Consider the following 72,089-nt stretch of genomic DNA (forward strand, 5'->3'; position numbering starts at 1 on the left):
TTTTTTCAAATTTTGGAATTTTGTAACACAAGACACATCCTATATGCAGATTGTGGATAGTAGTTGGCAGAATAATATTAGGGGGATTGCTATATACGAACTATGGATGAAGCTTAGAAGACTTCAACCCATCATTAAGCCTCTTAACAGGAAGTTCACATTTATTCAGGTCCAAATTCAGAGAGCTAGGAAATATCTCTTGCAAGCACAAGAATATCTTCAACCCCACTTTTTTGACAACTAGGCTATTGAACAAGTGAAGCATTATACACATCAAGTAGTTCAATTGAATCAGATTGAGGAATCTATTTTAATGCAAACGACAAAAATAAACTAGCTCAAGCTAGGGGACAATAATAATTCATATTTTCATGCATCAGTGAAAGAAAGGAATAAACATAAGGGGCTACATACCCTTGCATCCTTGGATGGGTCCTTGCTTAGTACTCAAGATTCCATTGAAAAAGAAATCCTTGATTTCTACACTATTTTGGTGGGGGCTAAGGTAGCTGAGTTAAAAGGAATCGATGTACCTGCTATCAGGTTAGGTAATAAACTGCCTTGGGAAAGTGCTCAACTTATAACCAGGCCAATCAAAGAGAAGGAACTATTGACTTCTCTAACTAATATTGGGAATACTAAAGCTCCAGGTATTTATGGCTTCAACTCTTTCTTCTTTAAATCCACTTGGCAAATAGTTAAAAAAGATGTTATTGAGGCTATCATGGAATTTTGTACTACTAGTAAAATGTATGTTGTCGTTAACTGCTCTCTTGTCACATTGATTTCCTTGTCATCTAATGCCTAAACTATTAAGGAATTGAGACCTATTCCTGCTACAACATGATTTACAAAATTATCTTAAATATTCTCACAGCCAGATTGGGAGAAATGATTAATGAAGTTATTGTTGACAGCCAATCAACTTTTGTTCCAGGAAAATTATTCATGATAATATCATGTTGTCTCAAGAATTGATAAGGGGCTACGGAAGGATAAATAGTTCTCCAATGTGTATGATCCAGATGGACATTCAAAAGACATATGATACTATTGAATGACCTGCTCTATTCACATTATAGCTGAACTTAGTTTCCCTCAAACTTAGACTTTTGGAAGATTTTTCGTGTTCTATACTACATAAAAGTCACGAAGTTCATTAAACAAGCATACATTGGTATTTTGGAAAATTTTCGTGTGCTATAATACATAAAAGTCACGAAGTTTGTTAAACTTGCAAAATTTAGTCTTTTGGAAGATTTTCGTGTGCTATACTTCATAATATTCACGAAGTTTGTTAAACTAGCATACATTGGTATTTTGGAAGATTTTTGGGTGCTATAATACATAAAAGTCACGAAGTTTCTTAAACTTGCAAAATTTGGTCTAATGGAAGATTTTCGTATGCAATACTACATAAAAGTCACGAAGTTTGTTAAACTTGTAAAATTTAGTCTTTTGGAAGATTTTCGTGTGCTATACTTCATAAAATTCACGAAGTTTGTTAAACTAGCATACATTGGTATTTTGGAAGATTTTTGGGAGCTATATAATACATAAAAGTCACGAAGTTTCTTAAACTTGCAAAATTTGGTCTAATGGAAGATTTTCGTATGCTATACTACATAAAAGTCACGAAGTTTGTTAAACTTGCAAAATTTAGTCTTTTAGAAGATTTTCGTGTTCAATAGTACATAAAAGTCACAAAGTTTGTTAAACTGGCATACATTGGTATTTTGGAAGATTTTCGTGTGCTATACTACATAAAAAACACGAAGTTCGTTAAACTTGCAAAATTTGGTATTTTGGGAGATTTTAGGGTGCCATACTACATAAATGTCACGAAGTTCATTAAACTTGTATACATTGGTATTATGGAAAATTTTCGTGTGCTATACTACATGAAATTCACGAAGTTTGTTAAACTTGCAAAATTTAGTCCTTTGGAAGATTTTCGTGTGCTATACTACATAAAAGTCACGAAGTACGTTAAACTAGCATACATTGGTATTTTGGAAGATTTTCGTGTGCTATAATACATAAAAGTCACGAAGTTTGCTAAACTTTCAAAATTTAGTCTTTCGGAAGATTTCCATGTGCTATACTACATAACAGTCCCGAAGTTTGTTAAACTTGCAAAATTTAGTCTTTTAGAAGATTTTTGTGTTCTATTCTACATAAAAGTCACGAAGTTCGTTAAACCTGTATACGTTGGTATTTTGGAAAATTTTCGTGTGCTATACTACATGAAATTCACGAAGTTTGTAAAACTTGCAAAGTTTAGTCTTTTAAAAGATTTAAATGTGCTATACTACATAAAAATCACAAAGTTGGTTAAACTTGCATACATTAGTGTTTTGGAAAATTTTCATGTGCTATACTACATAAAAGTCACGAAGTTCGATAAACTAGCATACATTGGTATTTTGGAAGAATTTCGTATGCGATACTACATAAAAGTCACGAAGTTTGTTAAGCTCGCAAAGTTTAGCCTTTTGGAAGATTTTCGTGTGCTATACTTCATAAAAGTCACGGAGTTCGTTAAACTTGCATACAATGGTATTTTGGAAGATTTTCGTGTGTTATTCTACATAAAAAACACGAAGTTCGTTAAACTTGCAAAATTTGGTCTATTTGAAGCCTTTCGTGTGCTATACTACATAAAAGTCACGAAGTACGTTAAACTTGCAATTATTGGTATTTTGGAAGATTTTCGTGTGCTTACTACATAAAAGTCACGAAGTTTGTTAAACTTGAAAATTTATGTATTTTGGGAGATTTTCGTGTGCTATAATACATAAATGTTACGAAGTTCGTTAAACTTGCATTCATTGGTATTTTGGAAGATTTTCGTGTGCTATACTACATAAAAAACATGAAGTTCGTGAACTTGCAAAATTTGGTATTTTGGGAGATTTTCATGTGCTATACTTGTATACATTGATATTTTGGAAAATTTTCGTGTGCTATACTACATAAAAGTAACGAAATTTGTTAAACTTACAAAATTTAGTCTTTTGGAAGATTTTCGTGTTCTATACTACATAAAAGTCATGAAGTTCGTTAAACTTGCATACATTGGTATTTTGGAAGATTTTCGTGTGCTATACTACATAAAAGTCACGAATTTCTTTAAACATGCAAAATTTAGTCTATTGGAAGATTTTCGTGTGCTATACTACATAAAAGTCACGAAGTTTGTTAAACTTGCAAAATTTAGTCTTTAGAAAGATTTTCGTGTTCTATAGTACATAAAAGTCACAAAGTTCGTTGAACTAGCATACATTGGTATTTTGGAAGATTTTCATGTGCTATACTACATAAAAACCACGAAGTTCGTTAAACTTGTAAAATTTGGCATTTTGGGAGATTTTTGGGTGCCATACTACATAAATGTCACGAAGTTCATTAAACTTGTATACATTGGTATTTTGGAAAATTTTCGTGTGTTATACTACATGAAATTCACGAAGTTTGATAAACTTGCAAAATTTAGTCTTTTGGAAGATTTCCATGTGCTATAATACATAAAATTCACGAAGTACGTTAAACTAGCATACATTGGTATTTTGAAAGTTTTCGTGTGCTATAATACATAAAAGTCACGAAGTGTGTTAAACTTGCAAAATTTTGTCATTGGAAGATTTTTGTATGCTAGTACATAAAAGTCACGAAGTTTGTTAAACTTGCAAATTTTAGTCTTTCGAATGATTTTCATGTGCTATACTACATATAAGTCATGAAGTTCGTTAAACCTGCATACATTGGTAATTTAGAAGATTTTTGTGTGCTATATACTACATAAAAAACACGAAGTTCGTTAAACTTGCAAAATTTGGTATTTTGGAAGATTTTCGTGTGCTATCCTACATAAAAGTCACAAAGTATGTTAAACTTGCAAAATTTAGTCTTTTGCAATATTTTTGTGTGCTATACTACATAAAAGTCACGAAGTTCATTAAAGTAGCATACATAGGAATTTTGCAAGATTTTATGTGCTATAATACATAAAAGTCACGAAGTTTGTTAAACTTGCAAGATTTAGTCTTTTGGAAGATTTCCGTGTGGAATACAACATAAAAGTCCGAAGTTTGTTAAACGAGAAAAATTGGGTCTTTTAGAAGATTTTTGTGTTCTATACTACATAAAAGTCACGAAGTTCGTTAAACTTGTATACATTGGTATTTCGGAAAATTTTCGTTTGCTATACTACATGAAAACCACGATGTTGGTTAAACTTGCATAAATTAGTGTTTTGGAAAATTTTCGTGTGCTATACTACATAAAAGTCACGATGTTCGTTAAACTAGCATACATTGGTATTTTGGAAGATTTTTGTATGCGATACTACATAAAAGCCACGAAGTTTGTTAAACTTACAAAATTTAGCCTTTTGGAAGATTTTCATGTGCTATACTACATAAAAGTCACGAAGTTCGTTAAACTAGCATACATTGGTATTTTGGATAATTTTCGTGTGCTATACTACATAAAAAACACGAAGTTCGTGAAACTTGCAAAATTTGGTATTTTGGGAGATTTTCATGTGCTATACTACATAAACGTCAGGAAAATCGTAAACTTGTATACATTGGTATTTTGGAAAATTTCCGTGTGCTATACTACATAAAAATAACGAAATTTGTTAAACTTGCAAAATTTAGTCTTTTGGAATATTTTCGTGTTCTATACTACATAAAAGTCATGAATTTCTTTAAACATGCAAAATTTAGTCTATTGGAAGATTTTCGTGTGCTATACTACATAAAAGTCATGAAGTTCGTTAAACTAGCAATTATTGGTATTTGGGAAGATTTTCGTGTGCTATACTACATTAAAAACACGAAGTTCGTTAAACTTGCAAAATTTGGTATTTTGGGAGATTTTCCTGTGCTATACTACATAAACGTCACGAAGTTTGTTAAACTTGTGTACATTGGTATTTTGGAAAATTTTCGTGTGCTATACTACATGAAAGTCACGAAATATGTTAAACTTGCAAAATTTAGTCTTTTGGAAGATTTTCATGTTCTATACTACATAAAAGTCACAAAGTTCGTTAAACAAGTATACATTGGTATTTTGGAAGGTTTCGTGTGCTATAATACATAAAAAACACGAAGTTTGTTAAACTTGCAAAATTTAGTCTTTTGGAAGATTTCCGTGTGCTATACTTCATAAAATTCACGAAGTTTGTTAAACTAGCATACATTGGTATTTTGGAAGATTTTTGTGTGCTATAATACATAAAAGTCACGAAGTTTGTTAAACTTGCAAAATTTGGTCTACTGGAAGATTTTCGTATGTTATACTACATAAAAGTCACGAAGTTCGTTAAACTGGCATACATTGGTATTTTGGAAGATTTTCGTGTGCTATACTACATAAAAAATACGAAGCTCATTAAACTTGCAAAATTTGGTATTTTGGGAGATTTTAGGGTGCCATACTACATAAATGTCACGAAGTTCGTTAAACTTGTATACATTGGTATTTTGGAAAATTCTCGGGTGCTATACTACATGAAATTCACGAAGTTTGTTAAACTTGCAAAATTTAGTCCTTTGGAAGATTTTCGTGTGCTATACTACATGAAAGTAACGAAGTACGTAAACTAGCATACATTGGTATTTTGGAAGATTTTCGTGTGCTATAATAAATAAAAGTCACGAAGTTTGCTAAACTTTCAAAATTTTGTCTTTCGGAAGATTTCCGTGTGCTATAATAAATAAAAGTCTTTCGAAATTTGTTAAACTTGCAAAATTTAGTCTTTTAGAAGATTTTGTAGTTCTATACTACATAAAAGTCACGAAGTTCGTTAAACTTGTATACGTTGGTATTTTGGAAACTTTTCGTGTGCTATACTACAAGAAATTCACGAAGTTTGTTAAACTTGCAAAGTTTAGTCTTTTGGAAGATTTTCATGTGCTATACTACATAAAAATCACGAAGTTGGTTTGGACGATTTTCGTGTGCTATACTACTTAAAAAACGCGAAGTTCGTTAAACTTGCAAAATTTGGAATTTATGGAGATTTTCGTGTGCTATACTACATAAACATCACGAAGTTCGTAAACTTGTATACATTGATATTTTGGAAAAATTTCGTGTGCTATACTATATGAAAGTCACGAAATTTGTTAAACTTGCAATATTTAGTCTTTTGGAAGATTTCCGTGTGCTATACTACATAAAAGTCACGAAGTTCGTTAATCTAGAATACACTGGTATTTTGGAAGTTTTCGTGTGCTATAATATATAAAAGTCACGAAGTTTGTTAAACTTGCAAAATTTTGTCATTGGAAGATTTTCATATGCAATAGTACATAAAAGTCACGAAGTTTGTTAAACTTACAAAATTTAGTATTTTGGAAAATTTTCTTGTGCTATACTACATAAAAACCACGATGTTGGTTAAACTTGCATACATTAGTGTTTGGGAAAATTTTCGTGTGCTATACTACTTAAAAAACGCGAAGTTCGTTAAACTTGCAAAATTTGGTATTTTGAAGATTTTCATGTGCTATACTACATAAACGTCACGAAGTTCGTAAACTTGTAAACATTGATATTTTGGAAAAATTTCGTGTGCTATACTACATAAAAGTAACGCAGTATGTTAAACTTGCAAAATTTAGTCTTTTGGAAGATTTCCGTGTGCTATACTACATAGAAGTCAAGAAATTTGTTAAACTTGCATACATTGTTATTTTGGAAGATTTTCATGTGCTATACTACTTAAAAAACGCGAAGTTCGTTAAACTTGCAAAATTTGGTATTTAGGGAGATTTTCTTGTGCTATACTACATAAACGTCACGAAGTTCGTAAACTTGTATACATTGATATTTTGGAAAAATTTTGTGTGCTATACAATATGAAAGTCACGAAATTTGTGAAACTTGCAAAATTTAGTCTTTTGGAAGACTTCCGTGTGCTATACTACATAAAAGTCACGAAGTTCGTTAATCTAGCATAAACTGGTATTTTGGAAGTTTTCGTGTGCTATAATATATAAAATTCACGAAGTTTGTAAGACTTGCAAAATTTTGTCATTGGAAGATTTTCGTGTGCAATAGTACATAAAAGTCACGAAGTTTGTTAAACTTGCATACATTGGTATTTTGGAAGTTTTCGTGTGCTATAATATATAAAAGTCACGAAGTTTGTTAAACTTGCAAAATTTTGTCATTGGAATATTTTCGTATGCAATAGTACATAAAAGTCCCGAAGTTTGTTAAACTTGCAAAATTTAGTCTTTTAGAAGATTTTTGTGTTCTATACTACGTAAAAGTCACGAAGTTCGTTAAACTTGCATACATTGTTATTTTGTAAGATTTTCGTGTGTTATACTACTTAAAAGACACGAAGTTCGTTAAACTTGCAAAATTTGGTATTTTTGGAGATTTTCGTGTGCTATACTACATAAACGTCACGAAGTTCGTAAACTTGAATACATTGATGTTTTGGAAAATTTTCGTGTGCTATACTATATGAAAGTCACGATATTTGTTAAACTTGCAAAATTTAGTCTTTTGGAAGATTTCCGTGTGCTATACTACATAAAAGTCACGAAGTTCGTTAATCTAGCATAAACTGGTATTTTGGAAGTTTTCGTGTGCTATAATATATAAAAGTCACGAAGTTTGTAAAACTTGCAAAATTTTGTCATTAGAAGATTTTCGTGTGCAATAGTACATAAAAGTCACGAAGTTTGTTAAACTTGCATACATTGGTATTTTGGAAGATTTTCGTGTGCTATATACTACATAAAAGTCACGAAGTTCGTTAAACTTGCAAAATTTGGTATTTTGGGAGATTTTCGTGTGCTATACTACTTAAATGTCACGAAGTTCATAAACTTGTATACATTGGTATTTTGGAAAACATTTGTGTGCTATACTACATAAAAGTCACTCAGTATGTTAAACTTGCAAAATTTAGTCTTTTGGAAGATTTTCGTGTGCTATACTACATAAAAGTCAAGAAATTTGTTAAACTTGCATACATTGTTATTTTGGAAGATTTTCGTGTGCTATACTACTTAAAAAACGCGAAGTTCGTTAAACTTGCAAATTTTGGTATTTAGGGAGATTTTCGTGTGCTATAATATATAAAAGTCACGAAGTTTGTTAAACTTGCAAAATTTTATCATTGGAAGATTTTCGTATGCAATAGTACATAAAAGTAAAGAAGTTTCTTAAACTAGCAAAATTTAGTCTTTTGGAAGATTTTCGTGTGCTATACTACATAAAAGTCACGATGTTCGTTAAACTTGAATATATTGGTATTTTGGAAGATTTTCGTGTGCTATATACTACTTAAAAAACGCGAAGTTCGTTAAACTTGCAAAATTTGGTATTTTGGGAGATTTTTGTGTGCTATAATACATTGATAATTTGGAAAATTTTCGTGTGCTATGCTATATGAAAGTCATGAAATTTGTTAAACTTGCAAAATTTAGTCTTTTGGAAGATTTCCGTGTGCTATACTACATAAAAGTTATGAAGTTCGTTAATCTAGCATACACTGGTATTTTGAATGTTTTCATGTGCTATAATACATAAAAGTCACGAAGTTTGTTAAACTTGCAAAATTTTGTCTTTTGGAGGATTTCCGTGTGCTATACAACATAAAAGTCCTGAAGTTTGTTAAACATGTAAAATTTAGTCTTTTAGAAGATTTTTGTGTTCTATACTACGTAAAAGTCACGAAGTTTGTTAAACTTGCATACATTGTTATTTTGTAAGATTTCCGTGTGCTATACTACATAAAAAACCTGAAGTTTGTTAAACTTGCAAAATTTAGTCTTTTGGAAGATTTCCATGTGCTATACTACATAAAAGTCACAAAGTTGGTTAAACTAGCGTACATTGATATTTTGGAAGATTTTCATGCGCTTTAATACATAAAAGTCACGAAGTTTGTTAAACTTGCAAAATTTGGTCTATTGGAAGATTCTTGTATGCTATAGTACATAAAAGTCACGAAGTTTGTTAAACTTGCAAAATTTAGTCTTTTGGAAGATTTTCGTGATCTATAGTACATGAAAGTCACAGAGTTCGTTAAATTCACATACATTGGTATTTTGGAAGATTTTCATGTGCTATACTACATAAAAAACAAGAAATTCGTTAAACTTGAAAATTTTGGTATTTTTGGAGATTTTTGGGTGACATACTACATAAATGTCACGAAGTTCGTTAAACTTGTATACATTGGTATTTTGGAAAATTTTCGTGTGTTATACTACATGAAATTCACGAAGTTTGTTAAACTTGCAAAATTTAGTCTTTTGGAAGATTTCCGTGTGCTATACTACATAAAAGTCACAAAGTACGTTAAACTAGCATACATTGGTATTTTGCAAGTTTTCGTGTGCTATAATACATAAAAGTCACGAAGTTTGTTAAACTTGCAAAACTTTGTCATTGGAAGATTTTCGTATGCTATAGTACATAAAAGTCACGAAGTTTGTTAAACTTGCAAAATTTATTCTCTTGGAAGATTTTCGTGTGCTATACTACATGAAAGTCGCGAAGTTCGTTAAACCTGCATAAATTGGTATTTTGGAAGATTTTCGTGTGCAATACTATATAAAAAACACGAAGTTCGTTAATTTGTAAAATTTAGTATTTAAGGAGATTTTCGTGTGCTATATACTACACAAACGTCACGAAAATCGTAAACTGGTATACATTGGTGTTTTGGAAAATTTTAATGTGCTATACTACATAAGAGTAACGAAATTTGTTAAACTTGCAAAATTTAGTGTTTTGGAAGATTTTCGTGTGCTATACTACATAAAAGTCACGAAGTTAGTTAAACTTGCATACATTGTTATTTTGGAAGATTTCCGTGTGCTATACTACATAAAAGTCACGAATTTCTTTAAACATGCAAAATTTAGTCTATTGGAAGATTTTCGTGTGCTAAACTACATAAAAGTCACAAAGTTCGTTAAACTTGCAATTATTGGTATTTTGGAAGATTTTTGTGTGCATACTACATAAAAGTCACGAAGTTCGTTAAAGTTGCAAAATTTGGTATTTTGGGAGATTTCCGTGTGCTATACTACATAGACGTCACGAAGTTTGTTAAACTTGTATACATTGGTATTTTGGAAGATTTTTGTATGCTATAGTACATAAAAGTCACTAAGTTTGTAAACAAGAAGTTCGACTTGTAATAATTTTGTATTTTGGGAGATTTTCGTGTGCTATACTACATAAACGTCACGAAGTTCGTAAACTTGTATACATTGGTATTTTGGAAAATTTTCGTGTGCTATACTATATGAAAGTCACGAAATTTGTTAAACTTGCAAAATTTAGTCTTTTGAAAGATTTCCGTGTGCTATACTACATAAAAGTCACGAAGTTCGTTAATCTTGCATACATTGGTATTTTGGAAGATTTTCGTGTGCTATACTACATAAAAAACACGAAGTTCGTCAAACTTGCAAAATTTGGTATTTTGGGAGATTTTTGTGTGCCATATTACATAAATGTATTGAAGTTCGTTAAAATTGTATACATTGGTATTTTGGAAAATTTTCGTATGCTATACTACATGAAATTCACGAAGTTTGTTAAACTTGTATACATTGGTAATTTGGAAGATTTTATTGTGCTTTGCTACATAAAAGTCACGAAGTATGTTAAACTTGCAAAATTTAGTCTTTTGGAAGATTTCCGTCTGCTATACTACATAAAAGTCACGAAGCTCGTTAAACTAGCATATATTGGTATTTTGGAAGATTTTTGTGTGCTATAATACATAAAAGTCAGGAAGTTTGTTAAACTTGCAAAATTTTGTTATTGGAAGATTTCTGTATGCTGTAGTACATAAAAGTCACGAAGTTTGTTAAACTTGTATACATTGGTGTTTAGGAAAATTTTCGTGTGCTATACTACATAAAAGTCACGAAGTATGTTAAACTTGCAAAATTTAGTCTTTTGGAAGATTTTTGTGTGCTATACTACATAAAAGTCACGAAGTTCGTTACACTTGCATACATTGGTATTTTGGAAGATTTTCGTGTGTTATACTACATAAAAAACAAGAAGTTCATTAAACTTGCAAAATTTGGTATTTTGGGAGATTTTCATGTGCAATACTATATAAACATTACGAAGTTCTGTAGTATAGTAGGAGTTGTTATATTTAATAAAAGTCACGATGATATGTATGCAATGTTAATTTTAGAATGGTGCGAAAGTGCTAATATTTAATGAATTTATGAATAATTAAATGATCATCTTATAGAATAGGTTATTCATTAATGAGTTTTTTCAATATTTGGATTTTGAAAAAATTATTGTGTGCATTTTTGTTGTATTATAAAATTCTCCAACAATTTTGTTTTTTATATAAAAAGGGGGCATTTAATAGCACTTTTAAGAAAGTGCTATAAAAAGTTGGGTCAATGATAGCGAGCTTTATAAAAATGCTATTAATTATATAGTTTATAATAGCGCTTTTTTAAGAAAAGGCTATTAAATCCTATTAAAAAAATTGTTGCCATATCGCTCTTATTAGGATATGATAGCATTTTTAACGAAATGCTATTAATGCTTTTCCTTTTAATAATGCTTAAAAGCGCTATCATAAGTAGCTTACATATAATAGCAAGGGCTTTAATAGCGCGTACAAGCACTATTAAATATTTAAAATAGCGTTATTAAAAAAACTGGCATAGTGTTGGGAATGTTGAATGACTTTTAACGTATCAGGATATCACAATGGAAGTTTCTGCTCTAAGTGTTTCTGACCATGCTCCTAAAAAGATATGGTTGAGGCAGCAACTTACTCAAATAAGATCTTTTTTCAAATTTTGGAATTTTGTAACACAAGACACATCCTATATGCAGATTGTGGATAGTAGTTGGCAGAATAATATTAGGGGGATTGCTATATACGAACTATGGATGAAGCTTAGAAGACTTCAACCCATCATTAAGCCTCTTAACAGGAAGTTCACATTTATTCAGGTCCAAATTCAGAGAGCTAGGAAATATCTCTTGCAAGCACAAGAATATCTTCAACCCCACTTTTTTGACAACTAGGCTATTGAACAAGTGAAGCATTATACACATCAAGTAGTTCAATTGAATCAGATTGAGGAATCTATTTTAATGCAAACGACAAAAATAAACTAGCTCAAGCTAGGGGACAATAATAATTCATATTTTCATGCATCAGTGAAAGAAAGGAATAAACATAAGGGGCTACATACCCTTGCATCCTTGGATGGGTCCTTGCTTAGTACTCAAGATTCCATTGAAAAAGAAATCCTTGATTTCTACACTATTTTGGTGGGGGCTAAGGTAGCTGAGTTAAAAGGAATCGATGTACCTGCTATCAGGTTAGGTAATAAACTGCCTTGGGAATACTAAAGCTCCAGGGATTTATGGCTTCAACTCTTTCTTCTTTAAATCCACTTGGCAAATAGTTAAAAAAGATGTTATTGAGGCTATCATGGAATTTTGTACTACTAGTAAAATGTATGTTGTTGTTAACTGCTCTCTTGTCACATTGATTTCCTTGTCATCTAATGCCTAAACTATTAAGGAATTGAGACCTATTCCTGCTACAGCATGATTTACAAAATTATCTTAAATATTCTCACAGCCAGATTGGGAGAAATGATTAATGAAGTTATTGTTGACAGCCAATCAACTTTTGTTCCAGGAAAATTATTCATGATAATATCATGTTGTCTCAAGAATTGATAAGGGGCTACGGAAGGACAAATAGTTCTCCAATGTGTATGATCCAGATGGACATCCAAAAGACATATGATACTATTGAATGACCTGCTCTATTCACATTATAGCTGAACTTAGTTTCCCTCAAACTTTTATAAATTGGATTTTGGCTTGTGTTATTATTGTCTTATATAGATTCTCTATTATTGATATGCCTCCTAGAATTTTAAATGCAAAAAGAGGTTTGAGGCAAGGTGATCCCATCTCACCTCTTCTGTCTGTTATGATTATGGAATATCTGCATAGAATGTTGCAAGGACTGGATTTGACTCCTAACGTCAACTTCCATTCAAAGTGTGATAAGGTGAAGATCACTAACCTATGCTTTGTTGATGATTTATTGATGTTTGTGAGAGGAGACCTAGATTTAATTAGGTTGATAATGGATAAGTTCAGATATTTTTCTGCTGCTACTGGGTTGAAAGTTAGTACTCCAAAAATCAAAATCTACTTTGGAGGTATAGATGAGGAGGTCTATCTACTTATTCAAAAGGAAACTGGTTTTGCTATCGGTACCCTGCCTTTTAAATACTTGGGGGTTCCACTGGCTAGCAGAAAGTTATCGATAGCTATTTGTGCTCCATTAATTGATAAGATGTTTGTGAGATTAAATCAATGGAGTACCACTACAACAAATAACACTTTTAACCTCAGATACGAAATGCAATTTACCTCGGATAAAGTAGCGAGGTAATGAAGGGCGTCATAAAAATTTCCCACTTAACACCTCAGTGATTAAAAAATCGAGGGGTATAGTTATATGCACATGGGTTCGAACCCCAGCAACTGCACTTTTATTATTTTTAAAACTAGTGTATCTTGTGTCTCGGTTTATTCAAAAAATTGAGAGATATGATTATTATTAATATTGTTTTAAAGATGTTACATTGTTTACCCAGAAAAGATAAAATTAAAATAAAAGTCAAATTCCTTAAAGTTCAAGATAAAAATCAAATTCCTTCAAGATTTAGACTTTAGATCTTTGAATTATTGAATCTTGGGAAAGATCTTCTGTTGGATCTTACATGCAATTGTTTCTGATGAAAAAAAAGGGTAAGATAACTAATATCAAAAATCAAATCATTTTCGATTCGAATAAGAAAATAAACCTTGAACCTAGGAAATTTTTTGCTCTTGTAATCCTTCATAGATATCTTTTCGAAGCGTCTTTAGGTTTCAAGCGCTTCATATGTTTCATTTAGGTTTGATTTTCAATATTCAGTATGCTTTTATAATGGATGTCCCATATGTTTCATGCAGATCACTAATCGCAGCATCTTGAGCATTGATAATCATTAAATGGATGACAAAGATTTGTTAAGGTCGGTATATATAGTATAGAAAATAACGCTTAACTATCACCTTGGTCATGACAAATCACCAAGGTGAATGTGCATTTTATTTTATTTTTAATTACATTATTTTCACAAAATATTAAAAATACATTGTATGAAACAAATCTTCCATGATATCAAGATTTAGATGCTAGGGGTCCCGAGCAAGATGCAAGAGACCTGTTTCCAGGACAAATGAATTTTTTTTATTTTCTGCATTTGCAATTCATCCAATAGATATGTTGTAGCGGTGGTAAATATCTCCTCTCTTTGGGGTGACTTCATATTATTAACGATTAGGGTAAAACCTGTTTAGCGAGTGTTTTTATAGTAAAATATGATTATTATACCCCTCGATTTAGCTATAAAACCGGGGCAAATTATCATATCCTTTAAATTATCACCTCAGTTTTGGATTAAAATTGAGGTGAATAATTATTTTTTTAAAAATAGTATATTATTTACACAAAATATTAAGATAATTTTTTTACAACAAATCTTTTCAAAGGTTAAGCTCTCTTCTCTGTTTAAGTTCCAACTTCTAAAAGAATGATGCTTGAATGTCAGAACTTTGCATTCAAATTCACCATTTTTTAGCAGTGTGTTTGTTTGAAGAGAGATAAGTACAGGAATGTCGTACTATTTCTTTGGTTGGACAGGTCAACAAATCTTTAAAGCAAGATTGATTTTCTATACTTGCATATATATATATATATATATATATATATATATATATATATATATATATATATATATATATATATATATATATATATATATATATCAATTGAGCAAAAATACAACAACAACAACATCAACACCATTATGTGAGATAGATTGCAAGGGCAGAAAAACATTGAAGATTTTTTCTATCTTGCAATCCATCTCAAAGAATGATGCATGTGAGTTTGAAACGGCTTCATATAAGTAAGGATTAGGTTAAATTCTGTTTGACGAGTGCTTTTATAATGAAATCTGATTATTTGATCTCTCAGTTATATCTAAAAACCGAAATATTAGTTCATTTAGTTTACACTTATAAACAAATAAAAACATAAACTACAAAAGTTAGAATTTGAAGCGTGTCCTGATTTATTTTTCCCCTTGGTTTTTAAAAAATGAGGGAATGTGTTATTTTAACTATTATAAAAAAATAAAACATTACGCGCATATGCATAATACCTCGTTTTTTCTGACTGAGATAAAAGATTCGTCAAAAAATATAATATTTGTAGTAGTGTATACTAGACTGCTTTCTTATACATGCAAATTCTAATTGGTGAAGAGTGTAATGTTTGCAATAGCTAACTACTGGATGAAGATATTTCCTCTTAAGTATTTCCATAGGAATAGATCTATAAAACATTAAAGCATAAAAAAACAAATTTAAAAAATTGAGATTGAATCATCTGTACGAGGTAATTCACTTTGCATCAATAATTCAAATTTCCAATTTTGTAGTAAAGAGATCACAAATGTTGAGATCACATAATATGTGGAAATTAGAAGTACACATACAAACGTGTTCAAGTGGAACCATTAAAGTTAAACTGCATATCATTGAAAAATATCTAAAACTGTGAAGAAGCTGAACTCATCATACAGAAATAATACTTCGAAAAATTAAAGTGTAGATGATCCAAGATTCTCTTCAAAATAAATAACTCCTTCATGCCACAATATTGAAAGAAACAAGTAAACTAACACTCGTAAGAGCTTGCATATACCATTACAAATATGTTGCTGCATATATTTCCCTCTATCCAAATATAAAAAATGAAGATTATTATTCCCTGCTTCCTTCCTATACTTAGATTATGATACATAATCATAATCTAGTATGCACCAGTCCATCCACCAAACCCAATATCAATGTCACTTAATTGATCTTCATATTCATCATCATCTTCATCTCTATCTCCTTCTCCATATCTATAATTCAAAAAAAAATAAATTAATTAGACTAGAAGTGAAACAATAAAAATATAGTTATAGTTTTTCTTGTTCTCATCTATCAGTAGATTTATAAGTCCAAAAAACCTATACCATAAATATTTTCAAATTTGTCACTTGCTTGTATCTATCAGTAGATTAACAGGTATAATATATAATCATTTTACATCTTAATTAACCTAAGCTATTATCACATGTAAAATATTCACATAATGTTATCATAAATTTTTTTAAGAAACATAAATAAATTATATAGGTTTAAAAGAACTTACCTCCAATCAGTTGAAACCAAGCTTTCAACATAATCAACTGCCGTGAACCAGTCTATTTTATTGGAAATTCTAGTTCTCTTTACAGTATTATCTAGTTGATTATAGATAATTACTGCGTTAATTGAATCATGTGCCAATATCAATGTATTTCCATCTTTCGAAATATACAACGGCAATAATGGAATCTCGCATTTCATGTATTCGACATAAAAAAAGTCAACTTCAATGGGAGGGTTATTCAACTGAAGATTAAAATATTCAATTCTGAATAATTGAGTCCAAGACTCTTGGACTCCAAGCTCCTTCATTTGCCATACAACAAATTCAGTTTTGTTAAAATCATGTGAAAAACAAAGGCAGTCCATCATAACACGGAGAGATGGCTCAAAGCACGGTACCTCAATAAAATCGTTAGGCAGCAAAAATGTTTTGTATGTTTCTGTCGAAAGATCAAGCGAAACAATCACCAACTGTTTAACATCTGGAATTAAAGCTCTAAATCTTTCTCCATCGCACAAGGATATGTAGGCACCGTGAATAGATAACCAATTAATAGTCCCACTCAAATGCACACCCTTATTCCAAATTAGAGGAACCGACGAAAAACTTTGAATATCTCTCCAACAATTGTCACCTAAATTGAAAACTCTCACCTTGCTTATCCAAGTATCGTCATTGCTCTCACCGTCTTCATTTTGTTGGGTATGAAGTGCCACTATCTTATATATTCCTGTTAAATAATCACAACCAAAACTGAACTTGATAGGGCCAAATAAAGGCTCATAGTCACAAAAAAATTCTAATTTTTCAGATATTGTTCTTGTTGCTGGGTTCCATAAGCAGAACTTGTACTTCGTTTTTTCATTTGTTATAGAATTGAAAAGTACACATAACAATCCATTGCAGGAACCAACAACCTCACGAATTCCCCATTTAAGACTCAAGCAAGTTTCACCGACAACAGTCATCGAATGGTTTTCAATCAATCGATGAACAAGTACTGATACCACACAAGTCAAAGGGTATTCTGGAATTGATAGTATAAAATGTGGATTTTGAGATGATATCTTAAGGTGCATTTTGCAAAAAAATGATTCGGAGATGAAAGTGTTCCATGATTTGCTAACGCACCTGAATCGTTGGATAGATTTCACACTAAGGAGCGAGAGGACTTTTGTGATGAGCTCAAGAGGAACAAACAACGCATGCAAAGATATTCTGGATTGAAGCTTCTTCTTAATATGAGGAATATCCATTGGGGCAATTGCATTAAAGTTGAAGTTATGAAACAATATTTCCAAAGGAGCTAGAAGAAGATTGAAAAATGAAAAGAAAACAGGAGAAAAAGTATTAACTAAAATAAATGAAAAAAATCATATTTTATTAAATAAAGTAAAATAAAAAAAAAATTTATTTTTACGATTTTAACTATTTTGTATATTTTCCTTTAACATATAAATTAATGACAAGAAAAATAATTATTAGGTAAGTCAAAAACCACAAACATAGTAATTAATAACTAACATCAATTATATATATATATATATGAGGAGGGATCAAATTACACCCGAAGAGTTACACCACGAGTTACACTCGTTCAATAACTACATCTCAAAATAATATTTTTTAAATTCAACCGTTGGATTGAAACATAATATCATATAGATCATTCCTATAAAGTTTGAGGTTAATCTATAATGATTTACTATGTCATTGAATAACATCAAAATTAACGTTATATGAAAGCTCATTTTGACGTTAATCTTTGGATATCTTGATGATATAATAAATCATTATAGATTAAGCTCAAACTTTATAGGTATGATCTATATGATATTATGTTTCAATCCAACGGTTGAATTTAAAAAATATTATTTTGAGATGTAGTTATTGAACGAGTGTAACTCGTGGTGTAACTCTTCGGGTGTAATTTGATCCCTCTTCTATATATATATATATATATATATATATATATATATATATATATATATATATATATATATATATATATATATATATATATATATATATATATATATAAAATTCGTTATTAGCTTACTATATATATTGTTTTAACTTTTTTATATAACAAAGAAAATAATTTTAATGTTTGGAAAAATTATATGCATGGTAATTTCATAACATTTGTTAGGAAAAATTACATGCATAGTAATTTCATAACATTTGTTAGGAAAAATTATATGCATAGTAATTTCATAACATTTGTTAGGAAAAATTTTAATGTTTAATAAGAACATTTATGGTTATCAAGGGATTACTATCACTATATAAACTTGAGAAAAAACCGACCATCAAAAACCCAAAAGAACCCTTCTAATAATTTTTTTTATTTTAAGAAATGCGTCAATTTTTTAGGATAATTTTATAATTGTATAACCATTGAAATATACATATTAAAATATTAATTGAGTCATATCCAAACTACTTTTTAATCTTATTTATTGTCACAGATGTTAACTTTTTATTTTTGGCATGTCATTTTATTTTCATTTTTTTTAAATAAGTCACTTTTACTTTTAATAAATCACTAAAAATGGTTATACTACTCCATTTTTTTTTCACTATATATTTAGAACTTTTGGTTTAATATTTTAAAATTAAAATTTTTATGTATTATTTGACTTTAATGAATATAAATACGTAAAGAAAAATTTTGTAATTAAATAATTACTTAAATTATTTCAAGACAAAAGAATAATTATTTAAAATTAGAATTTTTTAAATATCTATAAGAACATAAATAAATAGAACATTAAAAAATTTATATTTTATTTTTATTCAAATTATTTTTTTCTAAAAACAAACCATATAAAAGGTCATTGAAATGTGCAATTCAGCCGTAAAGCAAATTTGTATCATTATTCAGTGTTAGTTAACCAAATTTAAATTTTTTATATCTTCTAAATAAAAATGAAATATTTATAACATACTAACTTTTTTCTTAGCAAGAGAGAACCATATATTCAAATAAGAAAAAGGAGACAAAAGATAACGAGGAAGTCCCAAAAATTCACTTAAAAATTAAAAAAAAATTAATGAGGAAGTCTCAACTTGAATATACTCTGTGCGCAACTACGAAATCAGAGAGGACCATTATGAGCGGTAAAACTCTCCCTCAAAAGAATTTAACACCACCACATGCCCATGGCGGAGTTCAAACCAAAAATCTTTGGTTAAAGTGAAAGATATCCCTTCCTATCTCATCCAAGTTCTCTTGAGTATTATTGGGATAGGTTAGATTTATTAAAATAAAATTAAATAATTAATTATTATAAAAATAATAAGACAAATATTTATACCTAATAATTATTAAAATAAATACAGAAATTCACCAAAGTAATATAGAGATGAAGGAGAAAAAGAGAAGAGAGAAAGTAATATTATTTTATATTTTTTAAGTATCATTTACATTGCAATGTGGATCTTATTTATAGGGCATTGGGAAGATAGAAAATCATAACGGTTAATAGGGAATAGGAAATGTATAGACTACTAAGTAAGATGGACATCCACATTTATATTTATTCATAACACTCCTTTTGGTTGTTCATATAGGATATGCCTTGTTAAAACCTTACTACAAAAAATCCAATGGAAAAAATTTAGTGAAGGAATATGAGTACAAAATCATTTGAATTTGAACTACCTCGTTAAAAACCTTACCAAGAAAACCCAGTAGTACAAATTCATGGTGAACGGAAAAAGAGTGCAAAATATATTTATTTCTCCCCTCGTGCATACATTTATCTGTGAGGCGATATTCTTTGTAGTAGTTGCTTAAAATTTCTTCTTTGATGAAGTTGACTTCATGTAGTGCTAATCGTTATGTAGGATTTGATGAAGTTGTTGCCATGAGTTGTTTCATAGATCTCCATAAAATGGTTGTACCATCACATGTAAACAAATAACCTGTTTCTGATCTACCGTTGTGAGGATATGACAAGGAACTTACATCTCTAAGATAACGAAGTATGTCTTTGACCCTGTTCCAATGTCTCCATGTAAGTGAATAATTGTATCTTGCTAATAGATTGACCACAAATGATATATCAAGACGTGTATAATTAGCAAGTTACATTAGTGCTCCAATTGCACTAAGATATGGTACTTCGGGACCAAGCAATTTTTCATCCTTTTCTCGAGGCCTGAAAGTATCTTTCTCTACATCTAATGATATAACAACCATTAAACTAGACAACGGATGAGATTTGTCCATATAGAAGTGTTTCAACATTTTTCTAGATAACCTTCCTAATGTACAAATATTCCATTGTCCGAATTCTCAATTTGTAAGTCTAGACATATTTTGTTTTTCCTAGGTCCTTCATCTTAAACTCTTTAAGCAATTTATAGCTTTTCGAAGCTCTTCAAGAGTTCCAATAATATGTATGTCATGCGCATAGACAATTATTATTGCAAATTATTTTCCACATCCTTTTATGAAAATACAAGGAAAATTTGAGTTATTTGTTTATCCACCCTTTACTAAATATTCTCTTAGGCGATTATACCACATTCGTCCATATTGTTTCAACCCATAGAGAGATTTGTTCAATTTGATGGAGTAGTTTTCTCGAGATCTAAAATTACGTGTCTCTAGTATATTAAACCCTTTAGGGAGTTTCATGTAAACGTCATATTAAGTGAACCATACAAATAATCTATTACAACATTCATCAAGTGCAAATTAAGCTCTTCATGTGCTACAAGGCTGATTAAATATGGAAAAGTGATTGCATTTAACAAATAAGTATGAGGCTCTTCGTGAATATCCTAAGTTTAATCAATGTATTTGAATTGACCAAATCACAATCAAGAATAATTAACTTATTTTCTTTCCCTGAATGTTTCAACAACCTTTATAAAAAGACAAGAAAGCGTTTAAATATGTGCTAGAGATAATACACAAAAAAGGTGAGATGAAATACAACATGTTTCGAGTCAAATTATTAGGTTGTGATTTGAATCAAAGAAAGAATGATTTGAATCTAAGGTAGTAAAGTAAATAATTTATTGAGGTTAGGATTTGAATAAAGAAATAATGATTTGAATCTAAGGTAATAAAGTGAATAATTTTCTATTTTGATTTCAATCATATGTTTATGTCTGTGATTCAAGTCACACAAAGCATGATGCAAACCATAGTTAATTTTGAAGAACATTTTAATTTCCATGATTCGAATCAAATAGCCTGTGTTTCGAGTCAATAAGTGTTGTGATTCGAATCACACACTTTCCTTATTCAAATCAGGTTGGTAGATATAAATTATAAACTTCCAAACAAGTGTTTGATTCGAATCATAACATGTTTGATTCAAATAAAGCCTCACAAAAACTTTAATTTAAGTATTCAAACTTGTACTTCACGATACATTTGATATTTTGATTTATATCAAATTGCAAAGGCTAAAAACATAAATTTGTGAGGCATTGAGAGTAAAAACTTTTCATACAAACATATATATCATTGTACATTATGAATGGGATAAACTTCGGAAATTGAAAAAGTTATAAGAATAAGAAGTGCATTTATAGGGGTTTCAGACTAATTAGACCATATAATAATACAAGTTTCTTTGAAAAAAAATTGAGAAGAAATTATCTCATATGAGGTAATTCACCTTGCAGAATCATATCTTAGTCTAGTAATGTATAAGTAAATAGTTGACCCAAAAATAAAATGCATCAATAATTCAAAATTTCAATTCACTTATAAAACGAAAAAATGACATCAACAAAATCAAACTATAAAAAAAAAAACAAATATGAAAAAAATAAAATTGTAACAGAAGTTGTTTCCAAATCTTTTAAAAATGTTAAGATGAGATAAATAATGTCTTTATGTTAACAAAATGACACAAACAACAACTGAGAGATACCAATACATATGTGTTGCTGCATGTATTTTCCTCTATGCAAATATAATAAAATTAAGATTATTAATCTAGTACAAACCAGCCCATCCACCAAACCCAATATCAATGTCACTAAGTTGATCTTCATATTCATCATCATCTTCATCTCTACCTTCATCTCCAGATCTATAATTTAAAAAAAAAAATATCAATTAGACTATAAGAGAAACAATTCAAATATAGGCTACAATCACAATATCATGAACCAAAGCATGTAACATATAAGATTTACTATAATGTCATTAAGAGATATATTCAATTACAATATCATTATCATCATGTAAAGAAATAAATTAACACTTATATCTATACAATAAATATTTACAAGTGTGTCACTTGCTACTATCTATCAGTAGATTAACAGGTATAATGAATCTATACAATAAATTGGATATCGCTTTACAATGATCAATATATAATCATTTTACAAATCAACCTAAGGTATTATCACATGTAATATTCACATAATGTGTTATTATAAAGATTTTTAAGAAACATAAATAAATTACATAGGTTTAAAAGAACTTACTTCCAATCAGTTGAAACCAAGCTTTCAACATAATCAACGGCCGTGAACCAGTCTATTAATTCATTTGAAATTCTAGTTCTCTTTACTGTCTTTTCCCTCTGATCATAAATAATTACTGCGTCAATTTCGTCATATGCCAATATCAATGTATCTCCATCCTTAGAAACATATAATGGCAACAATGGAATCTCACATTTCATGTATTCAACGTAAAAGAAATCATCTTCAATGGGAGGATTATTTATTTGAAGATTAAAATATTCAATTCTGAATAACTGAGACCAAGACCGGTGGACTCCAAACTCCTTCATTTGCCATACAACTAATTCAGTTTTATTAAAATCATGTGAAAAACAAAGACAATCCATCATAACCCGAAGAGATGGCTCGAGGCATGGCACCTCAATAAAACCCTTAGGAAGGAAAAAATGTGTGTATGTCTCGGATGAAAGATCAAGCGAAACAATCATCAACTGTTTAACATCCGGAATGAAAGCTCTAAATCTTTCTCCATCAGACATGGATATGTAAGCACCGTGAATAGATAACCAGTTAACAGTTCCACTCAAATGCACGCCATCATTCCAAATAAGAGGAATCAAAGGAAAACTTTGAATATCTCTCCAACAAATATCTCCTAAATTGAAAACTCTCACCTTGCTTATCCATATATTGTCGCCGCTCTCAGCACCTTCATTTTTTTCGCTATGAAGCACTATTATCTTATAAGTTTCTGTTGAATAATCACAACCAAAACTAAACTTGAAAGGGCTTAATAAAGACTCATTCCCGCAAAAAAATCCTATATTTTCTGATATTGTCCTTGTTGCTGGGTTCCACAAACAAAACTTGTATTTGGTTTCTATGTTTGTGATAGATTTGAAAAGCACGCAAATCAATCCGTTGCAGGAACCAACAACCTCCGAAATACCCCATTTAAGACTCAAACAAGTTTCACCGATAACAGTTATCGATTGAGTCTCGAGTAATCGATGAACTGGTACCGATACCACACAAGTTAAAGGGTATTCAGGAATTGATAATACAAGGTGTGGGTTTCGAGACGATACCTTAAGGTGCCTTTTGGTAAAAGTTGAATCAACGATGAAAGCATTCCAACATTTGCTTACACACCTAAATCGCTGAATGGCTTTCACATTAAGAAGAGAAAGGATTTCTGCGATGAGATCAAGTGGAATGAACAATCGCTTCAATGATATTTTTGATTGAATTTGCTTCTTAATTCGAGGAATATCCATTGGAGCAATTGTATTGAAGTTAAAATTATAAAATCATATTACAGAAGAAAAGAGAAATAAGAAGAAACAATATAAACACGATGGAGATTCAATTATATATAAATACATTGAAGTTTTATATATATATATATATACATATATATATATATATATATATATATATATATATATATATATATATATATATATATATATATATATATATAAAATTATTATTATTTATAGTAATAGGTAATATATAAAGAAATATAAATATATAGTACTTTGTATGTATTTATTAATATAAATACATATTACTTTATATATATTACCTATTACTATAAAAAAATAATATATATAATAATATTTAATATAAAAAATACATATTACTTTATAAAATTACCTATAAAAAATAATATTTACTTTAAAATTACATATTACTTTATAATATTACCTATTAATATAAACACATATTACTTTATATATATTTACTAATATATAAAATAATATATATATATATATATATATATATATATATATATATATATATATTATTTACTTATTTATATATATATATATATATATATATATATATATAAATAAGTAAATAATATATAAATATATATATATATATATAAATAAGTAAATAATATATAAATATATATATATATATATATATATAAGTAAATAATATATAAATATATATATATATAAGTAAATAATATATATATATATATATATATATATATATATATATATTTATATATATATTACTTTGTTTATTTTTTTACTAAATATATAATATTTTTTATAGTAATAAATAATATATATAAGCAAAGTAATATAAAAATATTATATATATAGTAATAAATATATATAGTAATATATATATATATATATATATATATATATATATATATATAGTAATAAATATTACTTTGCTTATATATATATATTATTTATTACTATAAAAAATATTATATATTTAGTAAAAAAATAAACAAAGTAATATATATATATATATATATATATATATATATATATATATATATATATTAGTTTATTTATTTTTCCATGAATGATGCTGATACACCCGCTTCTGTGGATAATGTTGAAACATTTATGCCTCTAGAGACAATGAGACAGCTGATAAAGGACCCTCTATCAGGATTCAGAAAGATTGACCTAAGAAGCTTATCATAGGAGATCTGAATAAAGGGGTAAGCATCAGATCAAAAGTATTGTCCCTACTGAAAACTTCTCTACTGAAGTGAATTGTCCTTCCTCTCACCATTGTTGTGAAAGAAAATGGCTCTTCGTCAGAAGCAAGAGTGTTGGCATAGAATTCGCAAATCACATCAAAGTTCAATTTTTTAGTGGATTAATCAATACTCTCCATTTCCTTAATTCGAATTATCGGAATATTTGCCAGTGATTTTCTTGTCCATTAATTTCAAATTGCTTTTCAGCCCAAATTTCTCTATTTGCCAGCTCCATAAATATTTCTTCCTGATCAGTCCCTGTTGAAGCGGTAGAGTGGCAAGCAACAAAAGTTTTGGAAGTATTTATCCGGGAAATTATCGTGTCCATAAAGATTAGTGCTACTGAACTGTCGTTCGACGGTTTCTTAGTTCTTGAGTTTGGGTTAAATAGTTTTTAAGTAAACCGGAAAAATATAATATATGAACATAAAATAAATTCATTCTTGATAGAGAATAACTTATCTGATTTGAATCTAAACTACTCTTCACAAACTAATATTTATCACTCCGCCGTACTCAATCTACAATACTCATGAGAATCACCACATATCCCTCACATCAATGTCCATTTCTGCAACACCGGCAAGAGTTCAACTATATTACTCTTTCGACAATGTCTCCACCGATAGAACAACACATAAGCATTAAACTCCGATATTATGTGGATGTTAACCCCAAACCCCTATGTCTAGAATCTAGAACTAACAGATATCCCCCTAATCAAGATTTATGGTGTCTATTTCTACAACAACACAAATTCAAAGCATTTAAGCAAAAAGATCAAGGAAACACCGATTAAGATTTGTAAAGCAAACTTTATACGACTAGTAGAAAGAGTAACAAACATCCTTGGATTTAGAGTATTTACATACAAACTCAACAAAAGAGAAATACAAAGAGAAGAGAAGAGGAACCAAATATTTTTTTGGTTTGTCAACACCAGTCGATGAGAAATTCGACCTCCGATCATCCATTTGCAAGCTCCAAATGTTGTTTCCAAGCCAAATCTACCAAAAAATGACCTATGATGAGTTGGGATTCAAAAATACACAAAAAATAACCTAAAAAAAATCTATTTTTCCTCTATTTATACACTTTTGCATCTGGTACAGCACGCGTCGCGCGCAAAAGGGCGCTACGCGCCCACTATGCTATCATGAAAAAATCAGCACAGGTGTTTTTGCCATAACTTGAGAACCGTAACTCCGATTTGCGCCCGGTTCGAAGTGTTGAAAAGCTTATTCAATTTCCTATCTAAAAATGACAAAATATCAACCAAATTGATGATTTATTATTCTTAGATTTTGAGCTTTATTGGTTAACGAGTTGGTTCTGTTGCTCAAAATCCCGCGTTTGAAGCCGTGTCTTCGACACTTTATTGCTCATGCTCCAAATACACAAGAATACCTACAAAAAGACACAAAAACTATTAAACGGTATAAAAGTATATGAAAATACAACTATTCACAAAGTATACGTATTTATACACAAAACAGGGAATTATTCAAACGGTATTAACAAAAAGTCTCGATAAGTGCCACAAAATATATATACAAAATAAGTAAATTTTGGCACTTATCAAACTCTCCCCAACTTAAACATGTTTCTCCTCAAACAAGGCCATACACTCAAAGAATCAAAAGTAAAAATCCAAAGAATCAACACAATTTAGAAAAACGAAACAATTGCACGGTTCAAACCAAAAACGCACAAATAAAGTAAAAACTTACCACAATCCTACAATGACACATGAAAATGAAACAAATCCTAAGTACAAAAATCATACAAAACATTCTAAACAAAACATGCTCAATCATGAATCACGCCTAGCAAAAACTAATCGGTATATGAAAAACACAGAAAGGTGAGGACTTTGACACACCCAACAATCTTGCAAACAATAGAAAAATAATGCGTTCATCCAAAAATAGTATTGAAAATGCAATGACACGAATCACAAGGGCTTTCAAGGTTGTAATGTGGCTCGGTTAACAAACAAGTGATAAGTCCTAAAGCTAAAATACTGTATAAGAAAAAAATTCTAAAAATCAAGTATTCATAAATCAGGATGTGAAAATCCAAGATCATATGAAACTCTTAATTTTTAGATTGAAGTTTTCTTGAAAAAAGATGTGGGCAAATTTTGGGGTATAACAGTATGTTAAACTCGCAAAATTTAGTCTTTTGGAATATTCTTGTGTGCTATACTACATAAAACTCACGAAATTCATTAAAGTAGCATACATAGGAATTTTGCAAGATTTTCATGTACTATAATACATAAAAGTCACGAAGTTTGTTAAACTTGCAAGATTTAGTCTTTTGGAAGATTTCCGTGTGCAATACAACATAAAAGTCTGAAGTTTGTTAAACTAGAAAAATTTAGTCTTTTAGAAGATTTTTGTGTTCTATACTACATAAAAGTCACGATGTTCGTTAAACTTGTATACATTGGTATTTTGGAAGATTTTCGTTTGCTATACTACATGAAATTCACGAAGTTTGTTAAACTTGCAAAGTTTAGTCTTTTGGAAGATTTTCATGTGCTATACTACATAAAAACCACGAAGTTGGTTAAACTTGCATACATTGGTGTTTTGGAAAATTTTCGTGTGCTATACTACATAAAAGTCACGAAGTTCGTTAAACGAGCATACATTGGTATTTTGGAAGATTTTTGTATGCGATACTACATAAAAGTCACGAAGTTTGTTAAACTTGCAAAATTTAGCCTTTTGGAAGATTTTCGTGTGCTATACTACATAAAAGTCACGAAGTTCGTTAAACTTGCATTCATTGGTATTTTGGAAGATTTTTGTGTGCTATACTACATAAAAAACACGAAGTTCTTGAAACTTGCAAAATTTGGTATTTTGGGAGATTTCCGTGTGCTATACTACATAAAAGTAACGAAATTTGTTAAACTTGCAAAATTTAGTCTTTTGGAAGATTTTCGTGTTCTATACTTCATAAAAGTCACGAAGTTCGTTAAACTTGCATACATTGGTTTTTTGGAAGATTTTCGTGTGCTATACTACATAAAAGTCACGAATTTCTTTAAACATGCAAAATTTAGTCTATTGGAAGATTTTCGTGTGCTATACTACATAAAAGTCATGAAGTTCGTTAAACTAGCAATTATTGGTATTTTGGAAGATTTCCGTGTGCTATACTACATTAAAAACACGAAATTCGTTAAACTTGCAAAATTTGGTATTTTGGGAGATTTTCCTGTGATATACTACATAAACGTCACGAAATTTGTTAAACTTGTGTACATTGGTATTTTGGAAAATTTTCGTGTGCTATACTACATAAAAGTAACGAAATTTGTTAAACTTGCAAAATTTAGTCTTTTGGAAGATTTTCATGTTCTATACTACATAAAAGTCACGAAGTTCGTTAAACTTGCCTACATTGGTATTTTGGAAGATTTTCGTGTGCTATACTACATAAAAGTCACGAATTTCTTTAAACATGCAAAATTTAGTCTATTGGAAGATTTTCGTGTGCTATACTACATAAAAGTCACGAAGTTTGTTAAACTTGCAAAATTTAGACTTTAGGAAGATTTTCGTGTTCTATAGTACATAAAAGTCACAAAGTTCGTTGAACTGGCATACATTGGTATTTTGGAAGATTTTCGTGTGCTATACTACATAAAAACCACGATGTTCGTTAAACTTGTAAAATTTGGTATTTTGGGAGATTTTTGGGTGCCATACTACATAAATGTCACGAAGTTCATTAAACTTGTATACATTGGTATTTTGGAAAATTTTCGGGTGTTATACTACATGAAATTCATGAAGTTTGTTAAACTTGCAAAATTTAGTCTTTTGGAAGATTTCCGTGTGCTATAATATATAAAAGTCACGAAGTACGTTAAACTAGCATACATTGGTATTTTGCAAGTTTTCGTGTGCTATAATACATAAAAGTCACGAAGTGTGTTAAACTTGCAAAATTTTGTCATTGGAAGATTTTTGTATGCTAGTACATAAAAGTCACGAAGTTTGTTAAACTTGCAAATTTTCGTCTTTCGGATGATTTTCATGTGCTATACTACATATAAGTCATGAAGTTCGTTAAACCTGCATACATTGGTATTTTAGAAGATTTTTGTGTGCTATATACTACATAAAAAACACGAAATTCGTTAAACTTGCAAAATTTGGTATTTTGGAAGATTTTCGTGTGCTATACTACATAAAAGTCACGAAGTATGTTAAACTCGCAAAATTTAGTCTTTTGGAATATTCTTGTGTGCTATACTACATAAATGTCACGAAGTTCATTAAAGTAGCATACATAGGAATTTTGCAAGATTTTCGTGTACTATAATACATAAAAGTCACGAAGTTTGTTAAACTTGCAAGATTTAGTCTTTTGGAAGATTTCCGTGTGCAATACAACATAAAAGTCCGAAGTTTGTTAAACTAGAAAAATTTAGTCTTTTAGAAGATTTTTGTGTTCTATACTACATAAAAGTCACGATGTTCGTTAAACTTGTATACATTGGTATTTCAGAAAATTTTCGTTTGCTATACTACATGAAATTCACGAAGTTTGTTAAACTTGCAAAGTTTAGTCTTTTGGAAGATTTTCATGTGTTATACTACATAAAAACCACGAAGTTGGTTAAACTTGCATACATTGGTGTTTTGGAAAATTTTCGTGTGCTATACTACATAAAAGTCACGATGTTCGTTAAACTAGCATACATTGGTATTTTGGAATATTTTTGTATGCGATACTACATAAAAGTTACGAAGTTTGTTAAACTTGCAAAATTTAGCCTTTTGGAAGATTTTCGTGTGCTATACTACATAAAAGTCACGAAGTTCGTTAAACTTGCATTCATTGGTATTTTGGAAGATTTTCGTGTGCTATACTACATAAAAAACACAAAATTCGTGAAACTTGCAAAATTTGGTATTTTGAGAGATTTTTCGTTTGCTATACTACATAAAAGTAACGAAATTTGTTAAACTTGCAAAATTTAGTCTTTTGGAAGATTTTCGTGTTCTATACTACATAAAAGTCACGAAGTTCGTTAAACTTGCATACATTGGTAGTTTGGAAGATTTTCGTGTGCTATACTTCATAAAAGTCATGAAGTTCGTTAAACTAGCAATTATTGGTATTTTGGAAGATTTCCGTGTGCTATACTACATTAAAAACACGAAGTTCGTTAAACTTGCCAAATTTGGTATTTTGGGAGATTTTCCTGTGATATACTACATAAACGTCACAAAATTTGTTAAACTTGTGTACATTGGTATTTTGGAAAATTTTCGTGTGCTATACTACATGAAAGTCACGAAATATGTTAAACTTGCAAAATTTAGTCTTTTGGAAGATTTTCATGTTCTATACTACATAAAAGTCACAAAGTTCGTTAAACAAGCATACATTGGTATTTTGGAAGATTTCTGTGCTATAATACATAAAAGTCACGAAGTTTGTTAAACTTGCAAAATTTAGTCTTTTGGAAGATTTCCGTGTGCTATACTTCATAAAATTCACGAAGTTTGTTAAACTAGCATACATTGGTATTTTGGAAGATTTTTGTGTGCTATGATACATAAAAGTCACGAAGTTTGTTAAACTTGCAAAATTTGGTCTAATGGAAGATTTTCGTATGCTATACTACATAAAAGTCACGAAGTTTGTTAAACTTTAAAAAATTTGTCTTTTAGAAGATTTTCGTGTTCAATAGTACGTGAACTTGCAAAATTTGGTATTTTGGGAGATTTCCGTGTGCTATACTACATAAAAGTAACGAAATTTGTTAAACTTGCAAAATTTAGTCTTTTGGAAGATTTTCGTGTTCTATACTACATAAAAGTCACGATGTTCGTTAAACTTGCATACATTGGTAGTTTGGAAGATTTTCGTGTGCTATACTACATAAAAGTCACGAATTTCTTTAAACGTGCAAAATTTAGTCTATTGGAAGATTTTCATGTGCTATACTACATAAAAGTCATGAAGTTCGTTAAACTAGCAATTATTGGTATTTTGGAAGATTTCCGTGTGCTATACTACATTAAAAACACGAAGTTCGTTAAACTTGCAAAATTTGGTATTTTGGGAGATTTTCCTGTGATATACTACATAAACGTCACAAAATTTGTTAAACTTGTGTACATTGGTATTTTGGAAAATTTTCGTGTGCTATACTACATGAAAGTCACGAAATATGTTAAACTTGCAAAATATAGTCTTTTGGAAGATTTTCATGTTTTATACTACATAAAAGTCACAAAGTTCGTTAAACAAGCATACATTGGTATTTTGGAAGATTTCGTGTGCTATAATACATAAAAGTCACGAAGTTTGTTAAACTTGCAAAATTTAGTCTTTTGGAAGATTTCTGTGTGCTATACTTCATAAAATTCACGAAGTTTGTTAAACTAGCATACATTGGTATTTTGGAAGATTTTTGTGTGCTATGATACATAAAAGTCACGAAGTTTGTTAAACTTGCAAAATTTGGTCTAATGGAAGATTTTCGTATGCTATACTACATAAAAGTCACGAAGTTTGTTAAACTTTAAAAAATTTGTCTTTTAGAAGATTTTCGTGTTCAATAGTACATATAAGTCACAAAGTTCGTTAAACTGGCATACATTGGTATTTTGGAAGATTTTCGTGTGCTATACTACATAAAAAACACGAAGTTCGTTAAACTTGCAAAATTTGGTATTTTGGGAGATTTTAGGATGTCATACTACATAAATGTCACGAAGTTCGTTAGACTTGTATCATTGGTATTTTGGAAAATTTTCGTGTGCTATACTACATGAAATTCACGAAGTTTGTTAAACTGGCAAAATTTAGGCCTTTGGAAGATTTTCGTGTGCTATACTACTTAAAAGTCACGAAGTACGTTAAACTAGCATACATTGGTATTTTGGAAGATTTTCGTGTGCTATAATAAATAAAAGTCACGAAGTTTGTTAAACTTTCAAAATTTAGTCTTTCGGATGATTTCTGTGTGCTATACTACATAAAAGTCCCGAAGTTTGTTAAACTTGAAAAATTTAGTCTTTTAGAAGGTTTTTATGTTCTATTCTACATAAAAGTTGCGAAGTTCGTTAAACCTGTATACGTTGGTATTTTGGAAAAATTTCGGGTGCTATACTACATGAAATTCACGAAGTTTGTAAAACTTGCAAAGTTTAGTCTTTTGGAAGATTTTCATGTGCTATACTACATAAAAATCACGAAGTTAGTTAAACTTGCATACATTGGTGTTTTGGAAAATTTTCGTATGCTATACTACATAAAAATCACGAAGTTGGTTAAACATGCATACATTGGAATTTTGGAAGAATTTCGTATGCGATACTACATTAAAGTCACGAAGTTTGTTAAACTCGCAAAATTTAGCCTTTTGGAAGATTTTCGTGTACTATACTACATAAAAGTCACAAAGTTCGTTAAACTTGCATACATTGTATTTTGGAAGATTTTCGTGTGCTATACTATATAAAAGTCACGAATTTCTTTGAACATGCAAAATTTAGTCTATTGGAAGATTTTCGTGTGCTATACTACTTAAAAGTCACGACGTTCATTAAACTTGCATACGTTGTTATTTTGGTAGATTTTCGTGTGCTATACTACATAAAAGTAACGAAATTTGTTAAACTTGCAAAATTTAGTCTTTTGGAAGATTTTCGTGTGCTATACTACATAAAAGTCACGAAGTTTGTTAAACTCGCATACATTGGTATTTTGGAAGATTTTCGTGTGCTATACTACATAAAAGTCATGAATTTCTTTAAACAATGAAATTTCAATCTATTGGAAGATTTTCGTGTGCTATACTACATAAAAGTCACTAAGTTCGTTAAACTTGCAATTATTGGTATTTTGGAAGATTTTCGTGTGCTATACTACATTAAAAACACGAAGTTCGTTAAACTTGAAATATTTGGTATTTTGGGAGATTTTCCTATGCTATACTACATAAACGTCACGAAGTTTGTTAAACTTGTATACATTGGTATTTTGGAAAATTTTCGCGTGCTATACTACATGAAAGTTACGAAATATGTTAAACTTGCAAAATTTAGTCTTTTGGAAGATTTTCGTATTCTATACTACATAAAAGTCACGAAGTTCGTTGAACAAGCATACATTGGTATTTTGGAAGATTTTTGTGTGCTATAATACATAATAGTCACGAAGTTTGTTAAACTTGCAAAATTTGGTCTAATGGAAGATTTTCGTATGCTATACTACATAAAAGTCACGAAGTTTGTTAAACTTGCAAAATTTAGTCTTTTAGATGATTTTCGTGTTCTATAGTGCATAAAAGTCACAAAGTTCGTTAAACTGGCATACATTGGTATTTTGGAAGATTTTCATGTGGTATAATACATAAAAATCACGAAGTTTGTTAAACTTGCAAAATTTGGTATTTTGGGAGATTTTAGGGTGCCATACTACATAAAAGTCATGAAGTTCGTTAAACTAGCATACATTGGTATTTTGGAAGAATTTCGTATGCGATACTACATAAAAGTCACGATGTTTGTTAAACTCGCAAAATTTAGCCTTTTGGAAGATTTTCGTGTGCTATACTACATAAAAGTCACGAAGTTCGTTAAACTTGCATACATTGGTATTTGGAAGATTTTCGTGTGCAATACTACATAAAAGTCACGAATTTCTTTAAACATGCAAAATTTAGTCTATTGGAAATTTTTTGTGTGCTATACTACTTAAAAGTCACGAAGTTCGTTATACTTGCATACGTTGTTATTTTGGTAGTTTTTCGTGTGCTATACTTCATAAAAGAAACGAAATTTGTTAAACTTGCAAAAATTTAGTCTTTTGGAAGATTTTCGTGTACTATACTTCATAAAAGTCACGAAGTTTGTTAAACTTGCATACATTGGTATTTTGGAAGATTTTCGTGTGCTATACTACATAAAATTCACGAATTTCTTTAAACAATGAAATTTTATTCTATAGGAAGATTTTCGTGTGCTATACTACTTAAAAGTCATGAAGTTCGTTAAACTTGTATACATTGGTATTTTGGAAAATTTTCGTGTGCTATACTACATGAAAGTCACCAAATATGTTAAACTTGCAAAATTTCGTCTTTTGGAAGATTTTCGTGTTCTATACTACATAAAAGTCACGAAGTTCGTTAAACTCGCATACATTGGTATTTGGGAAGATTTTCAAGTGCTATAATACATAAAAGTCACGAAGTTCGTTAAACTTGCATACATCAGTATTTTGGAAGATTTTCGTGTGCTATATACTACATAAAAAACACGAAGTTCGTTAAACTTGCAAATTTTGGTATTTCAGGAGATTTTCGTGTGCTATACTACATAAACGTCACGAAGTTCGTAAACTTGTATACATTGGTATTTTTGAAAATTTTTGTGTGTTATACTATATAAAAGTCACGAAGTATGTTAAACTTGCAAAATTTTGTCTTTTGGAAGATTTCCGTGTGCTAGACTACATAAAAGTCACAAAGTTCGTTTAACTAGCATTCATTGGTATTTTTGAAGATTTTCGTGTGCTATAATACATAAAAGTCACGAAGCTTGTTAAACTTGCAAAATTTAGTCTTTTGGAAGATTTTCGTTTGGTATACTACAAAAAAGTCACAAAGTTCGTTAAACTTGCAAAATTTGGTATTTTGGGAGATTTTTGAGTGCCATACTACATAAATGACACGAAGTTCGTTAAACTTGTATACATTGGTATTTGGGAAAATTTTCGTGTGTTATACTACATGAAATTCACAAAGTTTAATAAACTTGCCAAATTTAGTCTTTTGGAAGACTTCTGTGTGCTATACTACATAAAAGTCACAAAGTACGTTAAACTAGCATACATTGGTATTTTGCAAGTTTTTGTGTGCTATACTACATGAAATTCACGAAGATTGTTAAACTTGCAAAATTTAGTCTTTTGAAAGATTTTTGTGTCCTATAATACATAAAAGTCACGAAGTTCGTTAAACCTGCATACATTGGTATTTCGGAAGATTTTCGTGTGGTATATACTACATAAAAAACACGAAGTTCGTTAAACTTGCAAAATTTGGTATTATGGGAGATTTTCGTGTGCCATATACTTCATAAAAAACACGAAGTTCGTTAAACTTGCAAGATTTGGTATTTTGGGAGATTTCCGTGTGCAATACTACATAAACGTCACGAAGTTCGTAAACTTGTATACATTGGTATTTTGGAAAATTTCCGTGTGTTATACTACATAAAAGTCACGAAGTTCGTTAAACTAGCATACATTGGTATTTTGGAAGATTTTCATGTGCTATAATACATAAAAGTCACGAAGTTTGTTAAACTTGCAAAATTTAGTCTTTCGGAGGATTTCCATGTGCTATACTACATAAATGTCCCGAAGTTTGTTAAACTTGCAAAATTTAGTCTTTTAGAAGATTTTGTAGTTCTATACTACATAAAAGTCACGAAGTTCGTTAAACTTGTATACGTTGGTATTTTGGAAAATTATCGTGTGCTATACTACAAGAAATTCACGAAGTTTGTTAAACTTGCAAAGTTTAGTCTTATGGAAGATTTTCATATGCTATACTACATAAAAATCACGAAGTTGGTTTGGACGATTTTCGTGTGCTATGCTACTTAAAAAACGCGAAGTTCGTTAAACTTGCGAAATTTGGAATTTACGGAGATTTTCGTGTGCTATACTACATAAACATCACGAAGTTCGTAAACTTGTATACATGATATTTTGGAAAAATTTCGTGTGCTATACTATATGAAAGTCACGAAATTTGTTAAACTTGCAATATTTAGTCTTTTGGAAAATTTCCGTGTGCTATACTACATAAAAGTCACGAAGTTCGTTAATCTAGCATACACTGGTATTTTGGAAGTTTTCGTGTGCTATAATATATAAAAGTCACGAAGTTTGTTAAACTTGCAAAATTTTGTCATTGGAAGATTTTCGTATGCAATAGTACATAAAAGTCACGAAGTTCGTAAACTTGTATACATTGATATTTTGGAAATTTTCCGTGTGCTATACTACATAAAAGTAACGCAGTATGTTAAACTTGCAAAATTTAGTCTTTTGGAAGATTTCCGTGTGCTATACTACATAAAAGTCACGAAGTTCGTTAATCTAGCATAAACTGGTATTTTGGATGTTTTCGTGTGCTATAATATATAAAATTCACGAAGTTTGTAAAACTTGCATACATTGTTATTTTGGAAAATTTTCGTGTGCTATACTACTTAAAAAACGCGAAGTTCCTTAAACTTGCAAAATTTGGTATTTAGGGTGATTTTCGTGTGCTATACTACATAAACGTCACGAAGTTCGTAAACTTGTATACATTGATATTTTGGAAAAAATGTGTGTGCTATACTATATGAAAGTCACGAAATTTGTGAAACTTGCAAAATTTAGTCTTTTGGAAGACTTCCGTGTGCTATACTACATAAAAGTCACGAAGTTCGTTAATCTAGCATAAACTGGTAGTTTGGAAGTTTTCGTGTGCTATAATATATAAAATTCACGAAGTTTGTAAAACTTGCAAAATTTTATCATTGGAAGATTTTCGTGTGCATTAGTACATAAAAGTCCCGAAGTTTGTTAAACTTGCATACATTGTTATTTTATAAGATTTTCGTGTGCTATACTACTTAAAAGACACGAAGTTCGTTAAACTTGCAAAATTTGGTATTTTTGGAGATTTTCGTGTGCTATACTACATAAACGTCACGAAGTTCGTAAACTTGAATACATTGATATTTTGTAAAATTTTCGTGTGCTATACTATATGAAAGTCACGATATTTGTTAAACTTGCAAAATTTAGTCTTTTGGAAGATTTCCAAGTGCTATAGTACATAAAAGTCAAGAAATTTGTTAAACTTGCATACATTGTTATTTTGGAAGATTTTCGTGTGCTATACTACTTAAAAAATGCGAAGTTCGTTAAACTTGCAAATTTTGGTATTTAGGGAGATTTTCGTGTGCTATAATATATAAAAGTCACGAAGTTTGTTAAACTTGCAAAATTTTGTCATTGGAGGATTTTCGTATGCATTAGTACATAAAAGTAACGAAGTTTCTTAAACTAGCAAAATTTAGTCTTTTGGAAGATTTTCGTGTGCTATACTACATAAAAGTCACGATGTTCGTTAAACTTGAATACATTGGTATTTTGGAAGATTTTCGTGTGCTATATACTACTTAAAAAACGCGAAGTTCGTTAAACTTGCAAAATTTGGTATTTTGGGAGATTTTTGTGTGCTATAATACATTGATAATTTGGAAAATTTTCGTGTGCTATACTATATGTAAGTCATAAAATTTGTTAAACTTGCAAAATTTAGTCTTTTGGAAGATTTTCGTGTGCTATAATACATAAAAGTCACGAAGTTTGTTAAACTTGTCAAATTTAGTCTTTTGGAGGATTTCCGTGTGCTATACAACATAAAAGTCCCGAAGTTTGTTAAACTTGTAAAATTTAGTCTTTTAGAAGATTTTTGTGTTCTATACTACATAAAAGTCACGAAGTTTGTTAAACTTTCATACATTGTTATTTTGTAAGATTTTTGTGTGCTATACTACATAAAAAACCTGAAGTTTGTTAAACTTGCAAAATTTAGTCTTTTGGAAGATTTCCATGTGCTATACTACATAAAAGTCACAAAGTTGGTTAAACTAGCGTACATTGGTATTTTGGAAGATTTTCATGCGCTATAATACATAAAAGTCACGAAGTTTGTTAAACTTGCAAAATTTGGTCTATTGGAGGATTTTTGTATGCTATAGTACATAAAAGTCACAAAGTTTGTTAAACTTGCAAAATTTAGTCTTTTGGAAGATTTTCGTGTTCTATAGTAAATGAAAGTCACAGAGTTCGTTAAATTCACATACATTGGTATTTTGAAAGATTTTCATGTGCTATACTAAATAAAAAACAAGAAATTCGTTAAACTTGAAAATTTTGGTATTTTTGGAGATTTTTGGGTGACATACTTCATAAATGTCACAAAGTTCGTTAAACTTGTATACATTGGTATTTTGGAAAATTTTCGTGTGTTATACTACATGAAATTCACGAAGTTTGTTAAACTTGCAAAATTTAGTCTTTTGAAAGATTTCCGTGTGCTATACTACATAAAAGTCACAAAGTACGTTAAACTAGCATACATTGGTATTTTGCAAGTTTTCGTGTGCTATAATACATAAAAGTCACGAAGTTTGTTAAACTTGCAAAACTTTGTCATTGGAAGATTTTCGTATGCTATAGTACATAAAAGTCACGAAGTTTGTTAAAGTTGCAAAATTTAGTCTTTTGGAAGATTTTCGTGTTCTATAGTACATGAAAGTCACAGAGTTCGTTAAATTCACATACATTGGAATTTTGGAAGATTTTCATGTGCTATACTACATAAAAAACAAGAAATTCGTTAAACTTGAAAATTTTGGTATTTTTGGAGATTTTTGGGTGACATACTACATAAATGTCACGAAGTTCGTTAAACTTGTATACATTGGTATTTTGGAAAATTTTCTTGTGTTATACTACATGAATTTCACGAAGTTTGTTAAACTTGCAAAATTTAGTCTTTTGGAAGATTTTCGTGTGCTATACTACATAAAAGTCACAAAGTACGTTAAACTAGCATACATTGGTATTTTGCAAGTTTTCGTGTGCTATAATACATAAAAGTCACGAAGTTTGTTAAACTTGCAAAACTTTGTCATTGGAAGATTTTCGTATGCTATAGTACATAAAAGTCACGAAGTTTGTTAAACTTGCAAAATTTATTCTCTTGGAAGATTTTTGTGTGTTATACTACATAAAAGTCACGAAGTTCATTAAACCTGCATAAATTGGTATTTTGGAAGATATTCGTGTGCAATACTATATAAAAAACACGAAGTTCGTTAATTTGTAAAATTTGGTATTTAAGGAGATTTTCGTGTGCTATATACTACACAAACGTCACGAAAATCGTAAACTGGTATACATTGGTGTTTTGGAAAATTTTAATGTGCTATACTACATAAGAGTAACGAAATTTGTTAAACTTGCAAAATTTAGTCTTTTGGAAGATTTTCGTGTGCTACACTACATAAAAGTCACGAAGTTAGTTAAACTTGCATACATTGTTATTTTGGAAGATTTCCGTGTGCTATACTACATAAAAGTCACGAATTTCTTTAAACATGCAAAATTTAGTCTATTGGAAGATTTTCGTGTGCTATACTACATAAAAGTCACAAAATTTGTTAAACATGCAATTATTGGTATTTTGGAAGATTTTTGTGTGCTTACTACATAAAAGTCACGAAGTTCGTTAAAGTTGCAAAATTTGGTATTTTGGGAGATTTTCGTGTGCTATACTACATAAACGTCACGAAATTTGTTAAGCTTGTATACATTGGTATTTTGGAAGATTTTTGTATGCTATAGTACATAAAAGTCACTAAGTTTGTTAAACTTGCATACATTGTTATTTTGGAAGATTTTCCTGTGCTATACTACTTAAAAAACAAGAAGTTCGTTAAACTTGTAAAAATTTTTATTTTGGGAGATTTTCGTGTGCTATACTACATAAACGTCACGAAGTTCGTAAACTTGTATACATTGGTATTTTGGAAAATTTTCGTGTTCTATACTATATGAAAGTCACGAAATTTGTTAAACTTGCAAAATTTAGTCTTTTGAAAGATTTCCGTGTGCTATACTACATAAAAGTCATGAAGTTCGTTAATCTTGCATATATTGGTATTTTGGATGATTTTCGTGTGCTATACTACATAAAAAACACGAAGTTCGTCAAACTTGCAAAATTTGGTATTTTGGGAGATTTTTGTGTGCCATATTACATAAATGTATTGAAGTTCGTTAAAATTGTATACATTGGTATTTTGGAAAATTTTCGTATGCTATACGACATGAAATTCACGAAGTTTGTTAAACTTGTATACATTGGTATTTTGGAAGATTTTAGTGTGATTTGCTACATAAAAGTCACGAAGTATGTTAAACTTGCAAAATTTAGTCTTTTGGAAGATTTCCGTGTGCTATACTACATAAAAGTCACGAAGTTCGTTAAACTAGCATATATTGGTATTTTGGAAGATTTTTGTGTGCTATAATACATAAAAGTCATGAAGTTTGTTAAACTTGCAAAATTTTGTTACTGGAAGATTTCTGTATGCTGTAGTACATAAAAGTCACGAAGTTTGTTAAACTTGTATACATTGGTATTTAGGAAAATTTTCGTGTGCTATACTACATAAAAGTCACGAAGTATGTCAAACTTGCAAAATTTAGTCTTTTGGAAGATTTTTGTGTGCTATACTACATAAAAGTCACGAAGTTCGTTACACTTGCATACATTGGTATTTCGGAAGATTTTCGTGTGTTATACTACATAAAAAACAAGAAGTTCATTAAACTTGCAAAATTTGGTATTTTGGGAGATTTTCGTTTGCAATACTACATAAACGTTACGAAGTTCTGTAGTATAGTAGGAGTTGTTATATTTAATAAAAGTCACGATGATATGTATGCAATGTTAATTTTAGAATGGTGCGAAAGTGCTAATATTTAATGAATTTATGAATAATTAAATGATCATCTTGTACAATAGGTTATTCATTAATGAGTTTTTTCAATATTTGGATTTTGATAAAATTATTGTCTGCATTTTTGTTGTATTATAAAATTCTCCAACAATTTTGTTTTTTATATAAAAAGGGGGCATTTAATAGCACTTTTAAGAAAGTGCTATAAAAAGTTGGGTCAATGATAGCGAGCTTTATAAAAATGCTATTAATTATATAGTTTATAATAGCGCTTTTTTAAGAAAAGGCTATTAAATCCTATTAAAAAATTGTTGCCATATCGCTTTTATTAGGATATGATAGCATTTTTAACGAAATGCTATTAATGCTTTTCCTTTTAATAATGCTTAAAAGCGCTATCATAAGTAGCTTACATATAATAGCAAGGGCTTTAATAGCGCGTACAAGCAGTATTAAATATTTAAAATAGCGTTATTAAAAAAAAAAAACTGGCATAGTGTTGGGAATGTTGAATGACTTTTAACCTATCAGGATATCACAATGGAAGTTTCTGCTCTAAGTGTTTCTGACCATGCTCCTAAAAAGATATGGTTGAGGCAGCAACTTACTCAAATAAGATATTTTTTCAAATTTTGGAATTTTGTAACACAAGACACATCCTATATGCAGATTGTGGATAGTAGTTGGCAGAATAATATTAGGGGGATTTCTATATACGAACTATGGATGAAGCTTAGAAGACTTCAACCCATCATTAAGCCTCTTAACAGGAAGTTCACATTTATTCAGGTCCAAATTCAGAGAGCTAGGAAATATCTCTTGCAAGCACAAGAATATCTTCAACCCCACTTTTTTGACAACTAGGCTATTGAACAAGTGAAGCATTATACACATCAAGTAGTTCAATTGAATCAGATTGAGGAATCTATTTTAATGCAAACGACAAAAATAAACTATCTCAAGCTAGGGGACAATAATAATTCATATTTTCATGAATCAGTGAAAGAAAGGAATAAACATAAGGGGCTACATACCCTTGCATCCTTGGATGGGTCCTTGCTTAGTACTCAAGATTCCATTGAAAAAGAAATCCTTGATTTCTACACTATTTTGGTGGGGGCTAAGGTAGCTGAGTTAAAAGGAATCGATGTACCTGCTATCAGGTTAGGTAATAAACTGCCTTGGGAAAGTGCTCAACTTATAACCAGGCCAATCAAAGAGAAGGAACTATTGACTTCTCTAACTAATATTGGCAATACTAAAGCTCCAGGTATTTATGGCTTCAAGAATTGATAAGGGGCTACGGAAGGACAAATAGTTCTCCAATGTGTATGATCCAGATGGACATCCAAAAGACATATGATACTATTGAATGACCTGCTCTATTCACATTATAGCTGAACTTAGTTTCCCTCAAAATTTTATAAATTGGATTTTGGCTTGTGTTATTATTGTCTTATATAGATTCTCTATTATTGATATGCCTCCTAGAATTTTAAATGCAAAAAGAGGTTTGAGGCAAGGTGATCCCATCTCACCTCTTCTGTCTGTTATGATTATGGAATATCTGCATAGAATGTTGCAAGGACTGGATTTGACTCCTAACGTCAACTTCCATTCAAAGTGTGATAAGGTGAAGATCACTAACCTATGCTTTGTTGATGATTTATTGATGTTTGTGAGAGGAGACCTAGATTCAGTTAGGTTGATAATGGATAAGTTCAGATATTTTTCTGCTGCTACTGGGTTGAAAGTTAGTACTCCAAAAATCAAAATCTACTTTGGAGGTATAGATGAGGAGGTCTATCTACTTATTCAAAAGGAAACTGGTTTTGCTATCGGTACCCTGCCTTTTAAATACTTGGGGGTTACACTGGCTAGCAGAAAGTTATCGATAGCTATTTGTGCTCCATTAATTGATAAGATGTTTGTGAGATTAAATCAATGTAGTACCACTACAACAAATAACACTTTTAACCTCAGATACGAAATGCAATTTACCTCAAATAAAGTAGCGAGGTAATGAAGGGCGTCATAAAAATTTCCCACTTAACACCTCAGTGATTACAAAATCGAGGGGTATAGTTATATGCACATGGGTTCGAACCCCAGCGGCTGCACTTTTATTATTTTCAAAACTAGTGTATCTTGTGTCTCGGTTTATTCAAAAAATTGAGAGATATGATTATTATTAATATTGTTTTAAAGATGTTACATTGTTTACCCAGAAAAGATAAAATTAAAGTAAAAGTCAAATTCCTTAGAGTTCAAGATAAAAATCAAATTCCTTCAAGATTTAGACTTTAGATCTTTGAATTATTGAATCTTGGGAAAGATCTTCTGTTGGATCTTACATGCAATTGTTTCTGATGAAAAAAAAGGGTAAGATAACTAATATAAAAAATCAAATCATTTTCGATTTGAATGAATATTTAAGAAAATAAACCTTGAACCTAGGAAATTTTCAGCTCTTGTAAGCCTTCATAGATATCTTTTCGAAGCGTCTTTAGGTTTCAAGCGCTTCATATGTTTCATTTAGGTTTGATTTTCAATATTCAGTATGCTTTTATAACGGATGTCTCATATGTTTCATGCAGATCACTAATGGCAGCATCTTGAGCATTGATAATCATTAAATGGATGACAAAGATTTGTTAAGGTCGGTATATATAGTATAGAAAATAACGCTTAACTATCACCTTGGTCATGACAAATCACCAAGGTGAATGTGCATTTTATTTTATTTTTAATTACATTGTTTTCATAAAATATTAAAAATACATTGTATGAAACAAATCTTCCATGATATCAAGATTTAGATGCTAGGGGTCCCGAGCAAGATGCAAGAGACCTGTTTCCAAGACAAATGAATTTTTTTTATTTTCTGCACTTGCAATCCATCCAATAGATATGTTGTAGCGGTGGTAAATATCTCCTCTCTTTGGGGTGACTTCATATTATTAACGATTAGGGTGTAAAACCTGTTTAGCGAGTGTTTTTATAGTAAAATATGATTATTATACCCCTCGATTTAGCTATAAAACCGGGGCAAATTATCATATCCTTTAAATTATCACCTCAGTTTTGGATTAAAATTGAGGTGAATAATTATTTTTTTTTAAAATAGTATATTATTTACACAAAATATTAAGATAATTTTTTTACAACAAATCTTTTCAAAGGTTAAGCTCTCTTCTCTGTTTAAGTTCCAACTTCTAAAAGAATGATGCTTGAATGTCAGAACTTTGCATTCAAATTCACCATTTTTTAGAAGTATGTTTGTTTGAAGAGAGATAAGTACAGGAATGTCGTACTATTTCTTTGGTTGGACATGTCAACAAATCTTTAAAGCAAGATTGATTTTCTATACTTGCAATATATATATATATATATATATATATATATATATATATATATATATATATATATATATATATATATATATATATATATATATATATATATATATATCAAATGAGCAAAAACACAACAACAACAACATCAACACCATTATGTGAGATAGATTGCAAGGGCAGAAAAACATTGAAGATTTTTTCTGTCTTGCAATCCATCTCAAAGAATGATGCATGTGAGTTTGGAACGGCTTCATATAAGTAAGGATTAGGTTAAATTCTGTTTGACGAGTGCTTTTATAATGAAATCTGATTATTTGATCTCTCAGTTATATCTAAAAACCGAAATATTAGTTCATTTAGTTTACACTTATAAACAAATAAAAACATAAACTACAAAAGTTAGAATTTGAAGCGTGTCCTGATTTGTTTTTCCCCTTGGTTTTTAAAAAAATGAGGGAATGTGTTATTTTAACTATTATAAAAAAATAAAACATTACGCGCATATGCATAATACCTCGTTTTTTCTGACTGAGATAAAAGTTTCGTCAAAAAATGTAATATTTGTATAGTAGTGTACTAGACTGCTTTCTTATGCATGCAGATTCTAATTGGTGAAGAGTGTAATGTTTGCAATTGCTAACTACTGGATGAAGATATTTCCTCTTAAGTGTTTTCATAGGAAATAGATCTATAAAACATTAAAGCATAAAAAAAATTTATAAAATTGGGATTGAATCATTTGTACGAGGTAATTCGCTTTGCATCAATAATTCAAATTTCCAATTTTGTTGTAAAGAGATCACAAATGTTGTGAAAACTTCTTTGACCTGTGTCATTTATACATGATATGTGGAAATTAGAAGTACACATACATATTACAAACTTGGTCAAGTGGAACCATTAAAGTAGAACTGCATACCATAGAAAAATAGTACTTCAAAAAATTAAAGTGTAGATGATATAAGATTGTCTTCAAAATAAATAACTCCTACATGCCACAATATTGAAAGAAGCAAGTAAACTAACACTAGTAGAGCAAATCTAGTGTTAACAAACTAACACATATAACAATTAAGAGCTTGCAGATATCATTACAGATATGTTGCTGCATATATTTTCCTCTATCCAAATATAAAAAATGAAGATTATTATTCCCGGCTTCCTTCCTATACTTTGATTATGATACATAATCATAATCTAGTATACACCTGTCCATCCACCAAATCCAATATCAATGTCACTTAATTGATCTTCATATTCATCTTCATATTCATAATTCGAAAAAAAATAATAATAATTAGACTAGAAGTGAAACAATAAAAATATAGTTATAGTTTTTCTTGTTCTCATCTATCAGTAGATTTATAAGTCCAAAAAACCTATACCATAAATATTTTCAAATTTGTCACTTGCTTGTATATATCAGTAGATTAACAGGTATAATATATAATCATTTTACATCTTAATTAACCTAAGCTATTATCACATGTAAAATATTCACATAATGTTATCATAAATTTTTTTAAGAAACATAAATAAATTATATAGGTTTAAAAGAACATACCTCCAATCAGTTGAAACCAAGCTTTCAACATAATCAACTGCCGTAAACCAGTCTATTTCATTGGAAATTCTAGTTCTCTTTACAGTATTATCTAGTTGATTATAGATAATTACTGCGTTAATTTCATCATATGCCAATATCAATGTATTTCCATCTTTCGAAATATAGAACGACAATAATGGAATCTCACATTTCATGTATTCATCATAAAAAAAGTCAACTTCAGTGGGAGGGTTATTCAACTGAAGATTAAAATATTCAATTCTGAATAATTGAGTCCAAGACTGTTGGACTCCAAGCTCCTTCATTTGCCATACAACAAATTCAGTTTTGTTAAAATCATGTGAAAAACAAAGGCAGTCCATCATAACACGAAGAGATGGCTCAAGGCACGGTACCTCAATAAAATCGTTAGGCAGCAAAAATGTTTTGTATGTTTCTGTCGAAAGATCAAGCGAAACAATCACTAACTGTTTAACATTTGGAATTAAAGCTCTAAATCTTTCTCCATCACACAAGGATATGTAAGCACCGTGAATAGATAACCAATTAATAGTCCCACTCAAATGCACACCCTTATTCCAAACTAGAGGAACCGACGAAAAACTTTGAATATCTCTCCAACAATTATCACCTAAATTGAAAACTCTTACCTTGCTTATCCAAGCATCGTCATTGCTCTCACCGTCTTCATTTCGTTGGGTATGAAGTGCCACTATTTTATATGTTCCTGTTAAATAATCGCAACCAAAACTGAACTTAAAAGGGCCTAGTGAAGGCTCATAGTCGCAAAAAAATCCTAATTTTTCAGATATTGTCCTTGTTGCTGGGTTCCATAAACAAAACTTGTACATCATTTTTTCATTGTTGATAGAATTGAAAAGTACACATAGCAATCCATTGCAAGAACCAACAACCTCACGAATTCCCCATCTCAGACTCAAGCAAGTCTCACTAGCAATAGTTATTGAACGACTCTCAAGTAATTGTTTTACGAATACCGATACCACACAAGTCAGAGGGTATTCAGGAATTGATAGTATGAAATGAGGGTTGCGAGACGATATCTTAAGGTGCATTTCTGTCAAATTTGAATCAGAGATAAAAGTGTTCCAAAATTTGCTTACACACCTGAATCGTTGGATGGCTTTCACACTAAGGAGAGAGAGAATTACTGTGATGAGCTCATGAGGAACGAACATTGGTTGCAATGACATTCTGGAATGAAGTTGCTTCTTAGTTGAAAGAGCACTTGTATTGAAGTTGAAATATGAATCCATATAAGAAAACGAGAAAGAAGAAGATGGAAAAAAACGATAATAGCCAAGATGATTGTAGTATTAACCACAATAAATAAAATATTATATTTTTTAAAACAAGAAAAAAATAAATTATGTATAAGATAAAAATATGATTTTTTTTGTTATATATATCTAAAATTTTCTTAAATGTTAATCATATTTTTACCTTTTATATATTTTTTACAATTTTATATATTTCAAACATATAAAAGAAAAATAAATAATATTGTAAAAATGTGTGCAAAGTAAATTAATAACTAACATTATAACATGTGTAAATCATATTTTTTATATATTTTATTTTAAACATATAACAAGAAAAATATGTAAAATAGTATAAAAAACCCTATACAAAGTAAATTAATAACTGATGTTAAATGAATAAAAAGTAACCAAATAACTAAAGGTTTAAAAATTGATATATAAATAGATATTTCAAATATATAAGGAAAAAATATATAAAATAGTAAAATAAACTTATACAAAGTAAGTTAATAACTAAAATTATAAAAATTAATTTAAAATAAGAATTAATTAAAGTATCATTTTTTTTAATATTTCAAACATATAGTAAGAAAAATATATAAAATAGTAAAAAAAACATATGCAAAACTAAATTAATAACTAATAATGGATAAATATACAAAAGGTAAACAAATATACAAGAAATTTTTTTCAAACGTATATTAATTTTTTTCTATTTTACATTTTAACTTGTTATATGTTTGAAATAATTAGAAAATATATAACAAGCGAAAAAATAGCTAACATTCCAATATATATATATATATATATATATATATATATATATATATATATATATATATATATATATATATATATATATATATATATATATATATATATATATATATATATATATATAATTTTAGGAATGTTAGATATTATTTTGATTGTTATACATATTTTTACTATGTTATATATTTCAAACATATAACAAGAAAAAAAGTAAAATAGGAAAAAAATGTATATAAAGTAAATTAATAACTGAGAATACAAAATTTAATATAAAATAATAATATAATAAAATAATTTTTTTTTGTTGTAAAATTTCAAATAGATAACAATAAAAATATACAAAATAGTAAAACCCGTATACAAAGTAAATTAATAACTAATGTTAAAATATATAAAAGGTAAACTATATATATATATATAATGAAAATGCGTATTATATGTGAATAAAAAGAATATTTATCAACTTTTGGATTAAAGTAGATGATTGTGATTTAAAAGTTTATTTAAGCAATTCATGTAATTCTTTGTAGTCTATTGTTTCTCTTTAACCCCTTAACATGTTCATCTTCTTTCACGGGTGAATTTTTAAAGAATCAATTTGAAATGTATTTAAAAATAATAAAAAAGGAAATAATACGGAGCTAGATGATTAATGGGTAAAAGTGTAGTAGTTTTTTAGTTTAAAGTGTTGAGAAGTTTACTTTGTAAATTCAAACTTGAACCAAATTCTGAACTTTTTACTAATCAGCATATAACACCATGCATGATATTTATCAAGAAATTTATTAAGCAAAGGTGCAACCATCGATAAATTTCTTTGTTGCAATCAACATCTTTCATGGAAATAGCGTTCAATTTTGTTAACAGGGCTTGAACCATTTGTCCTAGAATATGATGAACCTTCAGAGAAAGCTTTAATTGGCATAGGCTGGATAGATCCGACCTTGAGTCATATTGGCTAGTCTGTCTTGATATATTTTGTGAGTGAGATCATCTTATTATGAGGTTAAGTCAATGCTAAGACAGGTAAAGGATTTAGGATATCAAGTTACTCAATTAAAATCTAGACAAAAGAATAAGGCATTGAATGATTTTAATGATGCAATGACCATAAAGATAGAAACCATAAAAGTAGGCCGCACAATCGAAGTCTCAAACAAATGAGAAGCAACTAATTGAAAGAAATTAACAAAATAACATGTGTAACAGTCAGAGTCTTGATGAACAAATTAAAGTTGGAACAATTATTAATACATAAAAGAGAGGTCAAATCGAACCTTGACTTACTCAAAGATTGATAAGATTGATGTTTTTCTTGTCCACCAAAGTCACAACTTAGACATTGTATTTTTTACAAGTATAGTGAAATATACCGCATTTAAAAAAAATGGTAAAATGACTCTTGCATTTTTTGCTTAATTAAAATGTGCAATACTTTTAGGAAAAGTCTTTCAGAGTACTAAATTTTGTAAAATTGACAAGTTTTCAAAGTAAAATTTTTCAAAAAACACTAAAAATTTTATAAAAGATAAATTATGAATTGAATGATACACTTGGGATATTGTAAAAGATAAATTATGAATTGAATGATACACTTGGGATATTGTAAAATTGTAGGGTGGAAGGTGATCTATAAGGGAACCAAATACAAAAACTTATTGAGCTAATTAGACCCCAGCATTAAATAAGCTCCTTATAAAGCATTTAAGTATGAAAAAACAAATTTAAAAAATTAAGATAAAATATTTGATATGGAGTAATTTACTTGTTCAATTGGAACCACAAAAGTTGATCTGTATACCATAAAAGTTGATCTGTATACCACAAAAGTTGAACTCATCATACAAAAATAGTACTTAGAAAAATTATAGTGTAGATGATCCAAGATTGTTTTCAGAATAAATAACTCCTACATGCCACAACATTGAAAAAACAACACTCGCAGAGCAAATCTTGTGTTAACAAACTAACACATATAACAATTAAGAGAACCATTACATATATGTTGTTGCATATATTTCTCTCCATCCAAATATAAAAAATGAAGATTATTATTCCCTGCTACAAACCAGTCCATCCACCAAATCCAATATCTATGTCTTGTTCGTCATATTCATCTTCATATTCATCATCATCGTCATCTCCATCTCCATCTCCAGATCTATAATTTATAAAATATTCATTAGACTACAAGTTAAATAATAATAAAAATATAGGCTTAAGCCACAACATCATGAATCAAAGCATGTAACATAATTTACAATAGTATAATTAATAAATATATGAAATTGCAATATCATTATCATCATGTATAAAAAGAAATTAACACTTAATTATATGTTTATTGGCTATAATTAACATTAGTGTAAATGAAATTAATAAAGTTTGAAGATTTCAATATTTATGGATTTTCTTGTTCTCGTCTATCAGTAGATTTATAGGTGCAATAAATCTACTTATTAAATATTTTTAAGTGAGTCACTTGCTTGTATCTATAAGTAGATTAATAGGAGCAATATATCTATACAATAAATTGGACATTGGATCAATATAATCATTTTACAACTTAATCAACCTAAGGTTCACACAATATTATTATAAAGATTTTAAAGTAAAATAAATAAATTATCATAAATTTAAAAGAACTTACTTCCAATGAGTCGAAACCATGCTTTCAACATAATCAACAGCCGTGAACCAATCTATTTGATTGGAAACTCTAGTTCTCTTCACTATATTATCCCTCTTATTATAGATAATTACTGCGTCCACTTCATCATATGCCAATATCAATGTATCTCCATCCTTACAAACATATAATGGCAACAATGGAATCTCACATTTCATGTATTCATCATAAAAGAAATCATCTTCAATGGGAGGATTATTTATTTGAAGATTAAAATAGTCAATCCTGAATAACTGAGACCAAGACTGGTGAACTCCAAACTCCTTCATTTTCCACACTACAAATTCAGTTTTATTAAAGTCGTGTGAAAAACAAAGGCAGTCCATCATAACTCGAAGAGATGGCTCAAGGCACGACACCTCAATAAAACCCTTAGGAAGGAAAAAATGTGTGTATGTCTCGGATGAAAGATCAAGCGAAACAATCTGCAACTGTTTAACATCTGGAATAAAAGCTCTAAATCTTTCTCCATCACACATTGATATGTAAGCACCGTGAATAGATAACCAGTTAACAGTTCCACTCAAATGCACACCATCATTCCAAATAAGAGGAATCAAAGGAAAACTTTGAATATCTCTCCAACAAATATCTCCTAAATTGAAAACTCTCACCTTGCTTATCCATATATTGTCGTCGCTCTCAGCACCTTCATTTTTTTCTGTATGAAGCACTACTATCTTATAAGTTTCTGTCGAATAATCACAACCAAAACTAAACTTGAAAGGGCTTAATAAAGACTCATTCCCGCAAAAAAATCCTAATTTTTTTGATATTGTCCTTGTTGCTGGGTTCCACAAACAAAACTTGTACTTGGTTTCTAGGTTTGTGATAGATTTGAAAAGCACACAAATCAATCCGTTGCAGGAACAAACAACCTCTGAAATACCCCATTTAGGACTCAAACAAGTGTCACCGACAACAGTTATCGATTAAGTCTCGAGTAATCGATGAACGGGTACCGATACCACACAAGTTAAAGGGTATTCCGGAATTGATAATACGAGGTGTGGGTTTCGAGACGATACCTTAAGGTGCCTTTTGGTAAAAGTTGATTCAGAGATCAAAGCATTCCAACATTTGCTTACACACCTAAATCGCTGAATGGCTTTCACATTAAGAAGAGAAAGGATTTCTGCAATGAGCTCAAGTGGAATGAACAGCCGCTTCAATGATATTCTTGATTGAAGTTGCTTCTTAACCGGAGAAATATCCATTGGAGCAATTGTATTGAAGTTAAATTTATAAAATCATATAGACAAAAGAGCAGGAAGAAGAGAGAAATAAGAAAAAAAATACGAAGGTAATTCAATTATAAATATAAATACATTGAAGTTAAATGTGTGGGTATATATATATATATATATATATATATATATATATATATATATATATATATATATATATATATATATAAACAAAGTAATATATATTTATATTCCTTTATTTATATATATTATTTACTAATATATAAAGTAATATATATTTGTAAAAATATAAACAAAGTAATATATATTTATATTCCTTTATTTATATATATTATTTACTAATTTATAAAGTAATATATATTTGTTAAAAATATAAACAAAGTAATATATATTTATATTACTTTATTTATATATATTATTTACAAATATATAAAGTAATATATATTTGTAAAAAATATAAATAAAGTATTATATAATTATATTACTTTATATATATTATATAATTATGGTATATTTACATAAATATTTATGGTATGTTTATATTTATGGTATATTTATAAATATTTATAAAGTAATCAATATTTATAAATATAAACAAAGTTATATATATGGTATATTTATATTTAATATACAAATGAATATTTATTATAAATTAATATAAATATACCATAAATATTATATATATATATATATATATATATATATATATATATATATATATATATATATATATATATATATATATATATATATATATATATATATATATATATATATATATATATATATTAGTAAAAATATAAACAAAGTAATATATATTTATATTCCTTTATTTATATATATATTATTTACTAATATATAAAATAATATATATTTGTAAAAAATATAAACAAAGTAATATATATTTATATTACTTTATTTATATATATTATTTACTAATATATAAAGTAATATATATTTTTAAAAAATATAAACAAAGTAATATATAATTATATTACTTTATATATATATTATATATTTATGGTATATTTATATATATTATATAAATATACCATAAAATAACTTCTAAACAAGTCAATGTTATATTTATATAATTTTAAAAATAAAATTAAAAAACAAATATTATTTTATAATTTTAATTTATGGTTATTCATTATTAATATTTAAAAATTTATTACAAGAATAGATTTTATTCAACTTTTTAAGACCAGGAGTGAGTAGATAACATATTAAGATTCAAAATTATATCTATAATGTTTTCAAATAAAAATTTAAGCTATTTCACATCAGTTTTATTAAAAAATAGAAATATAAAATTTTGAAAATAAATCAGTAATTATAGATGTAGCGAAATATATAATTTTTTCAACTAAAGGAATTAATTATAAATGCCGCTACTTAATATTAATTATAGTTTTTTTTTATCAAAAACATATAATTATAAAATTCTAAAAATAAATCATTAATTATAGGCTTCTTATTTTTTGTTGTTGAAAAGGCAAAATAACTCATTACCAGCAGGCATAAGTTATGCCAAAAACAGTACAAAGAACAACATAAAATAGCAAATAACTAATGCACCATATTGCTTTCATAATACAGCACCACCACCAACATCGAGGCCACCCAGCAACCAAATGAATAATACTTCTACTATCTAGAAAATTTGATAGACAAATGCAACAAATAACTCAAGTAAGACAGCTAACAGGAAAAAGAGAAATCGCTTCTGCTAGCCTCTAATCAACCTCAGCTTCTCAGCAAAAATTGATGTTCCACCAGAGACAACATCGACAAAGATGCAAGCATTATACCTCCAATAAATTTTGGTGCTGAAAAAAGAGTCTCAAAGATTGCTCCATTATCTTGGCAACTGCTTTCACATATACTCCACGTAAGAAGTTAACTGCATCATTTGACCATGCTAAGACTTAACATTCAGTTTTACTCATTTGGATAATTAAGAAATATTTTACGAATAATGATATGTTTGCAAGAAAAGAAAATTTAGACAGACTTTGCTGCAGAAACCATTGTCTACAATAAACACTACTTGATGAATAAAACATGGAGAACACAATCTCATAATACTCAGTTCTATTATAACACACAATGCCCCTAAACGTTTCACACACCATGCATATATCATAGTCACTTCTCATTTATAATATCTATCTAAACTAAAAACCGACTCAATATCAAATGTGTTATCAACTCTATACCACTTAATTAGACAACTTACATAACACACACACTCTAGACTCATATGTAAGACAACAAAACAAAACAAAAACATCATTTTGGATACTGTCTCCTCGATTGCAATTTGTGGGTTTGGAATATTCATTTTCACCTTTGTTTCTAGTGAACTTTGCAGAATGTTCCATCTCCTTCAATGTGCCCGTAAACTAACATAAATAGAGGATACAAATTAGAGAGAAAACATATTTGACGACCAAAAAAGACATAATTAATAACAAGGATTGTGTTTACTCACATGCTTACTATGTGGAATATTATGTGATATGTTATATAAAAGAGAATTTGAATGTGATGTGAAGTTGTCTACTAATGGAAATTGAGGGAAAATTGATGTCTTTTGATTTGGAACGAATTAGGTGAAAATCGATGCACTTTGATTCGGAATAAATTGAGGGCGAACCAATGCACCTTGATTTGGAACAAATTAGGGAAAGATTGATACACTTTGATTCGAAACCCCATTATAATGAGCCCCATATCCCACACCATTGTTCCATGTTGCATTAAAACTTTCCATTTTGATAGGAGAGTTGCCAAACACAGGGACATGTCCCATAACATTCTGAAATAAATAAGAAAATGCACATAAAGGTAAATATATTATTATACCTTTGAAAACATCTATTCCCATAAAATTTCAAAAAGTAACTCCTTATAATTTCAGTATTCAAAGCGTGATTCGGAGTGACAAAAGCACTTACAGTTGGACGGGCTTGTTCATTTGTATCTGCCATGTTTATCCTTGGTCCACTAGATTTCTCTTTTTCAATCTAATAACATATAATAAACTTTTCAGCAACATGTAATGGATATAACTTACTTAGATTCAATTAAAAGGTAAACAAATTAACAATGTCACTTCACTTGTTTAGAAGTTATTTTATTGATAGAGTCTTGTGTTGAAAAAGCAACATTACACCTTTTCCCTTTTGTTTACTACCACGAGTGTTATCTACACCCTGCACTAACAAATTAAATTGAAATTGAATACAATATAACATGAACATATAAAACTAGATAACAATGGTGAGTGTAAACATGCCTTATTTTTATTTGAAACTTTTAGGGAGTCTATGTCATCATTGATACTATGACTTATGGAGACCTAAGTATAAACCAAATATATATAAATACACGAATATAATATTAAATATTTTTAAGTATATAAATTAATTAAAATAAACCACAATAATCAACTTACATTAAAATTCATTGATTCATCAATAGATTGGTCGGATGAAACCTTATCGTCAACCTGATGTAAATCATCACGTGCAGCTAGTATCAGGCACTTCCGTTTTGTGTGATCTGGTAGTTTACAATGAGAACATTGTCTTGACTTCCATGACTTTTTTCTTTACGAATAACACCTTTTGTCTTCCACAATTTTTTTTCTTATGAGGGGCACCTTTTTTTTTAGCCTCTACAGGATCACCAATAACTGATGGATTAGACTTACGTTTATCATTTACTTCATGACGCTTCTTTATATTTTCACACAATTTGTAAACTCCTTCTAGAGCCTCTTTATAGGAACCAGAATCTTTACAAGAAACATCACACAAAGTGTTGAATGCAGCAGACATTGCGCCTCTACGAAACATGAACAACGTTTCAGAATCACTTTCTTTAGAAAACACCGACGCAATGTGATCATCCTTGGCTGATTTAGTCCATCTCTTACAAATCAAACTTTTTAGAAACACATTCATATGCTCATGCCTCATGACACAAATAATGTGAGAACACGAAATTCCTAAACGTTCAAACAATCGACAATCACATAAAAATACACTCTCCGTCCTCTCAAGACAAACTGAAAATTCAGAATTTGGATTGCAAAATCTATTCATCTTCAATGTCACATTATTACCAATCTCAATTCTGTCAATGATATTCAATGCAACTTCACCTTCTATCTCATTTTTAACATCCCTAAATTTTTTAGATGTAAATATCTCTGATGCTCCAGTCTAAATTCCTTCTAAAGCACTTGTCAACACGGGTTCATAATAGAACGACTTAAAATCAGATAATAATTCGTTATTTCTGTATTCTTTCAAATCTCTTTCAAAATTATTCATGAAATCCACAAGACTGTTTTTATTGTCCACATACCCCTGGATAAATGAATTGATACCTTCTATCATACCCCAAATTTGTCCTACCTCTTTTAATTCTAACTGGCTTATGCTTCTCTTTCACTTGCATCTTTCCATTAGGACATTAACATAATTCATGCATCCATTAATCAATAATCTAGCAAGGGGTCAAGGATTCTGAAGGACTAGGGTTCTCTAGGGTTTTGAGGTTCTCCTCTTCATCCAGAGTGATCAAGCCACAATGACATCTCCGTCAAGATTTCTCAAGAGCACCAGGCGCATATGGTCTCCTCAAGGGTCCAAAGATCAAGGTTCAATTAGATTCCACTCAGCACTCAAGGGATTTCAACTGATTCATTTATGATACAAGTCTCTGCCTTTGGCTAAACAAGAATTGGAGGTTATATGTCAGTACTAGAGCATCATGCCAACTCGGAAGGTTATTGGTCTTAACTTTGACCCTTTGGTCAAAGTCAACCATGGAAGGTTAATTTTTGACCAAAGTCCACCTCAAGCTTGCTTTCATTTATATCTCATGGGTGTTATTGATTCATTCGAGTATGGCAAGGTTGAAGATGAGATGAAAAGACTTGAATTCCCAATTGGCGCAAGTTAAGAAAAAAGGAATAAAAAAGAATTTCTTTACAATATTCATTCACTATTCCGTGACAATGTTAAATCCAATCCCTCATGAAATCCATTTGTTACAGTACCATTACCACGAAGAAAATTATACAAAAAAGAAACAACATATAAGTATCCAACAAGTTTCATCAAGCTACATACAGGAATACATAACTTCATCCAAAGTCATTCAATTTCATTCCTGTTCAAAGTTACAGTATTCAACATGCAGCAAAATTCCAATGCAAAAGTTCATCACCCATTCAAGTCCAAGAGATAATATCATATTATGTTCCAAAGTTCATTACAAATCCTACACCAAAAGTCACTACAAGTCCCATTCATTACAAATACATCATAAAAAGAAATTACAAAAAAGGAGGTACACTTTATTTGCAGTCAAGCTACAATCTCATTACAAAGGTCTTTAAGCCAATCAAATTTCCTAAAGGGGCTACTGTTTCTAAGTCTTCGACTTCGCCACTTCACATCACAACACGAATGTCTCGGAGACAAATAATGATCAAGGCTATGTTAGTAACTCCAATGTTCAAGAGAAAGATAAGTGGCCTTCTATTGAGAATCAATCAGCAGTCCCTAACCATTACTCCTACGAGACAGAAGTGAAGAAGAACAAACTCCAGCCCTACAAAACGGATTCGCACCACCTGCATCACATCAGAGGCAGCAGGGTCATTTCACATAAGCTAATACAAAACCACATCAATGTCCAACCCTGCATAATACAACTATTGAAAAATCCAGAGAGAACATATCAGCAGCAATTGTTTCTATCTAACATTCAGTCAAAATCACAAAAACCAAGGTCCTATTTACTGATCCTATTAACAGATTCCTAACGCAAGTGGAGCTAACCTACAAGTCAAAGCACAGCAGCCATTCCACACAGTTGACCTTCTAACCATTTAATTCACAAGTACAAAACAACCAAGCATTGCACTTCATCACTAAACCTCACACTAACAGAATTCAGCCATACATGTTCGTATCGATTCAAAGAAAAAGAAATCCTATTCTAAACATACAGAAGATACAAGAGGAAAGTCGAGTTAAACAATTAGTATTCAAACTGAAACGCAGTCAAAAACAAACGGTTCAAACCAATATCCATTCAGCTCAACTACACACACACAACCGATTCAGCTACAAGTCCTTCATTACTAACCTCTAATCCACCTTTCAATTCATAACAAACTAACCAACTAATTTCAAACTGTCATGTAACTACCAGTTAACAGAATTGCAAATTCGAGCCGGCTCAGCAACAACCTATAGCTAACAGAAAACCAAGTTTGTGACTAACTTTCCCCCTTACCCTTCACTTCCAAACATCAATAACAGAACCTAACTAACCTTTTAAACCAAAACTAACTTTTGTAACTAACTTCACAAAAGGCCTATAACCTCTTCTAACTGTCAAAAACAGAAAGGAACTAATCCCAACTAACATAACTAATTCAGTTTCCTCCAATCCTAGTCAGCATCCCCCCAAACCTCTTCAACTAACTCCAAACCTCACTCCAAACCAGAAATTCCCCCGAACCTAATCTCTATATATTCTTCATCCCCCACCTTCACATCCTTCTTCCCACGCCATTCCCTTCACTTCATCTTCTACACACCACGCACCATTCATCATTCATCTTCCTTCTTCACCCTCATTCTCCCATCTCTGATCCTTCACCATTAGTTTCACTTCACACGCCATTTCACCCTCACTCACTCTCTACAACTTCAATCTCTCTCCCTGCCCAATCTTCTCTCACACTCTATAACCGTCAAAACCTACACCAAGAGCTCCTTCGACATACCCTTTGAATCTTCACATTGAAGTTTCATAGAGGTAGAGCTATACCTCAGCATTTCTGCAATCTTCATCTCACATTCACGAAGAACACAACAACACGCAATACACAACGCAAGACGCACAGAGGAATTCAAAAGAAAAAAGAAAGAGTAGAAGAAGTAGAATCACTCAAGCAGAAAGAACGAAGCAAGAAAGGAAGAAATTGGAAGCATTATTACCTTATCTCTGGTATTCTCGATCTTCGATCTCCTTCGGCGCATCAAGTAAGCACGAGATTCTCTTCAATTCTATTTTTTTGATGCAGTCGTGTTCGTTGATGTGTGCTGAACGATAACCCCATAGTCTCGCCCTTCGATTCACCTCCATTAGCGTTTAATCGAGTTTTTTAGTTAAGCTTAGGGTTTTCTATTCGCTTAGATTTAGGGAAGTGGAGGATGAATTGGAGAAAGAGTCGGACAAATTTAAGGTCGGTTTGTTGATCAGAGTGAGAAGGAGAGCGGGGATCGAGGTCTTGTTGGGTGAAACCTCAAGCTCCGTCGCCTCCGGTACGGCGGAAGCGATTTCCAGCCACCATTTTGTTTCGTGAAGAGGCGAGAGTGAACGAGAGGGGGGAAGCTTCGTGTAAGCCGGATAGTCATAACTCATAACCCTCATTCCCAATTATCTCTTTCTTTTTTAATTTTATTCAATACTAAAATGATAAAAAACCAAATCTGGACTGAATCAAATTGGCGTTGGGCTAAGACTGAATTGCTATAGTGCACCCCCGAAAGCCCATTGCACCCGTTTTTGTAAGAAAATTTGAAAACAATAATTCCCTGGGCCACACAAGTCATGTTCCTCGGCCCGTGTAGCTTTTACTGATGGCAATAACAAAAACAAATCCGAATTTGGGCCATACGAATCACAATTCGCACCCCCCTGTAGGCCCATAGCTTTCTTTGTGGCAATAACTGAAACTGAACAAAATTTCTGCTGGGCCATTATTCATTGGGCCTGCGCCCATTTTACTAATTCTACGACCATATTCATTTTTCACCCTCTGACTCCATTTTATTTTCATATTAGAATTTAAATTTTCAACATGGTTTTCTCTTATTAATTTTCTTAGTGATAAAAACACAATACTCATACATTTTGGTTAGATTTTTAGGTAATAAAATTGTAATAAAAATCATCCTTTTTGTTAGATTTTTTAGGTAATTGTTGACACAAAAACTTTCATAAAAAGCTTATAAAAATAGTAGTATTTTTTTTAATTTTGCACCAATGTTGAACTGTTTTTGTATCATTTTCATGCTATTATTTTTGTATTTTTCTTGTGTGATTTTGTTGCTTGTTTTGGGCCATATTTTTGGCCTACTTTGTTAATATCATTTTAATGCTCCTTTAAGAATTTAGTTACCATAATTTTAGGCTAGATTTGTACATAAACAATAACAATTAGGCTTAGGAATTAGGCTAGTCCCCCACTTTTTCATTCTTTTTCTTTTACAACATCAAAACATCTAATAAATATTCAAATAAAATCCCCTTTAAAACATACAAAGAAAACTCAAAAAAACATTAATAAAAAAGTGAAAATCATTAAAAAGGGAATGGAAGCTTGAATCTCCCTTGCTTTAGGGAATCATTCGAGTGCTTGGATCTCCCTTGCTTTAGGGAACCATTCGGGCGTAAGTTCCCAAATTCTAAAAGACACAAACCAAAGAGTAACTCGAGTTTCCCTTGCCTTAGGGATTTCCTCGAAACACTCAAACTCTCTCTCTCTCTTCTCTCCTTTCTTAAGGGCATTGTTATCTCCGCTCTATTGCATCCTAGGCTGTCCCCTTATGCAAGAGCGTGAGCGTTAACTCCGCCCAACTAAAAAACACAAAAACAAACAGAAAATCTTGAGCCGAACTACGGCGCTCTGATTCCTGAAAAGGATACGTAGGCATCAAGTCGCGGGGCTTGAACGAGCACACTTGTAAATAATTCCTTCTTTTCCCCGTATTTCTTTTGCTTTCATTCGCATGTAGACATAGACATAGTACACACCCTTTAGATAGAAACAAACATAGGTGGATACCATCGAGTACGATGGGCGCGAGGGGTGCTAATACCTTCCCCTTGCGTAACCGACTCCCGTACCTTGATTCTCTGGTCGCAAGACCTTGTTCTTACCCTTTGTTAGGTTTTCTGATATTCCTTTCCCTTTTTGGATAAATATATTGGTGGCGACTCTGTTCCCTTTTTCGCGAGCGTGCGACACCTTCACACATTGATGTAGTTCTTATACCACAAAAAGTGTGTCTCGCATGTACGCACTCGACCATATTTTCTTTATCTCATAAGTTTTCTTAGCCCATTTCTTCTCTGATAGACTATTATCATCAATAATCCTCTTCCACTCATCTTCAAATGTCTCGGGGGTATAGTTAGCATATATCAATGACTTAAACTCTTCTAGAAACTTTGTATTCTTGACATTCTCAATAGCATTTTGATGTAAATGCCATAAACAGAGACGATGTGACGCATTTGGAAATTAAACTCTAATAGCTTCCCGCATCGCACCATCTCCATCAGTAACAAACACATTTGGACATTTATGGAACATTGCTTCAGAAAAGGCATTTAAAACCCACTTACGGAAAAAGTATGTAATTTTGTATCCTTACCGGACCTTTACTAAGATAATACTGGATATTTTATTGCTAGATTCAAATAAATTTAAGGTAAAGAGAAGGTTATGGTTCATGGACCATATATCATATATGGTGTACCATTTTTCCTACGCAACTAGTCGATTGATTTTGAAATTAGAGAGAACTTGCTGTGTGTACTACCTCTATGGATATCAATGCCCCATTTCCCCTACACTTATGGGGTGAAAAGAGTATCTCGGAGATTGCTAGTGTATTTGGAAACCCGATTACTACTGATGAATGTATGGTGAGGAAATTGTAAGTTTCATATGCTTGTGTTCTTGTTGAAGTGGATATAGCGCAGAAACCTAGAGACTATGTCTGGATTAGGGATCATAATAATAGAATGTTGGAGAAAAATATAGAATACGAGTGAAAACCTAGCTACTGTCAAACTTGTTTGAAGATTGGACATGATTGCTCCATAAAGAAAACTGTGACAGAGTTGGTGAGAACCTTTTTAGAGATATGAATACAAAGATCGTGAGTGTGTATCAATTTCCTGCGATCATAAGGTGGTGTGCTTGACTTGAATGTTAATAAATCTGATCTCTATGAAATGTTAAATCCGATTAGCCAAGTTCTTTTTATTAGGATTTACAAGGACTTCTCAACTAGAAAGGTTATGTTAATTTCATTAATCGTATTGATTGATAGTTTCTTTTACCTTTTGAATTATTTGTATATCAATTTTGATTCAATTTCAATGGGTTATGTCCATGAAATTTTTTCAGTCTTAACATACTACCAGATGGAAAGTATTTCATATTAGAAGTCAATTGATGTTCTAGACTTTTAGCAATCCATCTAATCGAGATGTTAAAATGAAGTTTTTGTCTATCAATCCATCAAATTCGACACGGGTGCCAATTTCTCATTCCTCACAAACCCTATCGAAACATTTCCTCTAACCCGACGCCAGACTTTGATTCAGTTTTCACAAATCTTCTCTCAAATTCAGTATCGTTCTTCTTTTGTATTCATTGGTTCACATTCTCATCAACTTGCTCCTACTACAACCAGAAGTGCTACTGAATTAGTTGTTGCTTTAGTTTCTTTACTTGGATCTGTTATGTTCAAGGCTTAAAATGCTTGTTTGAAAATAATGATTAGCAGATTTATGCAAAGTACATATTTATTTTAAGTTTTATTGAAAAACACTTGTAGTTTGCTTTTAAGGTTGATTGAAAAATACTTTTGTATTGAGGTTGAGTGAAAAAAATCCCATTCCTTTCTTGTTGTTTCGAATGGAGAGTGTCATCATGCATCAAATATTTGAGTGTTATGCTTTTAAGCTCTGTTTGGTAAGACATGATTTCGAGCTCATAGCTTATGTCTTATGTCTTATAAGCTCATATGATAATTTAGACCCGTTTGATAACGGTCTTTTCATCACGAGTTTATAGCTTATTTTACTAACTTATAGCTTATTTTCCAGACGCTATTTTAAATAGCATTTTAGCTTATGTCTTATAGCTTATTATTTTTTCTTCCTTTTTTATCCTTATTATTTTCATTAAAATTCATTTTTAACCCTTATAATTTATTTTAATTTAAAATAAAATAATTATATATTAAATATCTTTTATGTCATTTTACATTTAGGGTTAATACTACTTTACCCCCCTGCCATATAGGCGAGATTCGGTTTACCCCCCTCTAAAAAAAAATTTTATTGGACAAACCTCGCAAAATAAAGATTCCATCAAATTTGACCCTGATCAATTTTTTTGACCAAGATTCTTAGAATCTTGCCTACATGGCATTTTTGGTAGTGCTGACTGTACAGCACATGCACAGTCAGCACTGCCACGTGGAATTAATTTTTTTAATTTTTTTTTAATTTTTTTTATAAATTTTTTTGTTGATTTTTTAAAAAAAAAAATTTATTATTTTCTTTTTAAAAAAAATTAATATTTTTTTTACGTTTTTAAAAAATATTTGACAGTACCTGCGGATTTACATACGAATTTGACAATACCCCCGGATTTACCTACGGATTTAAAAATACCTGCGGATTTGACAATACCTGCGGATTTACCTACAAATTTGACAATACCTGGGGATTTACCTTTAAAAATACCTGCGAATTTGACAATACCTACGGATTTACCTGCGAATTTACCTGCGGATTTACCTACGAATTTGACAATACCTGCGGATTTACCTACGGATTTAAAAATACCTGCGAATTTACCTACGGATTTAAAAATACCTGCGGATTTACCTACGGATTTAAAAATACATGCGGATTTACCTGCGAATTTGACAATACCTGCGGATTTACCTACGAATTTGACAATACCTACGGATTTACCTACGGATTTAAAAATACCTGTGAATTTACCTACGGATTTAAAAATACCTGCGGATTTACCTACGTATTTAAAAATACATGCGGTTTTACCTGCGAATTTGACAATACCTGCGAATTTATATATAATAAAAATAAATTTTAAATAATAATTAAAAAAATATTAAATTTTAAAAATTGGAAAAAAATTAAATTGGAAAAATATTTTTTAACGTAAAAAATATATTAATTTTTTTTTAAAAAAATAATAAAAAAAAATTTTAAAAAAATCAATAAAAAAAATAAAAAAAATTAAATTCCACGTGGCAGTGCTGACTGTGCCTGTGCTGTACAGTCAGCACTACCAAAAATGCCATGTAGGCAAGATTCTAAGAATCTTGGCCAAAAAAATTGATCAGGGTCAAATTTGATGGAATCTATATTTTGCAAGGTTTGTCCAATAAATTTTTTTTTAGAGGGGGGTAAACCGAATCTCGCCTATATGGCAGGGGGTAAAGTAGTATTAACCCTTACATTTATAAGTTAATTGAACCGCTAATTTTACCGAACACTTCAATGAGCTTATAAGCTATAAGTCTCAACCATCCGATATAAGCTATAAGTCATCAATCATCAGCGATCAGTCATAAGCTATAAGTTATCGGCTAGCTTATCAGTCAACCGCTGTTTTTACCAAACAGACAGATACTTTTGGTGATTTTTTGTGGAATTTATCTTATATAGGTTTTTTAATCTTCGTTTTATTTTTGCTATCAGGCTTTTGGAAATGCAAATAAAATCTAGAGAAACTTGAGGTTAGTCAAAGCCACCCCTTTAAAAAAGAAGTTTATCTTTCCCTATATTATTCAGAAGCTTCAATGACGGGTAAAGGAAGTTTCACCAACAATTGGAGAGTCAAGCAAATATTCCAACTTGCCAAGAAAGTAAGCAAACTACTGTGATTGACATATTTGAGATATTTGAGTCTCTAACATTTTTTATATGTGGCCATCGAATCCAATTTGGACACTTAGTTATTCAGAATTTCACTCTTATGTTGATTATGGTTTTTGAATTCATTATTCTAATTGGTCTGGCATATGATGAAATTTTCCGTCATTATTTCAGAATTGTAGTTTATAAGAGTGTCACCGCTATGTCCTTATAAATCAGAAGGAATAAGATTTACGAAAAAAATTGGAGAAAATTATTATTGAAGAAAAATGGGGATGGTCTCTCCACTCAAGATTGTAGGTGTTGGAATAAGGGTTCAATCGTTAGTTATTGTTAACGTATTTAACATTATCTAGAGTGGTTTCTTAGGCGAGGATCACATAGTAAGATGTGGTAGTGTGATTATTTATGCCGCGTATCTAGTAGGTTGTATTTGTAAGGGTTATTGTACTCACACTTAAATTTTAGAATTTTGAAAATAAAGGATTGACTTTGGCATTTATGTGGTCCAACGCACTCACCTTATATAGGCCTCCCTTCCGAAGTTCTCTTTGAGTAGAGCTACCGTCGTTTTCCCACCGATAGAGGTTCTACGCAATGTCCTCGATAAGAGCATATACCTCTTCATAATCCTTGTTCATTAAGGCCCTTCCCGTAGATGTGTCTAATCTCATTCTCGTAGAATTGAGAAGACCACTATAAAAGGTATGGATTATGAGCCATTTTTCTAATCCATGATGGAGGCATGACTTTAATAACTCTTTATACCAATCCTATGCTTCAAAGGTTGATTCCCTATATTCTTGTTAAAATCAATTTATTTGGCTCATTAATTGTGCCATTTTGCTCGACGGGAAATATCGAGAGAGTTATGCGACCTTAAGCTCATCCCATGTCGTAATCAAATTCGTGGGGATGAATTATAGCCATGCTCTCGCTCTATCTCTAAGGGAGAACATGAATAGTCTAAATTAGATTGTTTCACTACCTACTCTTTCTATCTTTAAAGTTTCACAAAAATGGACATATATGGCAGGTGCAGGTTCAGGTCATCACTCGGCGACACATAAATTTAGTTCTGATGCACCATGGATAGAAAAGAGGTTTTTAATTCAAAATTATTAGCATTCGCAGCATGACATGTAACACCCCTTTTTACCCCATAAATAATAAGCATATAATCAGAGAATAAGCATGCATATAATTAAAAAGGGCGTCACATCGACGTTTTCAAAAACTAAAAAAAAAAAGCTTTTAAAAACCGACAACATTTATCCACAAAATACAATACACCTGGTCATTTCAAATAACACCTGACATATAATCATAATTCATCCAGAATATGAATTAACAGCGGAAAGTAATACTCATGTGTTTCATATAAATGATACATGTCCCATACCATGATCATATCTCCATAAACAACTCATAAGATAACCATAATCATAATACTTGGCTTAAAGCCTCTCAACAACAAGTAACCAATTAAACAGGTTCACAAGTTATAAGAAAATACATAAACAATTAGAACATGAGTTCAACGTCTAAGCTACCCAGTGTTACATGACCAGAGCATTGACTCGCTACTTAATTACCAAGCAAACTTAGAAGAACCTCCGACTAGGTCACACGCAAGCTACTAATCGTCAAACCTGCATGTCGCCAAACGAGGGCAACATTAAAACAGAAGGGTGAGAATACGAACCATTATGAAGAAAGTATAACGGAATACAATGGTTAAATCAACACTTCAAGTAATTAATCATACTATGTATAACCATGTAGATAATAGTAATCAACCCATATTTCACATGTTATCGAGTACACAACAAGCTTGAATAGTATAATATTTCAATTCTACTATTATATTCTCAATTAAGTACACAATCATAGTTATCACATATTCACACATTTTATCAAATATATATTCAAACTTCACTCGTTTCAATTATCAAACTCATACACATATCACAACGACATCAACTTCACATACTCAATTATCGCATAATTTTAATGTGACTCAATGCAAGATATGTGACGCTATGCATGTGGTACCGAATTGTGAACCCAAAGTTTCACCGCTTTCCGATTCAATATCTAGAATCCAAGCCACGCTTCCGATCCGGACAAGACCAAAGCCCACCCAAAATGTAAACATATAGTCTACCGCTTCCGATTCACTCTAGAATCTAAGCCTCGCTTTTGTTTCAAAGCAAACCACCTTTGTTTCAAGGCACACTATGATATGAATGTATGTACAATGTTAACAAACATATGCAATTAAGATCATCTCTACCATCTTAACTTTCCGCATATCACAATAATTCAACTCTATGAATTATCCCCCAATTGTACACAACATTCACAACACATACATATCATTCACATATAAAAGGCCAATTAATCAATTACGATTTACAAAATCCAATTAACACTAGTATCCATACTATCTCATGTCAATTCACATTTACCACATATATATGAATATAAACATTATCAAAACAACATCATCGGCATAGCAACATATTATTCTTAACATAAATATTCAAGCCAAAATACAAATTCGGTCCATTTCACAAAATACCGCAATTTATCGATAAACCGAATAATAGATCCAAGTCCGAATATAATCCAATCAAATCGGCTCAATGCAATTAATACAACTATTAATCATCAATTAATATCACCTACTGCCAACAAAACTATTTTTATTGAAAAGAATATCGCGCTAGCTTTCTAACGCTTTAAACGGTACTCAAAACGAATTCACGGTTTGAAAGTTATAAATTTGTAAAGTTCCAACGAGAATGTAAACACCGACATCCTAAATTAACAACTCTAAACATGTCAGAGTTACACAAAACAATTAAAAATATGATTTTTAATAACTCAAAACAAGTAAAAATCTGACTCTTAGTAACTCAAAACAACTCTATCTCTAAACATCTCAAACTAAAAAAAATAACACAAGGATCACTCAATATTAGTTATTAAATTAAATTATATATATTTAATTACACTTATTAGTTATAAGCTAATAAATTGATAATTATGACAAGTTTGAATGCTACACAAATGATTGCATTTCCAGTTCTCACAACCTGCGGCAGCACTGTGATACCACTATCAAGGAAACATTTCACAAAATTGTAACTTTAATATGATGACCCACTTGAGAAATATACTTGTATGTCATTCTAGCCTAAATTGTTAATTTTATAAAACAGTATATGTTGATATCACAGACCCATTTAGAATCAAGTAAAACCATAAACCAATTTAAAGTACTCATACCATAGAATTTTAGCTACATATTTAATTGGAAAAAAAATCAAATCCGATTGAAGGCAATTACGATAACCAATTTGGCAAACGAAACCACATGTAGCCCATATTTCAAAATACCAGGTGATGGTATTGTCGAAGCTTCACGGGGATAAATAAATCTAAATGGAAGAACATGAAATTCAATAGTTTTTACATCCTAACAATTTTTAAACTATGAAAATTTAGGGGTTCCAATCTAAACATATCAAAACCTATAAATTGAAGAATAAAATCTCTAAATCATGTTAATTTACCCATTAACCCAATCATGTTAACCCATAATAATAAGGATTCTCCCCCCTACCTCTTCAATGTGCTTTAAACCCTAACTTTTGCCCCTTGTTTCTCTTCCCCTTTCTTCTTCTCTTAGTCTCCTTTCTCCTCTTCTTTTGCAAATGAACAAAATTACGATACCTCTACTCTTCCAACCCTTACTATATTATTCATATTGAGCTTAACCCATATAATTCCACTTCTTAACTAATTAGGCCCAATTGATGAAATAGAGTAGTCAAATAAATAATTATGCTCCAACAAATAATATTATTACCCTTAATATTATTTTCCGATTAATCCAATTAAATTCGACTTTATCTCAAATAAATAAAATCCAATAATAATATTATTTATAATATTATTTCTCTACATACTCCACTTTATTAATTCTTCGATTAACCGAATAAATTCCAACTTCACTTAATAATCCGAACATGTTTCTCAATAACACCGACAATCCAATCAATTATCAAACTTCGTCCAAATTAAGTAAATAAATCCTTATTTAATTTAATTAGTCAGTTAATTAAATTCGGGATGTTACAACTCTCCCCCACTTAAAAGATTTTCGTCCTCGAAAATTCCGTCGACACAACCATCTCAACACCAAAACCACATCCACACTCTCTCTCGATTCATAACGATACAAAAAGGTTCTACACTTACGACTACACAAAGCTTCAAAAGATGTCATTCCAATATTTAAAGAAGATACCATGCAAATACACAATCCTTTCGATGCACAACTTAGCAAGTCTCTTCATCGACTAATCCATCTTTATCGGAATAAAACGAGCACATTTTGCTAACTATCCACACTGACCCAACTCATTTCACAATTACTCGATGCCTCGGCAATCTCGAAACAAAATCCATAGAGATACTATCTCACTTCCACTCGAAAATAAATAACTGTTGCACCAAATGAAACGGTTCCTGACAAATCCAACTCAAATACGCAATTCCGGTATACCCCTCTTCATACTTTACCGCTACACATTTCCTTAAATCTCGATACATCATTAACACCATGATTAATACTCAAATCATTACGATGTTCCTCATCCAAAATTCTCTTTGTCCGAATTCTAACCATCAGGAATACAAACTCGATCACAACATCTCATGACACCATTCTCGACAATCCAAAAGTTACTATTTTTTTTCTTGATTAATCAATATCATCTTGTCCACCAATTGAAAAATCCAATTTTCTAACCTTCTCAAATCTTGTCAAAATATTTCAAGTAGGCTTCCACATACCAACTTAGCACACGAAGACGTCGCTTCACAACCAAACTCAACCCTCTAAATCGTTCCAACGATTTCTAATTTTGAATCCTCAACATAACTTATAAAATTATTTCTTACTCAATGCATCGGCCACAACCTTCACTTTTCCAGGATGGTAATTCAAACCAAAGATTAAAATCCTTCGAAATTCTACTCGTCTTGTTTACCTCATATTCAACTCTTGTGATCACTCAACACATCAAACCCTGATCCACACAAACAATGCCTCTTAAATTCCAAAACAAACACAACGATAAATAACTCCAATACATACATCAAATACTTCCTCTTATGAAATTTAAGTTACCTTGAAGCGTAAGCTACTACTTATCGATATCTGCATCAACACACCTCAACTCGAAATCCCATATCCAAGAAAATTCACTTCTCCCAACCAAAACTCACATTCAGAAAGCTTTACATAACCTTCTTCTCTTTCAGTACCGATAACACAATCCTTAAATGTTAAACATGATCATCGTCGCTCTTTGAATCAAATATCCTCAAGAAACATTACCTCATAGAACCTTCTTTCTTCTTACTCAACGAACAGGGGTAACTCTACGACTATTCACTCAGACAATGAACCTCTTCTCAAACAATTCCTCAAATCTACTCTTCAACTTCTCCTTAATTGCTTTACACGCTACCAAGTTAGTAAGAGAAGTCTATCTCGTCCAATACGATCTCGTCTTCTATCAACAATAGATTAAGGGTGATCAAGTCCTCAATTTGTCAATAGACAATCGACAATCATAATGAAACATAAACCATCGTTACTAAACCATAATAGTGTTCCTTCAGAACTCGCACTCGCAATCACTTAAAACACCAATACCCAAAATCTCTCTTAAAGTTACAATTACTTGCTTCAACTCCAAACAGTTCATACCAAAATTCTCATCAAATTGGTCTAGCGGAAAACAAACTAAATCAATCCCAAAATATCTACCAAGATGCTCAACGAATAATTCAAACACGTAAAAGAAATAGAAGCAAAGCCACAGTAGTTGTATCAACAACTACACTTCCATGCATAACAGATAAAACATGATCCAATCTTATAGCATAATCCAAAAAAAACGAAATAATGCGTTGCACCATTATCAATAATAAAACACGTACCTCAGATTAACTTATCCTTAGAAGTAGTCTCAGTACCAGACAACGCAAACACTTTTCCTTTCGCTTGATCCTTCTTTGGCTTATCGCACATGGCACAATTGTGTCCTTGCTCACCACAACTGTAGCAAATCCTACTCGAACCAACTCCACAATCAACAGTTTTGTGACCCGTCTCGCCACACCTGTAGCACTTAATCGGAATAGAAGCTCCTCCCCCACTTGGCTTCTTGCCAATACCAGATTGTTCCCTCATGTCATCATACGATTTCTCACGGAACTGTTCTCCTCCTCATTTCAAATGTAGAAACCTCACTTCTTTCTTTCCACGCACATCTTCTGGAAAATAGTTTCCCAAAAATGCATCACGGAAAAGAGTCCAAGTAACTTCAATACCTTCTATTTCAAATCTCCGCACAGTATTACTCCACCAAACGTCAACTTCTTTTGTCAGCATGTGAGTACCAAACTGTACCTTCTGTACATCAGTACAACTCACGACTTGAAAGGTCTTCTCAATTTCTCTCATCCATGCGTGCGCTTTGTCCGGTCCATACCCTCCTTCAAAGATCGGCAGGTTGCACATTCGAAAGTCTCCAAAAGCACAGAACTCATCCTTTCCTCCATAACCGACATTCTCTTGCGGCGCTTGTCCAATCGCACCAGTCCACCTCATCAATGCCTCGACATTAACGTCGCCATTCCTTCTTATAACCATTGTCCTAAGACATCCAACGACCAAACAGACAAAACAGTATCGATCGTGTCAGATACACAAATCTAATACAACGGGATAAAAGACATTAATAACCTTGACCAACTGGTCGACCATGCTCTGATACCACTAATGTAACACCCCTTTTTACCCCATAAATAATAAGCATATAATCAGAGAATAAGCATGCATATAATTAAAAAGGGCGTCACATCGACGTTTTCAAAAACTAAAAAAAAAAAAGCTTTTAAAAACCGACAACATTTATCCACAAAATACAATACACCTGGTCATTTCAAATAACACCTGACATATAATCATAATTCATCCAGAATATGAATTAACAGCGGAAAGTAATACTCATGTGTTTCATATAAATGATACATGTCCCATACCATGATCATATCTCCATAAACAACTCATAAGATAACCATAATCATAATACTTGGCTTAAAGCCTCTCAACAACAAGTAACCAATTAAACAGGTTCACAAGTTATAAGAAAATACATAAACAATTAGAACATGAGTTCAACGTCTAAGCTACCCAGTGTTACATGACCAGAGCATTGACTCGCTACTTAATTACCAAGCAAACTTAGAAGAACCTCCGACTAGGTCACACGCAAGCTACTAATCGTCAAACCTGCATGTCGCCAAACGAGGGCAACATTAAAACAGAAGGGTGAGAATACGAACCATTATGAAGAAAGTATAACGGAATACAATGGTTAAATCAACACTTCAAGTAATTAATCATACTATGTATAACCATGTAGATAATAGTAATCAACCCATATTTCACATGTTATCGAGTACACAACAAGCTTGAATAGTATAATATTTCA

General features: G+C 30.5%; 3 protein-coding genes, 1 non-coding gene and 1 pseudogene across 4 annotated transcripts; 1 reads left to right on the forward strand and 4 right to left on the reverse strand.

The window, feature by feature from the left end:
• Window positions 1–15,937: 15,937 nt before the first annotated feature.
• Window positions 15,938–17,583, reverse strand: LOC131622960 (F-box/kelch-repeat protein At3g23880-like). The gene is made up of 2 exons (XM_058893967.1): window positions 16,328–17,583; window positions 15,938–16,034 (listed from the first exon to the last, which is right to left on the reverse strand). The coding sequence occupies exons 1-2, from the start codon at window positions 17,581–17,583 to the stop codon at window positions 15,938–15,940; spliced, it is 1,353 nt and encodes a 450-aa protein (XP_058749950.1).
• Window positions 17,584–22,292: 4,709 nt separating this feature from the next.
• Window positions 22,293–24,051, reverse strand: LOC131622961 (F-box/kelch-repeat protein At3g23880-like). Its single transcript, XM_058893968.1, has 2 exons — window positions 22,793–24,051; window positions 22,293–22,389 (listed from the first exon to the last, which is right to left on the reverse strand). Exons 1-2 carry the CDS (start codon window positions 24,049–24,051, stop codon window positions 22,293–22,295), a joined length of 1,356 nt encoding a protein of 451 aa, XP_058749951.1.
• A 21,040-nt stretch (window positions 24,052–45,091) lies between these two features.
• LOC131622962 (F-box/kelch-repeat protein At3g23880-like) lies at window positions 45,092–47,079 on the reverse strand. Its single transcript, XM_058893969.1, has 2 exons — window positions 45,800–47,079; window positions 45,092–45,146 (listed from the first exon to the last, which is right to left on the reverse strand). The coding sequence occupies exons 1-2, from the start codon at window positions 47,077–47,079 to the stop codon at window positions 45,092–45,094; spliced, it is 1,335 nt and encodes a 444-aa protein (XP_058749952.1).
• Window positions 47,080–50,505: 3,426 nt separating this feature from the next.
• On the reverse strand, window positions 50,506–51,769 carry LOC131622963 (F-box/kelch-repeat protein At3g23880-like; annotated as a pseudogene).
• Window positions 51,770–65,238: 13,469 nt separating this feature from the next.
• LOC131622979 (small nucleolar RNA R71) lies at window positions 65,239–65,346 on the forward strand. Its single transcript, XR_009290055.1, has one exon. It is a non-coding gene; the product is annotated as a small nucleolar RNA R71 (small nucleolar RNA).
• The last annotated feature ends 6,743 nt before the right edge of the window (window positions 65,347–72,089 follow it).

The sequence above is a fragment of the Vicia villosa genome, unplaced genomic scaffold (assembly GCF_029867415.1).
Source record: "Vicia villosa cultivar HV-30 ecotype Madison, WI unplaced genomic scaffold, Vvil1.0 ctg.000045F_1_1_3, whole genome shotgun sequence".
Lineage (NCBI taxonomy): Eukaryota > Viridiplantae > Streptophyta > Magnoliopsida > Fabales > Fabaceae > Vicia > Vicia villosa.

Excerpts from the sequence above, each read along its gene's own strand:
- LOC131622960 (XM_058893967.1), bottom strand. The coding sequence starts at position 17,583 with ATGGATATTCCTCATATTAAGAAGAAGCTTCAATCCAGAATATCTTTG. Across the intron at positions 16,035-16,327 it reads TTGGTTTCAACTGATTGGAG|ATATGGAGAAGGAGATAGAG; the intron begins GTAAGTTCTTTT and ends TTTGAATTATAG.
- LOC131622961 (XM_058893968.1), bottom strand. The coding sequence starts at position 24,051 with ATGGATATTCCTCGAATTAAGAAGCAAATTCAATCAAAAATATCATTG. Across the intron at positions 22,390-22,792 it reads TTGGTTTCAACTGATTGGAA|ATCTGGAGATGAAGGTAGAG; the intron begins GTAAGTTCTTTT and ends TTTAAATTATAG.
- LOC131622962 (XM_058893969.1), bottom strand. The coding sequence starts at position 47,079 with ATGGATTCATATTTCAACTTCAATACAAGTGCTCTTTCAACTAAGAAG. Across the intron at positions 45,147-45,799 it reads TTGGTTTCAACTGATTGGAG|TTCTACTTTAATGGTTCCAC; the intron begins GTATGTTCTTTT and ends TATGGTATGCAG.